Source organism: Danio rerio, chromosome 16 (genome assembly GCF_049306965.1).
Source record: "Danio rerio strain Tuebingen ecotype United States chromosome 16, GRCz12tu, whole genome shotgun sequence".
Lineage (NCBI taxonomy): Eukaryota > Metazoa > Chordata > Actinopteri > Cypriniformes > Danionidae > Danio > Danio rerio.
This window is the reverse complement of record NC_133191.1, coordinates 37,336,281-37,408,369: the sequence shown is the minus strand read 5'-3', so window position 1 is coordinate 37,408,369 and position 72,089 is coordinate 37,336,281. Positions and strand designations below refer to the sequence as shown.

The 72,089-nt window shown below is 36.4% G+C and overlaps 2 protein-coding genes across 52 annotated transcripts; both read right to left on the bottom strand.

Moving 5' to 3' along the window:
- Positions 1-3,997: 3,997 nt before the first annotated feature.
- oprd1b (opioid receptor, delta 1b) lies at positions 3,998-17,420 on the bottom strand. The gene is made up of 3 exons (NM_212755.2): positions 17,052-17,420; positions 7,917-8,272; positions 3,998-5,634 (listed from the first exon to the last, which is right to left on the bottom strand). Exons 1-3 carry the CDS (start codon positions 17,291-17,293, stop codon positions 5,105-5,107), a joined length of 1,128 nt encoding a protein of 375 aa, NP_997920.2. The 5' UTR covers positions 17,294-17,420; the 3' UTR covers positions 3,998-5,104.
- Positions 17,421-42,984: 25,564 nt separating this feature from the next.
- Positions 42,985-66,344, bottom strand: tcea3 (transcription elongation factor A (SII), 3). Of its 51 annotated transcripts, XM_005158337.6 has the most exons (26): positions 66,130-66,344; positions 63,476-63,538; positions 63,071-63,176; positions 60,748-60,856; positions 60,426-60,590; positions 60,240-60,335; positions 57,913-57,996; positions 57,709-57,792; positions 57,520-57,615; positions 56,985-57,185; positions 54,149-54,238; positions 53,912-54,025; positions 53,755-53,808; positions 51,749-51,802; positions 51,169-51,222; positions 50,556-50,609; positions 48,666-48,725; positions 48,444-48,509; positions 48,266-48,337; positions 48,109-48,168; positions 46,675-46,835; positions 46,520-46,576; positions 46,281-46,435; positions 43,922-44,068; positions 43,588-43,659; positions 42,985-43,501 (listed from the first exon to the last, which is right to left on the bottom strand). In XM_005158337.6, exons 1-26 carry the CDS (start codon positions 66,196-66,198, stop codon positions 43,493-43,495), a joined length of 2,352 nt encoding a protein of 783 aa, XP_005158394.1. In that variant the 5' UTR covers positions 66,199-66,344; the 3' UTR covers positions 42,985-43,492. The 51 variants fall into 51 exon arrangements, with proteins under 51 accessions (XP_005158394.1, XP_017206818.1, XP_073780865.1 ...); XM_017351329.4 differs by lacking the exon at positions 48,666-48,725; XM_073924764.1 differs by lacking the exon at positions 50,556-50,609.
- Between the last annotated feature and the right edge of the window lie 5,745 nt (positions 66,345-72,089).

The following is a 72,089-nucleotide window of genomic DNA, read 5'->3' as shown; positions in this document are numbered from 1 at the left end:
ACAAAGTGTCGTTACAAATTCACGCACACACACACAGCGGATGCGTTTAGCTTTGCACTGTTTTTGCATGTCAAATGTGGAAGGATTAATATCCACTGCTGTATGGATATCCGTTATGTTAACGAACAAGATATACAAGATTTAACATCCACAAACCAGGATTGAAGCGTCGTCTTTTATAATTGTACTGACATGCTACTGTGGTGAAAAAGATGGTAAAATTGCTGTAATTCATTAACATGCTCTGTTTTAAAAACGTTTTAAATTTGTAAAACTTATTCTTGATCCCAGTTGATGATGATTACAGAAAGATCACAGATATTTTAATCTCAATTGCTTTGTGCACGTCCTGTCTTGTTGATATGATTATACGTGTTACTACGGAGACATGTTAATACCCAGCTGTCAATCAATTCGCTGGCGGGAAAACCGCACTCCTACGTCACATTGCGGTGGGCCTCAAAATGGATTTGGATCCTATTTTAACATCAGGAAATTTTTAAAAAGGAGACCTATTGCCATTATATCACTCCGATTTGACAGTGAACACTCTATACATACAAACAGTTCTGTCCAAAAAGCTTACAAAAGATGATTTTCATCATAGGTGCCCTTCAAGGCCTTTTATTTTCTTTTGCATGCGCTTAATCTGTCATTATTACTAAAAAAAAAAAAAACAATAATAGTGTTGACTATTGAAATCAAAAGCACTTGTGATATCATTACTGAAAACTGATGCTACTGTAATTGTTCCGGTTAAAGATGTTGGTTTTTTCAGGCATAAAATGTGCATCATATTTTTTATAATATCAGCAGCATGTCATAAACCATTAGGCCGGTCGTTATTGCATAGAGTCCCATCTTAATGGGTAAACATCCACGTGTCACCATGGAAACTGTACAGAGAAACCCTTAATGGAAATCTGGTTTTCCTGGATACTTTGTCCAAACAAAAATGATAGGGAATTGCCAAGATTAGAGATCAACTGAGTGTGAAGCCTATGTAAATATTTGACATTTATACATAAATGCTGTTTCATATCTGTGACAGCTGACAGTCAAATAAAAATGAGGTCCATTTAGCAAGGTTTTGTTTTAAGAGCTGTGGACACTTGCGATAATATCCAAAAATGAATGCAAACATCCACAATAAATCTCTGGTTTATCCCACAGATTATCGATAATGCGCCTCACAAGGACTCGGAAGGAATTGAGGCTTGCAAGATCGTGTAGCAAGTGATCCTCCTGATCAATCTAGCTGACATGCTGTCTGTCATTTCTGCGCCTCGTGATGTTTCCCTCCACCCACTAGTGTAAACAGCGTTGCTCTCTGATCCACTGTTTATGTCATTATGTAACAAATACTCTGGACCGCAATCACGAGGAACCGGAGAAGCACATAAGTGACATTTTGCTCACCATAATGATGTTGTTTAGATTCTATATGTGTGTCTGCTGGCCACCTGAGACTCTGTGATGCTTCATAACCATTTCTGGAGGCTATTATCCACTACTATGGCAAAAGGTATAATCTGTATTTTGCTTTAACTATGAAGGCGCTACTTTTCCAGAATAAAAGATGGAGTGATTCTGCTCCTGTATGTTGAAAGCTTTAGTAAACAGAATCCAAATGGTGAAATACATTTAAGGACACACTGATGTTAGGTAGAGAAAGGCAAGTAGGTAGGTAAATATTTTGAAGAGCTGATAGATCATGATAGATCAGATTTATCACACTGCAAGTTTTTAGCGAGTTTGTAGCATGTTTCTACTCACTTCTAACGTTTAGCATGTTGCTAACATTATTTAACACCCTACACGTTTTGCATATTGTTATCATTTTAACACGATATAACACATTTTGTCACTTTGACATAGCATGATTTATTACATGGCTGACATGTTTTAGCAAGTTTCTAGCATGTTTCTACTCACTGCTAACAATATTTAACACCCTATAAGTTTTGCATGTTCTGCTCACTACTCACTGTTTTGCATGTTAACACGATTCAACACATTTTGCCACTTGGTTAGCAGGATTTATAACAATTTATAATGTTTTAGCACATTGCTAGCAAGTTTTTAGCATGTTTTTACTCACTGCTGACATGTTTAGTTTGCTAACATTATCCAAAATCATAGGGTTTGCATACTGTTAGCATATTAACAATTTAACACATTTCTGACGCTTTGGAAGCATGATTTAACACAGTACAAGCATGTTTAGCACATTGCTAGCAAGTTTCTACTTAGCATAGACATGTTTAGCATGTTGCTAATATTGTTTACCACCCTATAAGTTTTGCATATTGCTAGCATTTTAACATGATTTAACATTTCCGCCACTTTGGTAGCATGATTTATCACATGGCTGACATGTTTTGGCAAGTTTCTAGCATGTTTCTACTCACAACTGACATGTTTAACATGTTGCTAACATTATTTAACACTATGAGTTTTGCATATTGTTGGCATGTTGACACGATTTTAATCATTTTATAGTGTTTTAGCATATTGCTAGAACGTTTATAGCATGTTTATACTCACTGCAGACATGTTTAGTTTGCTAACATTATTTATCTGACATCCTATAAGTTTTGCATATTGTTTTGCTACTTTCTACAGACATGTTTAGCAGGTTGCTAACATTATTCATCACCCTATACGTTTGCATATTGTTAACAAGTTTCCAGCATGTTTCTACGAAATGCTGACATGTTTATTATGTAGCTAACATTATTTAACAAACTATAGGCTTTGCATGTTGGTTGTTTCTACTCACTGCTGACATGTTTAGTCTGATAACACAATTTAATGTCCTTTAAGCAGCATATTGTTAGCATGTTACGCATTTTGCCACTTTGGTAGCATGATTTATAACACTGCTGACACGTTTTAGCACATTGCTAGCAAGTTTCTAGCATGTTTCTACTCCCTGTTGACATTTTTAGTATTCTAACATTATTTAACATCTTGTAAGTTGTGCATATTGTTAGCTAATTATCAATTTAACACATTTCCGGCAAGCCTTGGTAGCATTATTTAACACGGTACAAACTGTTTTATCACATTGCTAGCATGTTTTTGCATAATTCTTCTCATTACTGACATGTTTAATATGTTCTTTACAAAAAAATTAAACACATTTGCAACATTGTTTGCATGATTTAGTACAATACGAACATGTTTTTAATTTAGCACATTGTTGGCATTTTTCTAGCATGATTTAACACTGCTTTTAGCTGTTTGGCTGGCTTAAAGCATGTTTTGTGAGAAACTTGCAGGGCTATGGAAATGAATACAATGACATAAAAACTAGCTTGTGACAAACAGCATTTTCTTATGTACGTTTCGCATCTTTGACAAGTGGTTGTGTATGAAATGGGCAGATTTAGCATTACATTTCCATAAGTTTTAAATATTCATTCATTCTTAAAAAATAAGAACTTGATTTGACCTAACTGACCAGTTTGTGTGCTTTTTGGTATGCAGTGGAAGAAGATGGTGATTTGAAACATTAATAAAAAATGACACTGATTTTATCTGACTTCGGCTATCTAATGTTAGGGTGCAAGGTTAAAACTTAAAAGCATTTGATCTGCAAAACGTTAATTATTAAAGCTACACTTTGTTTCATATGATGCAAATGACTACAAAAATTCAGTAAAAGTGTATTACAATAAGCTTTTGTCTTTCTACAAGTCATTATACAACAGCCTCTTTTTATTATTATCCTGACTGATATGTGCATAGCCCAAGTGCTTTAGTAAAAAGCACTTATCCAATATATTTCATAATGGGGTCTATAGGTTGCCAACTGAAGAGATTACGTAAAAGTGCTCGAGTCTCCAACCTTAACAAGTACCTGCAGAAAATTAGCATAGCGGTTTTCCTTTTCAAACGTTTTTTTGGGCATTTGTGTTATATTTTTGGTCATCATCATTCAGTGTACGACAATATTCATTCTCATGGAGAGTAAAATTTGTTGAGATAAAAATTAATCTACAGAATGATTTTAATTATTTTTTCTGAACTTTCACAACAAATACTGACAGATCAGATAGTTTGTGATGTCTAATTTCCATGCGTCCATAAAAATAGATTCATGAGAACAGATCACTGAAGCAGAATACAGGAAAGCAAAACTAATACATAAACACACTTGGCTGGAAAAAAGTTTACCTATTACAGCTCAAGAAACTAAACCATCTCCTTTTACAGCAAAGCTGACATTTTAAATCCAACACTAACATCATGAGACGATTCGTTAAATGTCACTTCAACTTTAGAATTTGAAGAAGGTCATAAAAACAGCCATTCTGCGCCAATGGCAAAGAAATGCAAGATTTTCGTCCACTAAATACTAAAAGAGCTAAAAACGTTTCTTCATAGTCAAAGGTTTTAAAACACCTTCACTAGTAGCGCAAATTTACAAACTGACTTTATAAAGCACCATGAAATGAATAATGCTCAGAGTTTATGTTTTCAAAAGGAAGAACATCCGCTGACATCCATGAAAATCAAAGGGAATGTCCATTCTAAAGTCCAATGTTTCTCCATATGTCTTGGTTTTTAAGAAAAAAAAAAAACTTTTATTGTCTACAACAGGAGCTCAAAAACTGTACATTTTCATCTTTCTGTGTAACAAGCTCTTGTAAGAAAAATCTTACAGCTCACTTTGTTGTTTCAAAAGCAGAATTGATTATTCAATGTATCATAAAATCCCACAATTCCCATGGAAATGCATTAACTTGCAATATAAAAAAAATCTCATTAGGGGAATCTGCTGTATTGGCTCATATACCACTAATGAATGTAAATTTCCTGTTGGTCAGGTCTTTGATGTCTTTTCCAATGCATGATTACCATCTTGATGGTCCAGATCATCTCATTTCCTCACTTAGGAAAATATCTCGCAGATCATTTCAGGGCCATCCATACTTTTCAGTCAAGAACGATGAGAATAAAATATAAATAATGCCCCAACATGACATTCTGCCAGCAGTTTATGGGCCAGATAAGCTTAAAACTCAGTTGTAGAGATCTGGGTTACCTCGGACTGCGGGTCTTTCTGTGTACTAGGAGTCATCCGGTCCAGGTCTAGTCATGTGGGCTGCTTGATTGATTCTGATTTGGCGCAGACAGAGATGGGCTCTCTGATGACGCTGCGGGCTTTGGAAAAGCTGTTCTGCTCTATGCGAGTGCGAAAAGGCAAGCAGAACTCTCTGAAGCACCTCTTGAAGTTCTCATCTAGAAAAGCGTAGAGGACCGGGTTGAGGCTGCTGTTCATGTAGCCCAGAGCGATGCACAGATGCCAGCAGGCCACCACCAGCAGGTTCTTCTGGTCGATCTCTACCACTGTCTTGACGATGATGAAGATGTGGATGGGGGTCCAGCAGATGATGAATGCCGCCACCACCACTAAAACCATGCGGGTGATGCGCCGGAGGTTCCTGTCCTTCTCTTTGGAGCCGGAGAGCAGGCGCACGCTCTTCAGCCGCAGGATCATCAGGCCGTAGCAGACGGTGATCACCAGGACGGGAAACACAAAGGCAAAAATAAAAACGCAGATTTTGGTCACTGTATCCCAGTACCATTCTGGGTCGGGGAATTTCAGCATGCAGATTGTTTTGCCTGAGAAAGAAGGACATATTAATACAATTATTAATGTTAATGTATTGATAAAGTTATTAGTGATCAGTTGTGTTTTAATTGACAGAATTGTTATTTCCTGTCCTTGAATCTGATTCTAAGGGCACTGAGAAATGTCATACCATGATCAGTGAAATACATTAGTATAATTTGTAACCCTGGACCACAATACCAGTCATAATTGTTTTTGGAAATTGGGATTTATACATCAAACTTAAATCAACTTTCCATTGCTGTATGGTTTGGCAGGATAGGACAATTTAGGTGAGATCCAGAAATCTGGAATCTGAAGGTGGAAAAAATTTTTGAAAAAATCAACTTTAAAGTTTTTCTAATTAAGTTCCTAGCAATGCATATTACTATGCTATTACAAAAAAATAAAAATATATAAATTTACTAAATATTTTTCGAATTTTGATACATGCAGGGCTGGGTGATTTGGCCTAAAATCAGCATCCGCTGCGTAAAACATGCTGGATAAGTTGGCCGTTCATTTTGCTGTGGCGACCCCAGATTAATAAAGGGACTAAGACAAAAAGAAAACGAATAAAGGACTCTATCTACTATCTATCTATGATTATTTATTTAACATCAACATCGAACAGCTGAAAGTAAAGTACACATTGCCAAAAACAAAGTCACTTTCTTATAAAAAAAGCGAAAATAAATAACCTGCACTTTTAAAAACTAAATTAATTCATATTAAAAGTAGAACATAAGCAGTATCTCTTCTAAACAAAATAACTGTTGTATATCCTGTAAATAATATTTTAAACAGGGAATTTTTTGCATCTTCTGTAAACAAACCTTTGAATGTAAATAATAATTTTAGTGTAATGGAAAATATGCTGTCTCATGGCATCTCTGGTGCAGCTTCCAATCATCCTTAATAAAGTGCAATGACGTGTAGTTACATTTTTTGAGAGGTGCCGGGGTATGCAAGCATGCAAACTGTGCGCCAGATCATTCCCTTGCATATAAATCACACAGAAGTATAAATCAGCCTGACCAGAGCAGGGTCACATGACTCAATTTCGATTACTTTTCAATTAATTGCCAAGCCTTAATGTCGCCACAAATATATATTTGAATAGCAGACAGTTTTGTGGTTCAGGCCCACATGCTGTATATGTTATGTAAATATATAGTTGTACAATTTAAAAAAGTGGCAGTGAAAAGTTACATTTTTAAAGTTTACATTTTTTTTTCACATCACAAAATACAAGATAAAAATGATTAGGATTGTTTTAGGATTGTTTTGTTTTAGTATTTAAAAAGCCAGTATTTATAGATGCACTGATTATTTTTTTGTAAGGACATGAAAGCTTATGATCTGACAGCTGCAACTCTGTCCTAAAATAGTTGATTAAAACTTTTTAAAATAATTGTCTTGTTGATCAAAACAAATTAAGTTGTAAATGCTCAACCTTTTTCATACGCCTTGTTCTTAGCTTTTACCTATAAATGTTGATCAGTTTACTGGTAATTTTCTGTGAAGACACTAAGTGGTTGTTCTCACAGAATAAAATGAAACAGGCTTATCAGCAGTGCGGTGCAAAGTAGAAGGGCTTTATTTGGAGAAAATATCCGCCTGGATGTACTTTATCCTGCTTATTACATGGCTACTTACCACAAAATGTAAAATGTAGGCAAAACATTGTTTTGAGCCTAAAAAAATGTATTAATAAGTATTTAATTCTTTAATTAACTGCAATGCTGACATACATGAAAATGGCTGAATGGAGCATACACTAACCTACTTATTATTCAGCCACAAGATTGTGCCAAACAGTCCAAAACAGCCATGGAGACAGACAAGCATATAAATATAGATGTGAACCTATTCATTGACATTCAGTTAGTTTCACAGGGTATTTTCTGAGAATAACATACCTTGGAATGTTGAAAGTGACAAATCAGAATCAAGTATTCCAAACAATAGGGAATATCTGATGATGGCTATTTGAATTATTATAAAATAATACACACTACGATGTAAAGCAAAGTAAGGTGTGAATTATTTTCTAATAATACAGTGGCTCAGAGTCAATTATTCTGCCTTAACAGTCGGTTACCACACCTAAAAACATTTTTCAGATCATGTATTTAAAGCATTTGTCCAGTTTTTGTCCTTAAAACTCTTGTATGTAATACTAGTTTCTTACACATCTCATCCCAATGCTTTTGTTTTGATTTTTGATCCATTATGCAGTCAGATTCTAGCAATAGTATGATAATAAATAGTGCACTTCTTTTGTCCTCACCTGAGTCTAATTCTTTAGTAACAGCCATCACCATGACGGGGAAGCCGACAGCGGAGGACAGAATCCAGACGCAGATGTTGATGATCTTGGCTTTGACAGGCGTGCGGAAGTCCAGGGCCCTCACCGGATGACACACGGCAATATAGCGGTCCACACTCATCATCGTCAGCGTGAAAATACTGGTAAACATGTTGTAATAGTCAATAGCAATGACCACTTTACACAAGAGCTCGCCGAACGGCCAGGTGCCCATGAGGTATTTGGCGCTCTGGAAGGGCAATGTACTGGTGGCCAACGCATCTGCTAATGCCAGGTTGAAGATGTATATGTTGGTTGCGGTTTTCATCTTCGTGTACCTGTTTTTGGGGGACAAAAAAATAAATTAAAAAAGTTAGTGCTTGGGAGTCATATGGCAATATGGCCATATACAATTGAAGTCAGAAATATTATCCCTCCTGAATTATTTGCCTCGCTATTTAAAAAAAAAAAAATTATATTATATTTTTTTTCCCAATTTCTGTTTAATGGAAATTCATTCATTCATTCATTCATTCATTTTCTGGTCGGCTTAGTCCCTTTATTAATGCGGGGTCGCCACAGCGGAATGAACCGCCAACTTATGCAGCCGCAACCCATCTCTGGGAAAGGAAAGAAGTTCATAATTGCATAATTAGGCAGGTTAGTGTAATTAGGCAAATCACTGTATAATGATATTTTTACCTGTAGACAAAACAAAAACAATTCTTGAGGGTGCTAAAAATGTAGACCTTAAAATATATATATATATATATATATATTTTTTTTTTTTTATGAAAAACTGCTTTTTTTAATCTGAAAAATTCCTAAAAGTTCTTAACATGATTCCTAAATTTAAAAAAAAAAAAGTTGAAGTCAGAGTTATTAGCCTAAAAACTGGGCCGAATACAAGTGTCTTGAAAAAAATCTAGTGAAATATTCTGTACTGTCATCATGGCAAAGATAAAAGAAATCAGTTATTTGAAATCAGTTATTAAAACTATTATGTTTAGAAATGTGTTGAAAAAGTCTTCTTTCCATTAAACAGATAACAAATATACAGGGGGGCTAATAATTCAGAAGGGCTAATAATTCTGACCAACTGTATATCGTTCTCATGATATGAGTTGACATTGTCAGATTTTTGTCATATCAACAAGCCCTAGTTTGAGCTGTCTGATAATGATAAATTTGCACCTGGGTTTGATATGAGCACTCATGAACAGAGAAGCAGATGAATGCGCTCATGAAGCGTGATTTGAGGATTTGTTTGGCTCTGCCCTTATTATAAATATAAAATATGATTAAGATGATAATCAAATTCACAAACGGAATTATGTGCCTAACTGACAACCTTTCACTCTCTTTCAAATTTTAAATCCTGACACTTAAATGTTAACATGTTTAAAGAGGGGCAGATGTAGAACTCTGGCATTTTTTATTAGGTAAAAATGTTTAAGTATTCACTTATGAGTGTACACTGCCTATTTATTTATTCACTCAACAGACTGTACACAGTCTATTATTATTATTATTATTTCCAAAAGTTTTAGTTCTCTTTTATGAAGTTCATTTTGAAGATAGTAAAACAATTTTGCATTTATTATTTTAAAAATGTATTAATTAATTAAGATTTCATTATTGTAAATACTGATTATTTATTATTTATAAAAACAAATTAAGAAATATGTTAAATTATATATATTTTAGTCATGTCATAATTTTAATTATTTTATCATGTAGCGCTATTTTTTATTTATTATATACTTTAAATTGATATGATTAATTTAATAATTCATTATTAAACATTATAATTTATTATTTTAGTAAAATGAATAATTAATTATTATTTTCACAACTTACACTACTAATCATATGTAGTTAACATTATTAAAAAACTGTCATATGTTAAATTATATAATTATTAACTATATAACTTAAAAATAATAATAGTAATAGTAATAATATTTATTTAAATAGAATTAAACCATTAAGTATTACAATAATAATACTAATATTAGAACCAATAATAATTTCTAATTATTATTATTATTATTAGTAGCAGTAGTAAAATGTTTATCAACAATATTTGTAAAGTTGTTGTATGAATAATTTTATTATTATTATTATTGTCATTATTATTGTTGTTTTTGTTGTTGTTATTATTATTATTATTACGTTTTTCACAGTGGCTTTGGTGCTTTTCTCACAACACTAGTGCATTTCTGCACAACAGTTAATACATTTCTCAAAACAATTAGTACAAACTGCAAACCCTAATTGATAACCTGCAAATCTGAGTACAAGACACTGAATGTGTATGTTTCACATTTTTACTGCATGTACTGTATGTATTCACAGCATTGTGCAAAAAAAAGAATAAATACACCCTTATTTACAACAAACATAAACTTCCTTTGGGTAGAGCTGTGCACAACTGTAAACAATATTGCAGTACATATTGGAACTGAACCTACAACATACACATGTCTATAAATCATTCATCAAATTGTTCAATTTAGTAGGCATTTTCAGGAAAATAAAGATTTACATTTTTTATATAAAATAGTCTTTTTCTATATCTGTCTTTTTATAGACAGATTTTGACAGCTAGTTCAACATTTTTGTATCTAATAACTCAAGTAATAAAATTAAGACTATTAGTTTAATATGGAATGACTATTCAGCATTAACAAGTCCAGTTCATTTTGACTGATATGACATAAGCAGATGATAATGTTATAAATAGCAGAGAGTTGTATGAAAGCAATTGATGCATGGCCAAAAGCATCTGCAATGTGTTGGAAAGAAATAAGAATCTGCTACTAGGATGTGCACAAATGACTAATTGTTTTGAGAAATGCATTAACTGTTGTGTAAATGTAAATAGTGTTGTGAGAAATGCCCCAAAGCCACTGAGAAAAAACTGTAATGTTGTTAACACGTGTATTTATTGTACACCATTCCCTAGCAGTGGCAACAACATGCTCTCATTAAATGAGCCTCTTTCTGATATCATATTTTAATCAGCTTTTCAATTTAAATTTTTTCTTCAAATTGAATGATGGTATAAAAGGATGCAACTATCATTACTAAAGAAAAGACCACGGTGAAGGCATAAATTGAAATCCATTGATTATGCTCCCTTGAATTAGTCTGGTTGCCCACACACCGCCTTCTCTTTTGAGGACTTGACATTTGAAGTCTCACAGAGCTGAAGAGAGAAGACGACGCATCCATTAGTGACACTGCAGTTTATCCCTTTCTTTGCGCATGGGCTATACGTGTGGCGAGATGAATAAATCCATTATTATAAGCTCCATTAAGTCTTTTGTACTGAGTGCATAACATGTTTTTGTTGTATATCCGTGACTCATGTTTGCATCTTTCAATATTGGCTCGCTATGTTCAGTCCAGTTGTACTGTAATTGCCATCAATCATGGTTGTCATGCTAAATTAAGATATACTTTTCTTTCCAAACTCTCAGTGGTGCGTGGGGATCATTTTGTATGCAATTTGTTTTTCTGTCATTAGAAAACCACAGAAGAATATACAGAAAATTTCTAATATGGAAAACTATGGAAAGTTTCTTTAGATTTACTGGATTAATTCGATTAAAAGGTCTAATGACAGTTTCAATTAAACATATTGTGGTTTAAACATTTTCTTTGTCAGAAAATGACAGCTGGTCAGAAATAAATGTTTTCAGTTGTTGTGCTTAAACATCATGCTCATCTCACCAAATATCAATTTCTTAACTCTACTTAAAGTTGGTATTGTGCTGTCTAAAAATGAATATAAACAGTGTGTATTGAGATATACAATATGTACATATCATTCAGTAGAAAAGAAGGATGTTTGGAAGGAGGGATGTTCGGAAGAAAGAAAAGGAAGGAAGGAAGGAAAGAAAGAAGAAAGTTCGGAAGAAAGAATGTTTGAATGGAAGGCAGTAAGGAAGTTCGGAAGGAAGAAAGGAAGTATGTTCAGATGGATAGACTTTCGCATATTTGATAGATGGATTGATGAATGAAATATAAAAGAGTATGGATGGATGAATGGATGAAATACAAGAGATTGGGTATGGATGGATGGATTAAATACAAGAGAGTGTGCGTGTGGAAGAATGGATGAAATACAAGGGAGTATGCATGGATGAATGGATGAAATACAAGAGATTACGTATGTATGGATGGAATACAAAAGATTATGAATTGAAGGATGGATGAAATACAAGAGATTATGGATGGATGGATGGATGGATGGATGGATGGATGGATGGATGGATGGATGGATGGATGGATGGATGGTTGGATTGATGCATAGATGGATGGATGAAATACAAAAGATTATAGATGGATGCATGGATGGATGGATGGAATACAAGATTAATATGGATGGATGGATAAATGGATTGATGGTTGGATGGATGTGTGGATGGCTGGATGGATGGATGGATGGATGGATATAATAAAAAAAGATTATGGATGAATAAAATACAAGAGATTACGGATAGAAGAAATACAAGAGATTATAGACGGACGAACGGACTATTTTTAAAATGTTTCATTTTTTTTTTGTTCATCATGAAAACTAATGAATTAAAGTATGGGGGATCTTTGATGTGGATGCAATCTAAAGCGCATTCAGTTCAAGCTCTCTGTCTGCAATTGAAACTTTAGGGAGAATTATTAATGAGTTCTTTTCACATCAGACTTCCTATTGTACAGCTTGTGCCTTCCAGGCTTTAGTGGCTGATATGCTTTAATACGCTCTCTTCTGCTACATTTTTTTTTCTGTCTCCAAATGGGAAAAGGCATCTGTGAAAGGTAGGCAATCCAGACATCGTGAATATGATTAGCTCATTCAGACTTTTCCTCTTAGGCAGTGGCTTTGCGCTCCTGAAGATATGTGCTGTGAATAGATGAGAAAGATGTGATCTGAGCCACTCTGAAAGAACGTGCTGCTAAAAACTCTATATTTCAATGCAATCTTTTCTTGGGTTTTCTTCCCACTTGTGTCTTTTGACTAAAAAGGCTAAAAAAAATCTATAAAATTTCTATTTGTTCTCTCATATTTTAACATGAAACCTTCAAACAATATTTAGCATTGTGCAATATTCTCACTACTGATATGTTTTGAGTTGTCATTATTCTTCATTTTTAGAATTGATATTCTTCCATTTTAGATCATTCTTACAGAATTCTAATCATTTCATATTCGGAACTCATGCAAAGTTCAATATGGAATCCTAAATAAAGGTTTCTTTGAAATAGTTTTATAAAATACAAACAGAATTCAGTAGTTTCAAATTTCACACTGCTCATATTTGATTAATTTAATGTAGGTGTAATTTTGTCAAGTTTGATGCAATCATGGATTAACATCTATATTGATCCTTGAAAGTCATTTTTGTTTAAAAATGTTATCCATACCTAATCCCTAAACCTAACCCTAACTGTAACTGTAAATAATTCCCAAAACTAATAACTGCAAGGCTAAACTTAAAGTGCAGTAGGTGATTGTCTTCAGAAATCTTTTTTTTGTTTTGTTGTTGTTGTGCTGGTTGAAAGTCTCTTACATTCCAATAGTAATGATCAAAGTAAATGATCTAAATGTATTTATATGTATTTTTATATTCTGGGTATGGCATAAGACAAAAAAAATCTTCAGTCAATTAAATGTTGTCAGGTTCATAATTCTAATAAATTGCCAAACCGCCTGTCAACAAATGTAGATTTGTACATCTGCATAGCACATTCGTGCAGATCCACCATTTGCACATGCAAGTGTGCTGCATTCATGTGCACATGAGAGAAAGTGACAGCGATAAAAACAAATGCTGAAGCAAAACTTTTTAAAATCCTGAATCAATATTGGATTTACTTTTGCACGGTGTAGGAAGGATGACTAAAGTATTCCTTTTGGACAGGTAATGTTTTTAATCACGCAAAGCTGATGTAGATTTTGTTGTTAGGAATTGGGGATATGCACAGAAGTGTTGTTCAGTCACTGAAATCTTCCGGCAAAATACTGATGTATCTATTTTCAGTTTCATAAGGGACCTTTTACTGCATTAATAATGAAGATTTTTATTTAGTTTAACAACAAAACATCAGTAAATAGTGCTATTTCCCAGCCTGTTTAATTGAGCTGAAGTTGGTTTTATATTCACATTGTTTCATTTTTGAACAATGACAACCAGTGACGCTCTCCCTATAATGTTTACCATGCTGCTCTAAATAGTCGTCTGAAATAGCATGTAAGTATGGCTTAGTAATAAGTGTAAATCATGCACACCACCAGCCAAGCACTAAGCATACAGTAGTCGCTTTAGGACAAAGCATGTGAGCGAGTGAGACCAGCGATCCTTGCAGGTATGAAATATTGCACATTATGACAAGATTTGCTTGCTACACAGCTGAAAACATGCTAGATATAATACAGTTTTTCATTTGGTAGGGGTTTTATAAAGTACTATAAAGTTTTCTAACTGGTGAATGACATGATCAAATGGGTTGTTTGCTGTCATCTTTAATGTTGTTCCAGGAACATGTCCTGAAGAAATTAGATCACACAAACCTGATATTTAAGACTGAATTTTTTTAATTCCTGAGTTAATGTCCTTCATTTTTTTCAGTCACACAACTTCTAACCAGTGTTGAGTGTAATCAAATTACTTATCCACTGAAAAAATTTAAAGTAATGGATTACCATTCAATTTTAGATCATTTAATTACAGTTGCTTTAAATAAATTCATTCATTCATTTTCTTGTCAGCTTAGTCCCTTTATTAATCTGGGGACGCCAAAGCGGAATGAACCGCCAACTTATCCAGCACATTTTTAAGCAGCGGATGCCCTTTCAGCCGGAACCCATCTGTGGGAAATATCTACACACACACACACACACTCAAACACTACGGACAATTTAGCCTACCCAATTCACCTGTACCGCATCTCTTTGGGCTGTGGGGGAAACCGGAGCACCCAGAGGAAACACACGCAAATGCAGGGAGAACATGTAAACTCCACACAGAAACACCAACTGAGCCAAGGCTCGAACCAGTGACCCAGCGACCTTCTTGCTGTGAAGTGACAGCACTACCTACTGCGCCACTGCATCACCTTAAATAAATTCAACAGTTCTGAATTATTCAGTTTAGAGAAGCAGACTTGACTGAACAGAAATTGTCGAAAATAAATGGCAACATATTTTCCATAAGTCTTGGACAATTTCCCCTCAAATGACTGTTTATGTAGAGTGGGCTGTGTTTCTGTGATTGTCTTCAAAACATGTGAACAAGAAATGTGGGATTGGCTGTCGGTTGCTAAGCATCGAGCTGTAACATTGTAATACGGCATCATTCACACATACTGGAGTGGGATTTCATAACTCTGGGCAAAAAGCAGTTGTAATTTTAAAATCTTAAGTGTGTAATATTCCTTTACCAAGGGATATTTAGAATGACTATGATTTGAAAATACTTAAATGGTTCTTAATAGCTATGTGAAAATGTTAATACAGTGTTTGTTTAAAATGTGGGTTGCCCCAACACAAACCGACTAAGTTAACATTATTGTTTTTACAAATTTGAGTGGATTGAACGTGAAACACTTAAGTTAGCCCCCCCCAAATAAAAATCAAGAATTGTGTTAATTCAGCTCATTTTAAATAGTATGAACAAGTAGTTTGTGTGTGTGTGCAGCTGAATAAACAATTTTTAAAAATAAATAAATATATATATATATATATATATATATATATATATATATATATATATATATATATATATATATATATATATATATATAATTCATACTATAAACATTTAGAAAACTGCTTGCAGAAACCCTAATATTTATGCAAAACAAAATGTTGTAAATGACTCAAAGTTAACCTTTTGGTTTTTTTTTTTTTTTATAAATGTACAGCTTCTATTGTTTAAGAAACCTCTCCAAGAACTTTTAGAAAGATTATTTAGAGGCTCTACACTGACTTTGCCAAGAAGCTCCAATTTGTGTCTCTATATTTACATTTTTACAGTGATGAAAATGAAACCGTATACTAACCAATTACTCACCCTCAAGTTGTTACAAACATTTATGAAATTCCTTTTTGGCTGTTGAACACAAAAGAAGACATTTTGAAGAATGATGGAAACCAGTCACTGACATCCATAGTAGGAAAAAAGTCAGTGGCTACCACGTTCCAGCATTCTTCAAAGTATTTTATTTTGTGTTTAACAAAAAACAAAAACTCAAACAAGATTGTAACAAGTGGAGGATTAGTAAACAATGAGGTTAATCAAGGTTCATTTTTGGTGAACTATTGCTTTGAAGTAGTTCCAAATATGATTATATCAATGATTAGAAATGTCTTTTTTGTTGTTATTGCATAACATAAGTACTTTGCTTTTGTGAAGCTGAAGTCACAATCAGATAAAGGGAATGATAGATCTATCTATCTATCTATCTATCTATCTATCTATCTATCTATCTATCTATCTATCTATCTATCTATCTATCTATCTATCTATCTATCTATCTATCTATCTATCTATCTATCTATCTATCTTTCTATCTATCTATCTATCTAGCCTATCTATCTCCACCCATCCATCCATCTTATCATCTTTCTTCTTTCTTTCTGTTGAGGATCTAAACAATCGAATCTGGCTGTTAGCTCTTACGTTTGATCTTTATATTATACAATGCTCTTCCAAGCCCCTGAGCTAAAATGATATAAACTGTGTGTGCTATAATTTACACTGGCTCTGCATCTTTTCTGTTTCAAAGATGCTGAGTTTTACGCGGATGAAAATCAACACAATCTCTCTCAGTCCTTCATCTTCCACCATTTGATCAGATTACAATCGAAACTCGATAACCACTGCAATCTATGTACAAGACCACATTACTGAAGTTCAAACGAAACCTATATATAAACAGCAGACCTGTTTTCATGTCAATTATTTTTGATTAGGCACTTGTAAGGTACCAGCAAAGTTTGGGCAAAGTGGGTCATTTCAGAAGCTGTGTTGTAAAACAAATAATGAATGATTATCCTTATTCCAAAAAGGTTTAAAGTACATATCTTAATCAATGAAGTAGTCCTCTTACCTGACCACTCCGTACATAACCAGCACATTTCCAACGAGTCCCACAACGCAGATGACCGAGTATAGCGCAGTGATGGAGACAGCGATAGCGACCGCACTGCTGCCTCTCACCGCCTTCAGCTCACTGCTTCCTCCGCTCCAGTTGGACAGAAGTCCCGCAGGCTCCTCCAGAAAGCTCGAGTTGTGCAGAAATAAAGGATAACGCTCGGAAAAATCGCTGACAGTCACTGTTGGAGGCTCCATTATGCTCGTCCCCTATATGTCGAACGCCTTCTAATTAAGTGAAACTGTAAAATGTTGAAAGTGTTTGTTTAAAATGAAAGGTGTAAGATCATGAGCAGCAGATTTAAGGACATCAACTCCACTAGTCACTTTGCGCGGCTCTCCTCTTCTCTCCTCGGGAGCGCACTCGACTTTCAACTGCGCGCGCTGCTGTGCACGCGCTCGTACTTTCTCTCAAAGTGAAGTCCATTTGCGTGGAAAGACTAGTAGAACACATGCTATTTACATCACCCGCGCACAAAAATCTCTCTCAACATACTGTAAACAGTGGAAGTTTTTTTTTATTTTTTTAACCGTGAAGAGGGCGTTTTTGTAATATTTTCCATGTCATGTTTTACATGGTTTGCTTGTCTAAAAATCCTTAAGGATTCCAATAGGATTTCTTTATATGACTCCATTTAGATTTTAAATCATACTTTGGAACCCTTATGTGATTCCAATATGATTTTTCGTATAAGATTTTTACAGTATTTTAATGAGATGCAATTTTCTATCCTAATTCCTAAAGATATGATTATCTATTGTATCTATAAGCCTACTGTACTTAAAATAGTTTTGAATGTATTATGCAGTTTTCTAAAGCTTACCTTGATGTACTTGAGTGTACAGTATTAGTGTGCAAATTTCCAAACAAACTAGGCAAAAAAAAAAAAAAAAAAAAAATATATATATATATATATATATATATATATATATATATATATATATATATATATATATATATATATATATATATATATATATATATATATATATATATTTCCATGCTGGCAGACCAAACTGTGGGTTGGCCCACACAAAACAGAGCACAATTGAAGTCCACTGTAGGCCCATAGCAAGTGGAGTGTATATGGGCACACTGAGTAAAATATAGGCATACTGGGGCACAGTATCTGAGTCAGAAGTATACCATGCATTGTGGGTATTTATTAAATAACAAAATAAGTTAGGTCCCACTACTAAGTTGAGTCCAGGCACAAAATGCGCCTATAAGGTCCCAGTAAAGCACTCATACAAAGAAGTATGGTTATGAACATGCAGGGTCATTGTGGTTTAAACAGAACAAAGCTAGTTCACTTCTACTTTTAAGCAAAATAGCACAATATTCTGTTGCATAACTTCATATTTTGAAAGTATAAAATGTAAAGTCAGTAAATGAAGCCATAAAGACAATATGGACTATTTTATAAAGGTTGGGGACAAGACTGCTTTATTTTGTAAAAACGCAGATATAAAAACAACCTTCTAAATAATTATTTCTTTTTAAAATGTGAACTTTTACATTTATTTTGTTAAAATAAAATTTATGCCAATGATGTTAAAGCTGTATTTGAAGCATTTGCAGCCTACATGAAATCATTCTAAAATCATGATTTGGTGCTTAAAAAATAATTTTATTTTATATTAACCTAAAACTACTTGTGCATTTGACTGTTATTTTATGTTTTGTGTTAGAATGTAAAAGTTATCCATGTCACATATATGAACAATATTCTAAAAGCAGAAGTATTAAACCCCCTTTTGAATTTAATTTCTTTTTTTAAGCATTTGCCAAATGATGTTTAACAGAGCAAGGAAATTTTCACAGTGTTTGATAATATTTTTTTCTTGTGGAAAGTCTTATTTGTTTTATTTCGGCTAGAATAAAAGCAGTTTTAAACAAAATTATTAGCCCCTTTAAGCTATTTATTTTTTGATAATCTACAGAACAGACCAGCCCAGTTACCCTAATTAACCTAGTTAAGCCTTTATGTTTGCCATGACGACAGTAAATAATATTTTACTAGATATTTTTCAAGACATTTCTATACAGCTTAAAGTTAAAGTAAATCAGTTATTAGAAATGAGTTACTAAAACTATTATGTTTAGAAATGTGTTGAAAAAATATACAGTAAATACAACTTTTTTGTTTTAATTAGTTACACTTTATGTTATTTACTTTATTCCTTTCTATAACCACACATGGACAGTAAGTAGAACCTTAACAGTGTTATAAAAGAGCCTTTAGCCCTCTTGCTGCCTGTATGCCTTAGCTAGAGAGTTACATCAAAAGCATGCATGATGTGTTAATTGCGCACATTAGGTACACAATTAGGCACTGAACATGAATAAATACATGACGTAAGAAGCATTAAATGGGATTCAATTTTTGTGAAATACCCTTTTCCGCAATATCCTCTTGTGAAATAATTAACAACTTAACAAATTAACATCTAAAAAATGACCCTATTAGACAAAATGAATTGTTCAGTGCAATTTGTAAACTCATTTAACAGGGTAAAATTAAGCGCGTTCATAAATTAAACAATACTATCTTGTCTCTGAGCAGGTGACAATTTCTTTAATTCAAAATAACTGCTCAGCTTCAATCACAAAATGGAGGAAAAACATAGCCTACAATACAGTGTCTATCTATCTATCTATCTATCTATCTATCTATCTATCTATCTATCTATCTATCTATCTATCTATCTATCTATCTATCTATCTATCTATCTGTCTATCTGTCTATCTGTCTGTCTGTCTGTCTGTCTGTCTGTCTGTCTGTCTGTCTGTCTATCTCTCATCCATCCATCCATCCATCCATCCAATCCAGAAGCACAGCCTGAAAGAGAAAAATGAACCTAAACACACAAATTAGTGCTCAAACTGTTGACTTATGAATATTAATGATTATCACCCCTGCTTAATCTTTGCCATTTTTTAAATTCGAGGGGTTGTAGAATCTTGACCTTGCTGCGTTGAGGTGACGGATTTGTCAAGATTGCAATTTTGCCAGGCATTGCTTCTGGCTTTATTTCCTGAAAAACAGGACACCATCTGGAGGCTTGGTATTTAAGTCATAGCAGCAAGCTGTTAGTGCATGTTGTTTTGGTAGCTTTTAAGACATTATTGTCTTCATTCAGCTTGTGGTAAGCCAGTACATGTCAGATCTTTCTGTCAACATTAATGCATGATACCAAGTAAAATTTTTCATATATAAAGGGATAGTTTACCCAAAAAGGAAAATCGACTCATTATTTACTCACTATTAATACCTATACTTTATTCTGTTGATCACAAAAGAAGATATTTTGAATAAAACCGAAAGCCTTTAACCATCAATAGTAGGAAAAAAAAGAAGATATTATGGAAGTCAATGGATACAGGTTTTCAGCACTCTTCGAAATATCTTCCTTTGTGTCCAACAGAGAAAAAAAAAATCTTAAACAGGTTTGAAACAACTAAAGGGTGAGTAATTAATGACGGAATGATCATTTTTGGGTGAACTACCCCTTTAAATGCAAACTTTAACTGGTTTACTGTTAGTACGCTACTGTCTATCAGGTGCTTAGGGGCATAATATATCTAGAAGTTATTTTCCCACTGAGATTCCACTTACAAAAAGAACATCAAACCTCAGGAGTAAATTTGCAATCAGCTCACATTTTGATAATGAAATCCTGTTCGGCTGATTACATGATCAGTTCAATCAAAAAGATTCTTCATTGGTCTGTGGCTTCAAGTGGCTGGGGTTGTGCGGAAATGAAATTACGTAACAGAGGAGAATCAAATACAAGCACTTGACAATATCCTCCCTGATGCCTCTAATAGGTCCCTACTGCAGTAACACTGTACATTTTATCCAAAATTCGCAATGAGGGATGAAAAAAAGTCAAGGCTAAGCTCTGCATCTCTTAGGGGACATGCCGATTACACTGGAGCATGTTAAAACCGATAAAATAAACACAAATTAGTGTTTTTGTGATGAAATACATCTGCAACCCTTTTACTGTTTTGAAGATTACTTTTGGGTTCATTTTTGACTTACATAAAACAACATTAAATGAAGCTTATTTATAAACTAATTTCGAAAGGAACACCGGCTTATGATTGATCACGGCTGGTCCCGTATTAGCCAATTCATGATTTACCAATCAGACGATTCCTAAATCACCATGAATAACCTAAGTGCCATACCACAGTCATCATCATTTTGAAGAATCCCCTCTTCCACCCCTACTTCTCCTAGATAGGCGGCACGACGGCCCAGTGGTTGGCAATGTTGCCTCACAGCAAGAACGTCACTGGTTCAAGTCCTTAACCAGGCCACACGTTCTGTGTGGAGTTTACATGTTCTTCCTGTGCTCGTGTGGGTTTCCCCTGGGTCCCTCGGTTTCCTCCCACTATTCAAAAACATGCGACAAGTTAATAGACTAATTCCAATCAGCTCCAATTGTGGTACTAGTAAGTAGTTGTCTCTCCATAGCAATTCCTAATTGTTCATTAACTACAAACAGCAGGGGAGTTCTTGAGATCTACCTGAGCACAAACTCCCCTCTCACCCTGCAAACAGTAAGAGATCAGGGCTCTCCCCCAGGACAGCATGCAAAACATTCTTTATAACCAATTATTAGCTAACTGTGAACTCTTAGAAAATAAAATTGCATGTGCACTGTTAAAAAAAAAATCTATAAAATTAATGATGAAAAACCAGCAGCTGTGACTGTTTACAGTTAAAAATACTTTCTTAAAATATTTCTTTCATTTATACACTCTAAAAAGTCTAAAAATCTTTAGTATTTTGTTATTCATGTGTTATTGTTTTTAATGTTAAATTAAACATTTCAAATCATTGCATTGTGGGAAATTGATCTTTCCTCCTAAGCGTTTTGATGCTGAAAAAAAAGTGACTTTTATTGACATTTTAAATAGTTTAAAATTATATTTTGTCTGTATTGTTGTTGTAAATTACAATACAAAAACCTTTTAACCTTTTCTGTTATTTTACTGACTTAATTCTCTATTTTATTTATTATACATGTTGTTTCAAACTACAAACATTTTTTGTTCAGTCACTTTTATAAAATGCACAGTTGAACTTTAATCACAAAAAAAGTTGACAGAGCAGAGGTCAACATCCCATAATACAATTTATACAGTAAACAAAAATAAAACATTTGTAAATCACAAAATGCGGAGCATGTTAATAACAGATATTCTTACAAGGTAGTATATTGAAGTTCAAACATCTACACATCATACCTGTGTTTGTTACACAGACAAAAACACACAAATAATATAATGAACCAAAGCTCATCACAAACATTTTTCCCAGGAGCAGAGAAACATACTAATATGTATGGAAGGAGCTCCATGTTATTCACACAACTATTACACACCATCACATCAATACACATATAAATATAAAATAAACATTATTATTCATAATTAGATCTAATACAAAACTCGAATGTACATTACTCCTTAGAAAAATTACCACGCTAATGTCAACAAAAAGGCATAAAAATTGAAGTGTCGTGCTGGGAATTCTGGAAAAGTCCATTTATGGTTATTAACCATGAGGAAACATGATGTAACAGGTTACGGATTTTACTGTAGTCTTTTTTTTTTCATTGAAATTATGATACTTTTTTTTAACAATATAACTAATGATACTGTATTAAGAAAGGTGTACAGTGATTTTCAGAGCGACCACACACTTTAATCTGGAGTCAGGCAGGTTTGCTTAACGCCCCATAGGGTCAGCGTTTTAGCTGGCCTGTAAAAGTTAAACTGAGTGAGCATCTGTTGTTACAGATGGCTCTATAAATATGTCTTAATGAGAAAGAGCTCGGATCATTAACTTGCATAGCCCATTCCAAATCTTCTCAGATAAAATAAAGTACTCAAAGTACTGTTCAAAACAGCATGCTCTTCAAGGGAAAGTACAGAGCCTCCTTTTGTTTTATTTATAAGTGCAACTGTACCTGTATGTAGGATTATGTCGGGTTTTTCAGAGACCAGATGCTGAGGTTGGCCACTTCAGTCAACAGATTGAAGTCTGATCTAGTCTGACAGGTCCAAGAGCCAGATGCACCCATTAAACCATCTGATCACAAGCCAAACCATCATCCTAGTCATAAATGAACTGACCATATGTCATTCAGACAGAAAGATGACATAAAAGATAAATAAAATCCTCTGCTTTTTTTGTGTAATATTTTATTAGAGGATTAGTTGACTTTAAAGTGAGTGAACTTGTTGCCTGAAAATGATCTGTGTTCACTATTATAAAAGAATTAAGTCAACTTAATAGTTTCAAGTTACAAATGTTTACTCACTTTTTTAAGTACATCTTGTCAATTTTGAGGCAATGTGCTCACTGATTTAAAATAACTAATAGCTATTTTAAAGTTTCTCTTTGCCATTATGTTAAGCTGCTTTCACGCAATATACACTCACCGGACACTTTAGTAGGTACACCTGTTCAACTGTTTATTAACGCAAATTTCTGATCAGCCAACAGAAAGATAACAGTAAATCAAATAACCACTCATTACATCCGAGGTATGCAGAAGAGCATCTCTGAATGCACAACATGTTGAACCTTGAGTTGGATGTGCTACAGCATCAAAAGACCACAGTGGATGCCACTTCTGTCAGCTAAAAACAGGAAACTGTGAGGCTACAATTCACACAGGCTCACCAAAATTGGACAATAGATATTTGGAAAAACAGTGCCTGCTCTGATGAGTCTCGACTTCTGCTGCGACATTCGAATGGTAGGATCAGAATTTGCATCAACAACATAAAAGCATGGATCCATCCTGCCTTGTATCAAAGGTTCAGACTGGTGGTGTAATGGTGTGGGGGATATTTTCTTGGCACACTTTGGGCCCATTTGTATCAATTGAGCATCGTGTCAATGCCACAGCCTACCTGAGTATTGTTGCTGATCATGTCCATCCCTTTATGACCACAGTGTACCCATCTACTGCGTGATGCTATCATGTCAATATGGACCCAAATCTCTGAGGAACATTTCCAGTAACTTGTTGAGTCTATGCCACAAAGGATTAAGGCAGTTCTAAAGCCAAAAGGGGGTCCAACCCGGTAATAATAAGTTGTACCTTAATAAAGTGGTCGCGAGTGTACATTGTAAAAGTGCTATAGAAATAAAGACAGATGAACAAATGAAAAACAGTACATCATATTTTACTAGTTATTTTACAATATATTCAGCTTCATTATATACTTGACTAAAGGTTAAAATGACCCTTAAATGTCTCCCATATTTGTAATTAACAATTATGAGTTAAAATTATAGGTGATGTTAGTTTGCCAAGATAAGTTCAGGTTTAGAAGATTTTTGAGCTATTAAATGTACTAAAAAACCTGGATATAGTTAGGTTAACTAGGCAAGTTCGATTAATTAGGCAAGTCAATGGACAAGAGTGGTTTGTTCTATAGTCAATCAAAAACATAATTCCTTAAGGGAGCTAATAATATATTGACCTTAGCAGTTTTTTTTTTATTGAAGTCAAACTAAAAGATACAAATTTTCCAGAAGAACTATAAATATGGAAAACCGCTCTGTTAAATATAAATATTCATTCATTCATTATCTTTTTGGCTTAGTCTTTTTATTAATCTGGGGTCGCCACAGCATAATGAACCGCCAACTTATCAAGCATATGTTTTATGCAGCGAATGCCCTTCCAGCTGAAACCCATCACTAAGAAACATCCACACACACTCATACTCAATTTAGCCTACCCAATTCACCTGTACCGCATGTCTTCGGACTGGTGGGGGAAACCAGATTTCATGCAAACTCTACACAGAAACACCCACTGACCCAGCCGAGGCTCAAACCAGCGACCTTCTTGCTGTGAGGCAAACGTGCTACCCACTGCATCACTGTGCAGCCTGAACATAAACATATTAAACATAATAAAATTAGCATAAAAATATGATAAAATGATGTTAAATAGAACAGAAGACAGCAATTAAACAGACCAGTTGTTGACAGAATTATAATAAATGCAAATCCAAGATTAATGTTTAATGCAGTTTTTTAACCTGGGAGCAAACTCATAATCGCAGCTGTATTTATCACCGATTCAAATGTCAAGTGAGTTGAAGTGGTTTTATCTGGATCAGCAGCACTCTGATTGATTATGCTTTCTTTAAAATCCAGGCCTCATTAAAGCTGTGACATAATTCTGGAGTGCAGACTGAACATCAAGCTTTGAATAATAATTAAGTGTACATTCTGGGTTTCATTCACTCTTCCAGTAATATTTTTAGTCGAATGTAGTTTTTTCAGGTGTGGTTAGATTACGTGATGCTCAAATATTCCATATTGGATTGTTACGAAACCACCGGTTCAACCAGTGCATGATAAGACAACGAGCTTGATTAATTATCATTAATATGAAGGACAGAACAAGGCACGAATTCCATTAGCATCTAATCAGTGTTTCTGCCTCTTGTCATCAGCAGAACAGATAAACTCATGCCAGTGGGAGTCCAGAGCGAAATAATGTTCTACTTAAACTGGGAATGTTAATTTAAATATAAATCCAATCCAAAAATAATATGCCTGCCTGTTTGACTATTAGTTAATGAAATTATATGATCAGCCTATCTCAGAGAAGCAACCCAATGCAGATTAAAAATCAGAATTAGACTAGGAAAGAAGATTTTGAATGTGCCATAGTTTTTGATACAGATGGAATAATAGAAGTATTTTATTCTGAAAATGTTGTTCTACTGAGATGTTCATGCACAACCATTTCTAGTGTCTCAAGGGAAGGATCTTAAGAAGAGAAAGGCTGACAATAATTGGATATTAGAAGACTGGGCAAAGGTCTGATTTGATGAGTGTCAACATTTGGATGGTATAGAGGTAAAATGTCATATGGTTTGGACTGATGGTATAGGCCCATAGCCAATCTGTTGAACAGGGTGGTTCTTTTTTTCTCAAAAATTGACCTTTTTGCAGTTATTCGCATAGTTTTCTATTTAATTAGGAGATTTAAATACTGTATTTTTGTGACATTTTAAGCACCATTTTTAGCTGGACTAGCTTATCGGGTGGTCATCATGTTCACACTTTTTGATGTACCAAAAATTTTTTCAAAAGATTTCATTCATTCATTTTCTTTTCGGCTTAGTCTCTTTTATTATTCCTGGGTCACGACAGCAGAATCACCCGCCAACTTATCCAGAACGTTTTACGCCTTCTAGCCTCAACCCATCCCTGGAAAACCTCCCCACACACATTTATTCACACTCATACACAACGAACAATTTAGCCTACTCAATTCACCTGTATCCCATGTCTTTGAACTGTGGGGGAAACCGGAGCACCCGGAGGAAACCCACGCGAATGCAGGGAGAACATGCAAACTCCACACAGAAACGCCAATTGACCCAGCCGAGGCTTGAACCAGCAACCTTCGTGCTGTGAGGCGACAGCACTACCTACTGCGCAACTGCGTCGCCCTTCCTAAAGATTTAGAATAAAATATGAATATATACTCATTTTTAAAATACAAATTTATTACATCAAATATCATTAGAAAAAAATAGCAATCTGTTAAAAATAAATCTGTTTAAATGAAGTTTTATAAACTAATTTCAAAAGGAGCACATGATATGATTGATTGCAACTGGCATCACATCAATAATCATTGCTAGGCCAATCAGATGAATTCTAGCCTCCTATAAATAAGCCCATTCATCCTACCTTCCTTATCTTCATTTTTAAAGGAACTGCCCATCCACTCCATCTCCCCCTTTCCTTCTTTACCAGGGGAAGCTCTCAAGACCGACCTGATCTCAAACTCTCTGTCAGATGGGAGCCCTGGGTTCAAGTATCTCCAAGCTCAGGGTTCTCTCCCAGGAAGTCAATGCTAAATCTGCTAATTATATCAAGCAATAGCTAAATGTGAACTCTTCAAATTAAAAACTGTAGCCTAATGTGATTTATTAGGCAAATACCTAACTAACTGGCCAGCACATTCAACTTTCCTCAGTCAGAATTTGGCAATTTGAATAATAAAAAAAGCATCATATTAATAATGCAAAGCTTTACGACTTTTGTAGCCTCTCTTGTGAAAAGTACATTCAAAAAATCATGAATAACAACAACAACGGCCAAATTTTTATTCTAATATGGGCCGCTTTTTGGAGCTTCACACCTTTTTAACTATCACTTTTTGTTTTAAGGTCCAAGATTTAAAATAAAAATCACTTGTACAATGTTTTCTCTATTTAAAAACAATACTGTAGCAAAAGGTAACTTCACTTATGTCATATTGTATGTTTTCTTGCACCGCTGGATGTTGGACTCATGAAAAATAATTGTTTGCATTGACCAAAACAGATTAGTTGAAGTCACATTAACCTTTTTCGATGGGTTATTTTCACAATTTATGATGGCATGGTAGTCAAAATGGGACAAATGAGCTCATGTATAGGACAAATTCTGGACCCTTGTCAGTGAGGGGTAGGTCTTTCCAACCACCCGAACTTCCCTGACTACAGAGCTGTGGTAATATAATGATTTGTTGATATTTACTTGTCACATTCATTTACATGACTGATGTGCAGTCACCAAATCAGCAGCAATTTTGTGATGACATGTCAATATACACAACTACCGATGGTGTAAAATAGGGGTTCCCCTTCGGGGGGAACTTCAGCACTATAAGTGGATTTGATTGTAAAATCCACGCATTGGGGAGGTTCGGTTCAGAAGCTACTCGTCTGAAAGAGTATTGAACGGGCCAATTAAGAATGAATTGGCAGCGCAAGCCTGCGCAGGTGAGCGGCATAAGCAATCAACTGAGTATATAAGCTCACCTGGCGCCAGCAGACGCTATCCTTTTCGCTTCAGAGCCTTTCTGATCGAGTCGATGAGGGTTCCTCCTGCTGTGACCAGCGATTCTGAGCGAACGAGAGCATTCTCCCGGTCCAGAGTGTGTACACGCAGTGGCAGACGGTCGAGCTGGGTTTCTCCCTTGCCTGGCGTTCTTTGGGTCCGGTCCTCCAGAGCGGTGCGTATAAAGTTGCAAACTTCACAGAAAGAGCAACACAGTCGTGCAGCACGTCCTTATCAGGACGGCGCTCCGACTGTGCGTTTCTGGATGCGGTGGTTTCCTGTCCTCGGATGATGGGCGCGGGCACTGCGTTGCATGTCTGGGGGTCCAGCATGTTAATGCGCTGCTCGCGGGCAGTTCATGTCGTCATTGCGATGCCATGACTGTTGCGCAAGATCGCGGTTAGCCTTTGCAAAAGGGTGAACCACCCCAGTTGTCCCCTGCTCTGCAGCGGGCACTCGGGCAGATCTGAGGGTTTCAGCGAGGGATAATCCGTCGCCCACGGGCCCGCGGACCTCCCGCTCCTCTAAGCGCTCTATCCAAGCTTCGGGCGGGGGAAGCGATCCGTCTAACAGATGGTAGCCCTTACGCCCGATGACACCGGAGACCAGATGTCCACCGCGGCATCGGAGGGTGGGCTTTCATTGTCCGATGATGATCCAGACCCGCTCGCCCCCTTCGGGCTGGTGAGCGCTGTCACTACGGATCCTGAAACAGACATGTTAGCCGTGCTTTCCCGGGCTGCTTCGGCCGTGGGTTGGAGATGGTTTATCCCCCAGCTCCGCGGCCGGACCGACTAGAGGGGCGTTCCCTTCTTCCCGGAGGTGCACAGTAGGCTCACGCGGTCTTGTAAAGCACTTTTTTCTGCTCGTGCTGCGTGTTCCTCCACCCTAACCACTCTTGACGGTGAAACAGCCAGGGGGTATGTGGCGATTCCTCAGGTTGAGTGCGCGATGGCGGTAAATCCGCGCGGCGCCTCTTCTTGGCGGGGTCCGCCTCGTCTCCCATCCAAAGCCTGTAAGTTATCTACCTCCCTCGGAGCTAGAGCTTACATAGCTGCGGGCCAGGCTGCTTCCGCCTTGCATGCGATAGCCACCTACCAGCGCTACCAAGCGCAGGCGCTGGCCGAGCTGCACGAGGGTGGGTCCAACCCAGGCTTACGAGCTTCGCACCGCCGCCGACTTAGCTCTTCGGACTACTGAGTCCGCTGCGTGTGCGTTGGGGAGGACGATGTCCACATTAGTGGTCCAGGAGCGCCACCCCTGGCTGATATGCGCAAAGTCGACAAAGTCCACTTTCTTGACTTCCCCATATCCCCAGCCAGGTTCGGCGACACTGTCTGTGAATTCACCCAGGAATTCAAGGCGGTGAGAGAGCAGTTAGTGGGTGATGTCTTATCGGCGGTCCGTAGCCCGCTCCGCCCGCCGTGCCATTCATACCTGCTCCTCGCCGAAGGCGCCCGCCTACGAGAGCTGCTCCGCCCCCGCACACGCCTCCGGCGAAGCGAGCGCGTCGGGCACCTCGGAAGCAGGCAGCCCCCCTGCCCAGAACGCCGCTAAGTCCGGCAACGGACCGCGAAGCGCCCCTGGGACAGGCCATCTGGAGAAGAGGGAACTTGCTCTTTCCCCGCTGGAGGGCGGGGCCCCATTTCCAACGGCACTTTTTACTGCCATGAAAACATTATGAAAGGGCACTTTTCACTTCCCCAGATGTGACAGCCCGAAATCTGCCAGTCTGGGACGCTATGCTTTCTAGCTTGCAGATTCGGTGCGTTTCGCCAGTGGCTCACGAGCGCTGGGAGGACGGTCTCCTTTCTCCCACCCCTCTAGCCTCCCCTCCGGAGCTCGGGTTTGGAGTGAGAGCAAATATCTCACCTCCAGCTTTTCCGTGGGACCCGCGAGCTTTCCGGATCAGCACACCCACTCCGCGCTGCCCCACTGCTGGTACGTCAGCGATTGTAGCGATGAGTCCATTAGCGAGAGCTCTGCCTGCCTGGTTAGCGCGGGCCAGCTCTTCGCGGTGGCTCATACGCACAATCAGACTCGGCTATGCGATTCAGTTCGCGAAACGGCCCCCCAAGTCACGGGTGTGTATTCACCAGGGTCAGCCCCCTGTCCGCCCCTGTCTTGCGAGAGGAGATTGCTGTCCTCCTGGCGAAGGATGCAATCGAGCCGCTCCCTCCAGCCGAGATGGAGAGCGGGTTTTACAGCCCACGCTTCATCGTGCCCAAAAAGAGCGGTGGGTCACGGCCAATCCTAGATCTGCGCGTTTTGAACCGCTGCCTGCACAAGCTGCCGTTCAGAATGCTCACGCAGAAGCGCATCCTCCGGTGCGTTCGTCCTCTGGGTTGGTCTGCAGCATTAGACCTGATGGACGCGTATTTCCATGTCTCCACTCTTCCTCGCCACCGACAGTTTCTGCGGTTTGCGTTTGAAGGTCGAGCTTGGCAATACAAAGCCCTCCCCTTCGGGCTCTCTCTGTCTCCGCGGGTCCTCACCAAGCCCGCGGAGGGTGCCTCAGCGCCCCTTCGGCTCGCGGGCATCTGCATACTCAATTTCTTTACGACTGGCTGATTTTGCCCTCTCTCGGAGCAGTTGATTATGCACAGAGACAAAGTGCTCTGGCACTTCCACCTGTGGGGGTTTCAGGTCAACCGAGAAAAGAGCAAACTCGCCCCCGTGCAGAGGATCTCTTCTCTCGGGCTGGAGCTGGACTCGGTCACCATGGCAGCGCGCCTCTCCGGAGAGCGCGCTCAGCTGATGCTGTACTGTCTGAGAGAGCTCGACAGTAAAATAGTGGTCCCACTGAAACTATTTCAGAGGCTCCTGGGGCATATGGCATCCGCAGCCGCTTCATGCCGCTCGGATTATTCTATATGAGACCACTTCAGCACTGGCTTCACGATCGAGTCCCCAGACGCGCATGGCACGCGCGCGCACACCAAGTCTCTGTTACTGCGCTGTGTCGCCGCGCCCTCAGCCCTTGGAGCGACCCCTCGTTCCTACAGGCCTGGGTGTCTCTAGAACAGGCGTCCAGTCTTGTTGTCGTTTCAGCAGACACTTCCAACACGGGCTGTGGGGCTGTGCGTTGCGGGCATGCGGCTGCGGACCTGTGTAAAGGTACCCAGTTGCATTGGCATATCGCCTGGAGCTGTTGGCAGTGTTCCTCGCTCTCCACCGTTTTTTTCCGGTGCTGGAGCGGCAACACGTGCTGGTCAGGACGGACAGTACGGCGGCGGTGGCGTATATCAGCCGTATAGGGGGTATGCGCTCTCGCCGCATGTCTCAGCTCGCCCGCCGTCTGCTCCTCTGGAGTCATCCGCGGCTGAAATCGCTGCACGCCATTCATATTCAGGCAAGCTCAACCGTGCAGCTGATGCGCTCTCACGGCAGCCTTGCGTCCTGGAGAATGGAGACTCCACCCCGAGTCTGTTCAGCTGATATGGGCGCGATTCGGGGAAGCCCAGATCGATCTGTTGCTTCCCCCGAGATCGCTCATTGCCAGTTGTTCTTTCCCTGACCGAGTGCTCTCGGCACGGATGCACTGGCTTACAGCTGGCCTCGGGGCACGCGCAAATACGCGTTTCCCCCAGTGAGCCTGCTCGCGCAGTTGCTGTGCAAGGTCAGGGAGGATGAGGAACAGGTTGCTGGTTGCGCCCCTCTGGCTCAACCGGACCTGGATGTCAGAGCTCTCCCTCGCGATAGCCCTCCCCTGGCAGTCCCTTCGAGAGCACCTACTCTCTCAGGGACAGGGCACCACCTGGCACCCTCGCCGATCTTTGAAGAGATTTTTAGACGCGAGGAAGACTTAGGTAACCTCCGATTGCGGTGGCTAATACCGTCACTCGGGCTAGAGCCCCCTCCCCGAGCGCGCCTATGCCCTGACGTGGAGTCTATTCACTGAATGGTGTGTCTCTCGCTGAGAAGACCCCCGTAATTTGCCAGATCAGCGTTGTGCTTTCTTTACGCCGAGAGAAGTTGGAGAGCAGGCTGTCGCCCTCCACACTCAAGGTTACGTGGCTGCCATCTCCGCTCTCATAACGCGGTGGCTGGCAGCACCGTGGGAACGCATAACCTCATCATCCGGTTCCTCAGGGGCGTTAAGCGAATTAATCCACCCCGCCCCCTCTCATGCCCTCTTAGGATCTCGCCCTCGCTACACAAGCCGCGTCAGATCCCTTCGATCCTCGACTCAGTATCCTTCTGTCCCTGAAGACAGCTCTGCTGGTCGCGTTGATATCGATTAGAGGGTCGGGGACCCGGAGGCATTTTTCGGTCAGTGACTCGTGCCTGTAATTGGGCTGGCTTCTCTCACGTCCTGAGACCCCGCCCGCGATATGTGCCCAAGGTTCCTACCACTCCGTTTTAATACGAGGTAGTGAGCCTGCAAGCGCTGCCCTCGGAGGAGGCAGACCCAGCCCTTCTTATTGTCCAGTTCGCGTTTTGCGTATTATCCGGACCGCACTCAGAGTTTAGATCATCTGAGCAGCTCTTCGTCTGTTATAGCAGTCGGCAGCAGGGAAGTGCCGTACCGAAATAAGTTCCCACTAGATTGTGGATACCTTTCTTTCACTATCAGAGCCGAGATGAGCCGCGTCCCCCGAGAGCGCGTGCGCACTCCACTCGGAGCTTCGCATCCTCTCGAGCGCGCGCACGCGGCGCCCCTCTAACAGACATCTGTAGAGCTGCGGGCTGGGTGACACCCAACACATTTGCAAGGTTTTACAATCTGCGAGTGGAGCCGGTTTCCTCAAGGGTATTAGGTAACCCTTGGTGATTGAGGAAACAATTCGGTAGGGTGTTGAAACACGCTTGCTGCGCCATTTTCCCTAACACGGAGATACGTGCGCCTTTTTATCTGTCAGTAAAGTTCCCCGTCAGGTGAGCCCTGCAGATTCCTCCGTGGCCCCCAGCACTGACTCAGCGGAGGAGTCACTTGCTGGCCCACTACGTTGTAGGTCTGCCCGCTGGTCAGCCCGCGTTTTGGGTAAAGGTGCCTGCTATGCGTGATCCCCACTAGGCGATCCCATATGCTTATTCCGCCACGGTTAAGTCCCCCCCCTGGGCGGACCCGTGTCTTCCCTCCCCGCTAACCACTCTTTTGCTATGCGTACTCCCCCTTTTTAGGGCTAGTCCATATGTAAATTCTGCCATCTATCCCCCCTTGGGTAACGGATGGCCTCCGCAGCGTCCTCCCTATCGGGATTGCACGCTTCCCAACGTACTGTCGTATTTTCCTAGAATTCTAGATGCTCACGACTTCCCAAAAAATATATATAAATCCGTAAAACTTCTGATTGAAGTAGGATAAATTAGGGCCAGGGACACGTTGGAGGACCGCGCCCCCCATGATGTGGGTGCGTCACGCTTGCTTGACTATCTCCTCATCGGGGGTGTTGGTAAGGTGCAGTCATTATGGCGCTTTCAATGGGCTCCCAATGCGTGGATTTTACAATCAAATCCACTTATAGTGCTGAAGTTCCCCCCGAAGGGGAACGTTCGAGGTTACTAAAGTAACCCTTCGTTCCCCGAGGAGGGGAACGGAAGCACTATACTCCGTCGCCATAATGACTGTCCCTTAGCTGTTGAAAGTCTCTTCAGCTTAAAAAGGATAGCGTCTGCTGGCGCCAGGTGAGCTTATATACTCAGTTGATTGCTTATGCCGCTCACCTGCGCAGGCTTGCGCTGCCAATTCATTCTTAATTGGCCCGTTCAATACTCTTTCAGACGAGTAGCTTCTGAACCGAACCTCCCCAATGCGTGGATTTTACAATCAAATCCACTTATAGTGCTTCCGTTCCCCTCCTCGGTGAACGAAGGGTTACTTTAGTAACCTCGAACGTTCCTTGGCTAGTAAACATAAGAGAACTACTTATAGTGCTACCTAAATGTTTAATGATGGCAATATGTAGCAATTTAACCACCCCAAAGAACCATATAGCGTTTAATTTGGTTCACAAAGTATTGCGGGCCAAAGAAGCACTCAGCAACTATCACAAAAACCACAGAAGAACCTTTTTTTTTTCTGTGTGTGTATAAATGCTTCCAGCACAATCTTGAATCTTTGCCATTAAAAATAAAGGCAGTTCTGAAGGCATAAGTGCCAATAGGGTACTAGTGAGATGTATAGTATGTAAAATAGCCAGTGAGTGTATTAAGCCCTCATCTTGCCATCTCTTTATTAAATGATTAAGGCTTTCAAACCATGAAGTGATTCATAAAGTTTTTTCCAAGAATTACATTCACTTTGTTTTGTTATATCTTAAAAATGACATTTTCTTGTAAAACATGCATCATATACACAACATTAAAGTTTGTTGCCTCTTTTTTTGTTTTGTCTAGAGGGACTGAAAGATTAAATTACGGGTGACTGGTGCATTAGATTGATGAGATAGCCAGCAGGGGCTAACTAGCCTTCTGCCCATATATTGGAACAGATCTTCTGGCAGCCATCAACACTTTGAGACTGAGAAATCTGTCTATCGCCTCACATTTTCATCTAGATCTGACCAATCAGTCCCTCACACCAGGGGTGAGCTTCTGCTGTAGAAATACACTGATTCTGCCTTGTTTTTCAAAGGATTTCTATACAAAGCACTAATAAACATGACCTTTTCCCACACAATTTCGAGTTTATAACTCAAATTGAAAACATTTAGCTTATAAATGCAAAAAATAAACTTGTTTTTTAATTAAATCATACAATTCTGACGTTTGCTCATAATTATATTTATAGTTTAGAAAATCTTATATTTGTAATTCTGATCATTCCATCATTCTTTCCCAATAGCAAGTTTATAGGCTTTCTCACTATTCCTTTTATTTCTCGCAATTCCTTTTTTTTTTTTTTTTTTCTTAGAATCAAGATTTACACTACCTGACAAAAGTCTTGTCGTCGATCCCAGTTGTAAGAGCGACTTTTAGTTGATCATCTGTTGAACTGCATTTCAATCATCACAAATACTACAGAAGACCGATTGGAACCAGCATGGAACCAAGATTCTAATAGAAATTAGTCAAGTTTGGTGAAGGAAAACACATGGTTTGAGGTTACATTCAGTATGAGGGTGTGCGAGAGATCTGCAGAGTGTATGGCAACATCAAGAGTCTTAGATATCAGGACATTTGTCTTGCCCATTGCATTACAAACCACAGGAGAGGGCACATTCTTCAGTAGGATAGCGCCGCTCCTCAAAGATCAGCCTCCACATCAAAGTTTCTGAAAGCAAACAAGATCAACATGCTCCAGGATTGGCCAGGCCAGTTACCAAAAATGAACATTTTTAAGCATGTCTGGGGTAAAATGAAGGAGGCATTGAAGATGAATCCAATGAATCTTGATGAATTCTGTAGTCCTGCAAGAATGCTTTCTTTGCCATTTTGAGATGACTTTATCAATATGTCATTTGAGTCATTGCCGAGATGTATGGATGCACTCCAAGCTCATGGTAGTCATACACAATATTATATCTTTTTCCACTGCACCATAAATTTCTATTCTCTACATTATTTTTGTTAAGTGACGAGACTTTTGTCTAAGCAAAGTGAGACCTTACTGTCCTTATTAAATATTAACAATCAAGGCATGATCATATTTTATTTTGGTTAAATAAGTGTAATCTAGAGGCATTTGCCCTTCATATAAGCCACTTCTGATACCAAATGATCAACTAGAAGTCAAATTATTATTTTTTGTTCCTAAAACTTTAAAAGGCGACAAGACTTTTGTCAGGTGTACTCAAAATGTAAGAAGCAGATATTGATGCTTGTTATAATAACAGCCATAGTCAGGTAGCAAACCAAAGGGCTCCTCTGAGAAATGCACAGACATTGAGGGTCAATCACTTTATAGTTCCTAAAAACAAAGAGAAAAAAATTGCAGTGGCTGAAGAAATAAATGCATGAGATGATCACAGCATCAAAACATCAGAACATGTGCTATCTGTGAGTGTAACAGCAACAATATCTCATTCTGTTTTATATCTTCTAGCAAAATCCATTCTTGAAAGCAACCATAGCCCTGATATACTGCATATCTCCATTGAGTCAAAATGGAAACAACAATCAACACGTGATTCTCTTAGAGTTCACGCATTTGCAGTACAACTGTGACTCATCTTTTAGTCATGCTATTACAATTTCCTTATAGTCATACAATGGCACATCTCCTGTTATAGATTACCAAAGGGTTTCTATAAATGCACACTAATGTTGTTGTATTGCATTGAATTAATGAAAAGAAATGTTTTAGTCTGCCTGGCAACTTCTTCAACAGATATGTGGTGGCTATGTAGTATGGTTGGTTAAATCTTATGAGGGAATTTAATTATTCAGACAACTCAAATTAAATTTCCGAACATCTGCTTGTATTTAATTGCATTTCATCGTCACATTGGAGATACTGTCGCCTGCTAGACTCCCCTAGTTACTGTCGATGCTTTTTTCCCCCCAGTATAACTCTTGACAGTTTATTCCGATGATTTACACAGACTAAACCCTATAACTGATTTTTTTGAGTAACACAGATGTATTTATTTTCAATTTTAGATGCACCTCGGGACCCATCGATAAAGGGGGGATTGAGAAAATCGGCTTTTAATATTTGATGAGTGTGCACTAAGAGCAATCACACAGCCTCTGAAGTCCCGATGGCTGAAGTCTAATGGAACACATTATGATGTTTGATAGAACGAGGTTGATGTATATTTCGTTACCTCTGCTAAAATGATCCAAGAGGTCCTAATGGATTCTCCCAGTAAAATGTGTAGTTGTCATGGGAACGGCTGACTCAATTCATCCTCAGCACGGGGTTCCAGAGTTCGACAGATAGGATTGGTTGTATACAAGTTATGGAGGTTGTTTGGACAATTATGGTGCTTTTTTCTTGGCTGCAAAACGTGATAAAATTGAAAAAACTAATATTACACCCATAATGGACGATATCACACAAGAGGACAATTTTTTTTAGAACTGTTACAGTAAATAAATGAAAGTAAAGACACTGTAGACTGACTTTATAGAGTAAATCTGAGGTGGTCACCACAAATACGGGTATTTAAATGCAGCTTTTCCTATATGCAATTTGGCCATGCGTCTATAGTGCAGTATCAAGACACTGACTAAAACCAAACCTTCTTTAAAAAATCCTGCCAAGATGGAGATTTTCAAAAACTCTGGTTACAGATTTATCATCAAGGCGGTTTTCTCCTCTGTTTGACATCAGATATTTGTTTTACCCCATGAGATACGCTTAAAAATTCTCTTTGAATACTGAAATTGTATGTTGTTGTTTAATTTTGATCTCTGGTTTGTTGGTTTAATGTTGTTGCTGATCTTAAGACATTCCTTCTGCCTCAGGATCATCATTTATGTAGTGAAAAAGGCATGGGGGTTTTGATTAACCAATATGAAAACAGATAAATCTGTGGACGAATAAATTCTCTATAACAAAAACTGCATGATTTATTATGTCACAGTGACTCTAAAGAGCTAGTTCATCTGAAAAAAAAAATCCTGATTTACTTACAATTTACTCATCAAGTGGTTTCAAACAGGTTTTTTTTTTTTATTTGAAAAAATAAATACAGGGCAGCACGGTGGCTCAGTGGTTAACACTGTCGCCTCACAGCATGAAGGTCGCTGGTTCGAGTCCCAGCTTGGCAAGTTGGCATTTCTGTGTTCCCATGAGTTTCCTCCACAGTCCAGTCACATGGGGTACAGGTAAATTGAATGAAACAAAATCGTCTGTAGTGTGTGATTGGGTGTTTCCCAATTCTGGGTTGCAGCTGGAATGGCATCCGCTGTATAAAACATACGCTGGAATAGAAGGTTCATTCCGCTATGGTGACCTGTGAAATAGAGACTAAGCCAAAGAAAAATGAATGAAAATAAATACATTTGAAGAGTGTTGGACAATGGTAGCCATTGACTTTTTATTGATCAATTACTATGGAAGTCAATGGCTGCCTGTTTCCAACATTTGTCAAAATCTCTTATTTTGTGTTGTAAAATAATGTTGGGTTCCACATTATCTTATTTTATCAACATGAAGGAATTAAGTCTATGTAATTTATTATTTTTTTCACAAATTTAAGTGTATCGAACATAAAACAATCAAATTGTCCCACTAAACAGCAAGAATTTCAGCTTATTTTAAAAGGCACCTGCTTTACCCCTTTTTCAAGATGTAAGATAAGTCTTTTGTGTCTCCACAGTGTGTCTGTAAAGTTTCAGCTCAAAACCCCTATTAGTTTATTTAATATACCTTTCAGAATGATTGGATTTTCTGCTCTGATCACAATGTAGCTGTTTTTGTGGCCTGTGCTTTTAATGCTATATCTCCCCGCCCACTGTTGCCACATGCCTGTCAGTGTGTCTCCGTCAGATAAACAGCAGTGACAGACATGAAGGAAGCAGATCTCACGTAAAGTGTGTGAGAAATACTACAGTAAGAACTTTCCCTATGATTATTTGATGTATTTGTTGTAGAATTAATTCAAGTCTTTCTGCAATGATGAGTCACACACAATGTCGTTACAAAATTCACAGACTCAGACACAGCACGCGCATTTAAATTTACACTGTTTTTGCACGGCAAATGTGACAGGATACACAATAATATCCACTGCTGTATGGATATCAATTATGCTAATGTACAAAATAAACCTGATTTAACGTCCACAAACTGGGATTGAAGCTTCATCTTTTATAATTGTTCTGAGGTGATAAAGTAAAGACAGTAAAATCGCTGTAATTCATTACAAACATGCACTGTTTTGTAAACGTTTTAAACTTGTAAAACTCTTTCTTGATCACATTTGATGATGACTGATAATCACAGAGCTGAACAGATCTTTTAATGCCAGTTGCTTTGTGCATGTCCTGTCTTGTTGATATGATTATATGCGTTACTACGATGGCCTGTTAATACGCCGCTGTCAATCTATTCGGTGGGCAGGGAAACCGCACTCCTACGTTATGTTGCGGCGGGCCACAAAATGAGAGGGATTTGGATCCTATTTTAACACAGGAAATAAAAAAATAAAATAGATATATTGTCTTTAAATCACCCCTATAACTGTGGACACACTTTATCTACACACAGTTCTGTCCAAACAGCTTACAAAAGATGATGGTCATCATAGGTGCCCTTTAATTAAGTAGTATGAACTAACAGAAAATCTCAGTTTTTAAGTGAAAGAAAGAAACTCAAACAGGTTTGGAACAGGTGAAGGGGTGAGTAAATGATGACAAAAACTTTCCTTTCTGGGTAAATCAGTGACTGTTTGGAGAGGAGACACAAAAAAACATACAGTATTGGGGAAATTCTCTGCTGGTGTCTTCTGGCTGTCACTTTACATTTTGCACCTTAATCAGTTTCTGTATTAATTTGGATTTTTACCTCCAGAAACTTCCAGCAGCACCCATGGGCTCTCCACGTAAGCCAGCTCTTGTAATATGACTCTGAGCATCAAAATAACTGAGGAGCTTCTCTTACCTGCAGGCCATCCAATTATCTGCTCCTGCCTAAAAGAAATAACTTTGTGCTTTCGGAGAATGCTGCCACAGATCCAGCATGGTTATCCACTGCGTCATGCCATCCTCTCAATGCCGCTTTCTCTTTACCACAGGAAATGCTGTCAAAAGCAGAGCATCCATTAACAGCCTTTAATTCCAGTCGCTTCTAATAAGTGGGCACCATGGTAAACTGGGTAATGAAACTTGAGTGAAGATTCAGCGCTAAAAGGGATCATTTCACACAGAGTTACTCATCTGGTTTGGAACGTATCGCATTGAGGAGAGCTGTGGCCAGAGTGCTTATTAAACCCAAAATATAGTGACAGGGGCATCATTAGTTGGACTAGAAGTGCGTCAGTAGGAAATGCCCATGAATAAGGGCACACTGGGCGCACTTTGACACACTGACAAAACCCATTTCAGCTGAGGAAAAAATGGCTCTCATTCAAACCCTATTAGTCTTGGTTTATGTGAGTCATGGGACACAACAGTAATTTATTTTGATTACAAGATAGTAGCACGGGTCTATAATTAAGGGTTTAAAAATATAGCATGATTAAGGAATAACGTGAGCAATTGCGACAATGGATTGCATCATTAATTTGTGTTTAGTTTAGTTAAGCCTGAAATTATTCATACACCTGGGGTCTATGTTGACTGTACATGCTGCCAGTATAATTGTTTACAGTTTAAGTCCACTTTTTAACAGCACTCGTTCTGGGTTTTGTTAAAGTGCTATATAAGCCATGTAGAAATTCATCTGGCTAAAGCACAACTATAAATCTAAGATTAAAATAATTAGGGAATCATATACATTTATTTACTAATGTTAAAAATAAGATTAATTTAAATATATTGTTAAATACATACAGTACATACAATAATACAAATATTACAAAATATTAATAATAATATTAAATATATAAAGGTTTGAAAAATCATTAAAAAAGATTCAAATCAATAATATATATATATATTTATATATATATATATATATATATATATATATATATATATATATATATATATATATATATATATATATATATATATATATATTAAAATGAATACATATTAGACTAATACAAACAACAAAAACAAGTTAAAATGAATTTTAATCAAATAAAAATTATTTTTAAATAAATAAAGTGGTACAATGAGCAAACAATACCTTTTAAATAATTCAAACATTCATCAAACTAACATATTTATTATTTATATTTGTAATTCAGTTTTGTAAAATGGAATAGAATACAGCTATGCAAAAAATTAAGTGACAGCCTTCTCAGTTTCTTTGGTTTTACTGGATTTATTGGGTGGATTTAAGTAAAATGTGTAATCTATGGTAAATAGTACGTCTAAAAAAGGTCTGAAAACATTTCAAAAATGTTTTTTTTTCCAGAACATGACAAATTGGTCAAAATAATAATGTTTTCATTCATTGTCACTGAAAACCATCAGGATTATTCCACCAAATATTGATTTACCTCAAGTTAAAACATTAATATTGTGTTATCCAAAAATTAAAAAAAAAATTTTTTAGCTGTATACTTTTTATATATTTATGAGGGTCCGTCATAAGAGGATGATTATATTTGGGGGTCTGGAGTAGAGGTCTATGCGGGACAGATTTTTTAGTCCCACTCTCGCCAGGTTTTATTCCACATATCCTCTCCCGCTGTATATTCAGTCTTTGTTCACCCGCTATCCGCTTAGAATAATTTTGTACCCATCCTGAAGGTTTTGCAAGGATTGTAGGCTAAATGTCAGTTTTGTTTACCCCTTTGTGATGAGACATGAGTGCTGCCTTAAACCTGACATTCCAGTCTTGACTGCTAAAGGGTAAAACTTTGAGATACTATAACATCGCGCAAAGGTAAATTTGTTCCACTTGCGTCTATGACACAGTAAACAGACTCCCATACATCAGACTTGCCTGATGTAGGTTTTCTTAATCCCGAATTTAGACTGCATGATTTTAGCCCCGAATTTGAATCACCAACAGGCTTTGAAAAATCTGCAAAAAATGCCTGAAATCCCAGGCAAATCGTTGCTCGTTACAACACAGTGTGAACCATCAAAGACGCGATCTGAGATAATCACTGATGATAACATCAGCGATCGCCTACAGCCAATGAGAGCGCAGCATCCACTAGTATGTGTATCTGCAGGCTAGCGGGAGGTTGGAGAGAAATTAAAAGCGCTCGTTTTCAGTTTATTTGAACCCAAGAAATGGAGGAAAAACTAGTGTTAATTTGGCAGGAGCTCCTGTGTCTGTTTGTGGTGTCATCTGAGCAATATCACAACCAGGCCAAAAAAGAAAAAAGTTAAGGAGAAATTGCTAATTCCCTTTTAGCCCATGTAAGCAAATATGTACATTTTCTACCCCATTAAAGGCTTCTTTCTCATTATGTAGTTAATAACAAAAGATATACTACATGTTTTTTTATTGTGAGAGGTAGTTTGGACAAAGTTGTCTGCGATTCTTTTTATTGTAAAGTCATGCAGTGCGAAACCCCCTCTTGCCAATCCATCTTGCCGTGTTTAAGAAAAGCAGCAACAAAATGCTACCGCTAATAGTTATGCAGCGTGAAAACATCTGTGATACGACTACTTTGAAAATCAAACAGTCTGAACTCAGCATATGAGTAAACTGACTGTTTTCTAATGCAAGCTAAATGTCCTTCAAGGACAGTGCATCTTTGCTCTGCCACGGCTAAGCCCGCTCTGAGGACATTTATACAGATGATGCGCGCACAGACTGTACAAATAAAATGCACATGCAGAAAGCACTGGTCATGCATTCAGCATGTCTAACCGTAATGATCACTGGCTGTACTGGTGCTCAATAGGAATAAGGAAATCACAGATATGCTGTTTTGAAATAACATAGGGACTCAGGAGTGCTATATTGTTAGACCGCCCACTCCCCTTCAAATTACACTAGAGTTACACAAGAGTTATAGAGTTATTCAGAAATGTATTCCTGCACCGCAAGAAATCGAATCCATTGTTGCAGTAAAGCCAAGGGAATGCAGATCTCTAGTCCAAGGCATCTAAAAGATAAAACAAGAAGCAATGCACATTCCAATAACTAACAACTGAGGATTAGTTCTGCCTTAGAATGTTTATTAGAATTTTTGTTGTTAAAAAACAACAATTTGCCTGTAGAGAAATGAAGTTGTTACATCCAGAACCCAACTACTGAGCTCTATAAAATCTAATCCTGCAGTGGTGTATATTTTTGTAAATTTCAAAGCATGGTGTGGATCTGTCTGTGGTGCTGTGCTAAATGCTTTTGGCTGTATAGTTAATTAGCACTTTTGCATCTCATTATTTCTTCTCTGAGTGTTTGTTTGTGTGCGGGTGAGTATAAGAGTGAGAGAGAGAGAACACGTGTTGCTGTTTCCTGCTAGTTCCACAATCACAATCACACCTGACTAAACAGAGCAAAAAAAAACATGCAAAAATACTACAATAGAATTAGACAATCACTTACACAATTTATTCAAATCAGTATTACATTTATTGTTTGAATTAAACCATGTTTTTGCATTTTTTCTATAGTATTTTTTGCATAACCATAATTTAAAAAAATGTTTTAGATCCATTTAAAAAGCAGCTGCTACATCTGAAATATATTAGGATTCTCTTCATAAATTGAATTTAAACTGTCAAATGTAAATGTTATCCATTATTATTATTTTGTTCTGTATAATAAACTGATTAATCAAGTAAAAAATCAATTCTGGCATTCATAAAACAGTACAAAAGCGTAGAATTTTAAGAAATGTACATTTCCTTGGTAATTTAGTTTTTTACCATAATTAAGAATCTACAGAATACACACAAAATGTCTGTAACTCTGTATAAAAATCATTTACACATAATTCAGGGCCATGATAGAAGAATGCGTGATATTAATTTCTCTTCCAATTACAAAAAAAGAAGAATCCTACATGGTCTTTGTTGTTGGAGTTCTTGCTTCAGGTTAGCAGAACTAGAAAGAAAACATTAATGTTAGTTGCATGGAATGCAAGATCATTAGTTTATAAGTATAAAGCAAATAAAAGCAGATTTTCTGACCTTCCAGCGATTGCCACATTCATTGCACAACACAAAGGTGGTCATTGGTTCATCAGCACTTCTGGTTTGCACCTGTGCACAAAACATTCATCAGCAGCAGCAGTAAAATTAAAAATGACATTTAACTTCATTTCATTTTCTTTTGATAAGATACAGCCTTGATATTTTTTACAAATATTTGAAACTAAAGCAAAGGATATTATAAATATCTCAAGAGGTTTTTTTTTGAAAGCTCTCCCTTTCTCCAAGATGAAGGTCTTTTCAAAGAGTGCATTACTCCGACTGGTTTCCAATGCACTATAAATATCTCCTGTATTGGAGAATGCTGATTTACCTGGTTGTAGGTGCAGTTTTTCTTCTTGCACTTGCCGCACTGCAGCAGGTCAGTGGTGGTTCCTCCAGTCTTCGCCATCTGATGTTCTCTAATGGCCTCCTGGGTCAAAACATTCCTCAACTGCTTCAGCTCATCACTGGCCATCTCCTACAACACAGTGATCATTTACAGTACACATAGCAGATTATATTTACAAGCATCTTTCTGTTTGTCTCCACTTACTTACTATATATATATATATATATATATATATATATATATATATATATATATATACAGTTGAAGTCAGAATTATTAGCCCACCCGAATTATTTGCCCTCCTGTTTAGTTTTTCCTCGTTTTCTGTTTAAGAGAGCAGAATTTTTCAACACATTTTTAAACATTATAGTTTTAATAAATCATCTCTAATAACTGATTTATTTTATCTTTGCCATGATGACAGTAAATAATATTTTACTAGATATTTTTCAAGACACTTCTATACAGCTTAAAGTGACATTTAAAGGCTTAACTAGGTTAATTAGATTAACTAGACAAGTTAGGGTAATTAGGCAAGTTATTGTATACCGACGGTTTTGTAGACTATCGAATTAAAAATCAGCTCAAAGACGCTAATATTTTTGTCCTTAAAATGGTGTTTAAAAAATTCAAAACTGCTTTTATTCTAGCCGAAATAAAACAAATAAGACTTTTTCCAGAAGAAAAAATATTATCAGACATACTGTGAAAATGTCTTTGCTCTGCTAAACATCATTTGGGAAATATTGAAAAAAGAAAAAGAAAGTCAAAGGGGGGCTAATAATTCTGTCTTCAACTGTGTGTGTGTGTGACACACACACACACACACACACACACACACACACACACACACACACACACACACACACACACACACACACACACACACACACACACACACACACACACACAATATATTTACACACAAACAGTTGAAGTCAGAATTATTATGCAGAGTTTTTTTGATTTTATTCTTTTTTAAATATTTCCCAAATGATGTTTAACAGAGCAAAGAAATTTTCACAGCATGTCTGATAATATTTTATCTTCTGGAAAAAGTCTTATTTGTTTTATTTTGGCAAGAATAAAAGCAGTTTTTAATTTTTTTAACACAATTTTAAGGTCAACATTATTAGCCCCTTTAAGCATTTTTGATAGTCTACAGAACAAACCATCATTGTAAGATAAACTGTCTTTATGGCAAAGATAAAAAAAATTGTTATCCAGAAAATGGGGAAAAAATAAACAGGGGAGGGGGTGGGGGGTTAATAATTCAGATGAGCTAATAATTCTGAATTCAACTGTTTATATTATATATGTTCATATTATCAGGTTTTATGCATGTTTCACCAAGTTAAATTTAAGACATTAAGACATTTTTAAGACCATTATGAATGAAATTTTAGACTTTTACAGGGTTAAATGCAAAGATTTTATCATCATTATTATCATTTATTCATTAATTCATTTTCTTTTCAGCTTACGCCCTTAATTAATCTGAGGTCGTCACAGCGGAATGAACCGCCAACTTATCCAGCACGGGTTTATGCAGTGGATGGCCTTAGAACTTTCTATTCATCAACGTGTATTAGAGAAGAATTTGATGGCTTAAACGAAAATATTAATCAACACAAATGTAAACATACTGTAGGTAACAATAAGATATTTTTCTAGAGCAGCAAATCAGCATATCAGAATAATTTCTGAATGTTCATGTGTCACTTTTTGGAGTAATGAAAAATCTGCTTTGTCAACTAATGAACAAATAACATTACAAAACATTATAAAACAGGAAAGTTATTTTAAATTGTAAAACTATATTACAATATCACTGTTATTAAAAGTTTTTTTAAATATATAAAATAAAATAAGCCTTGGTGAGATTAAGAGATAATTATCAATATTATTTGCATTAATTATATTATAATTAAATATCATTTTTAAAAATGCATTATATAATATATATGCATTATATAAAATTATTTGAATGATAGTTTGTATTCAGCGAAAAAACTAAATATTAAAAACTTTATATATATATATATATATATATATATATATATATATATATATATATATATATATATATATATATATATATATATTAGAATTATTATATAAAACACATTTTTTAAAATCTTTTATATAACAAAAACTTGGTACCCTGAAAAGAACACAAATACTTATCCAATTTACTTATACAAATAGTAGGTATTAGAGTAGTGTCAAAAAAGTTTTTTTTAATTGAGATGACATTTTGCTGAAGAACAGACTTTTAACCTGTAATTTTTTAATTATAATGAATGATTATTATTTATAAGATCCAAAAGGTGCACTCAACCTCAGCAGTCATGGAGGCGATGCGGCTCAACTCGATTGCCCCTGCCAAGACATTTTTGCGCAGATTGGGATTTTTGGGATCCTTCAGGTTACTAATGCGGCTGCGGACTCTGTTTTTGTATTTCATGTCTGTGGCTTTTGTCTCCTGGTATATATGTGAGCCACGGGAACAGTTAAGGAGATCAACTTACAAACAATAAACAGCAATTACAAAAAATGTTACACGTTTCAAAAGGATATAATCCTCGATTTCTGCACCCATAGCTTCGCAGTTTGTCCCATAGTCTTTGTAGTCATCTAAGAGGAAAGAAAACCAAATAGTGAATATCACTTCCACAATAATGAGCGTCAGAATGACATATGTCTGTGTTATTGTCATTGTTTGCTTTATATACCATCTGTACGGAGCGCAGCAGTCAGCATTTCGATGCATTTGTCCCTGATGGAGTCTCCGGTTTGCAGGCGAGGAGATAAAGGCCCCGCACTGGAGCTGAAGGATGGGGACAGGGGGCTTGTGGGTGTTGTGGGCGTCTTTGGGGTCTCTGGTTTACTCTTGCTGTTTGGGAAAAACAGGAAGCAGGAGTGTTTAGTTCTTGAATAACCTTGTAACAGTTTCATTTTCTATTAGACCAAATTGGGAAATGAAAAGCCCATTTAATTTAAAGTGTAAGTTTTCCCGCAGATATTTATGACTTTAGTTGAGTCTGTAAGTCGAAGATAGCTGTAAAAAGACAGAGACAGTATGATTTTGGTGAGATGGTCAATTTTTTGGGGCAAATAATTGTGTGTGAAATCAAAATATACGTTAAATGTTAAAATGTTAAATGTTTATTTTGCAGCGCACATTATTATTCTTAAGGTGAACGATTAATCAGTACAAGTTAATGTTTTGTTAATCTTTAATCAAAATCTGACCATTTGCTTCCAAGTCTAAGACCACTCCTGGTGGTCTTTCTCTCTTGATGTCAGTTAGACGGCTTCAGCCACAATATTCCTAACCATGCCCCTTTTACCATTAGTTTGCTATGAGGAAATGATGTACAAAAAAAGCCCTGCCCCCACTAAAAATTCCATTTCAGTTAAAAGTACATCCACATACTGAAATAAAAGTCTACACAACTTTGGGTTTATGATGACTTTAAGGTACAATCCTCGCTATTAACATTAACTATGACATTGGCCTCAGTAAACTCCTAGTTTCCTGCATATTAAAATTTTTTAGGTAGTAGGTGGGTTTAGGTAGGATCAAGGATGTAAAATAAAATCATGCAGAATTTGCACTTCATAAGTACTTATAAACATCCAAATATTTTAATAATAGGCATGTTATAAACAAGTAATTAAAAGTGAGCATTGTTACTTAGATTAAAGTTTTAGCTTTCTTTTAGCTTCACACAATGGCCTTATATAACATTATTGAACTATTAGGACATTTTTTATGGATTTATAATGTATAGTGATGTGTTTAATTTTAAAAACTTGTCTTTTTAAAACACACACACACACACACACACACACACACACACACACACACACACACACACACACACACACACACACACACACACACACACACACACACACACACACACACACACACAGTATTTAAAATGGACATAAATTGAATATCCCAAGTGCAGCCATATACAGGAATAATTCTTCTAAATAACAATTAACTCATCTCAATAATAATAACACATCTGATCTTATCCAGAAGGATGAAAGTGAAAACATAATGCTTTTATTGGCAGAGAGTTTCTTGAGGAAGAATTAAGCCATAAGGCATGCTAGACACTGCTAAATGAGGCTACAGTAAATAAAGTTCTTGCCTTTCACAGGATTTCTTGGCCTGAGGTGAGCTGCCAGACCTTGAGTTAGTAGAATCTCGCCTGGAGAAGGAAGAAATGAGAGTTTATAGTGAACAGTAAGATCAGTATGTTTTGATTTATATTTCACTGAATGGCAAACTGCTTTATGATAATTTACCTCTCCAATTTTGGCTCACTTGATTGTCGTTTCAAAAGGTGATTGCTTGACTTGGAGTCAGTAGAGTCCTTACTGCAGCAAAGAGGAAAACACATGTTGGATTGGCAAGAATCAATTTATGTGCTCAAAATCCCTCATGATTTCATCAGATTTGTTGATGAGTAATGCTTGAGCTGACCTGTCTCTTCGTCCATCCAGGCTCGGCTTCCTAGGAAGAGGCTTTTTGGAATCTGTGGAGTCCTTTCTAAATAGAAAAGAAAAATAGGGAATTAAAGTGGCAAATTGTTTTGAAGAGCCATGCCAATCAACAACATTCTCAAACTCCTATGACCAAACTAGAACACTGCATGCACTTTTGCTGCCCTCTGCCTTCATTTTGTTGCAAAACACCCATTCAAACCTCTCAATCTTGATCTTCATTGATGGCCTTTTGAGAAGTTTATTGTCTCTTGTGTCTTTTCTGGAAAAGAAGCATCATCTCAGTGCTATGGTGATGATGACCAATCACTAAAAGCCATCTACAGACTTAATTGAAAGGATTCTAATAAATTTACTTTCATGAATTCATGAAGTTCCAAACCTGCATGACTTTACCAATATAGCGCACAAGTTATAGGACCTATGTTATTGATACTTTAAAGGTGTTTCTGAAGAATTAAAGCTAATAGTAAAGATTTTAAATTGAAAATGAAGTTATAAATATTTAGACATAGCTAATACAATAAAAGTTAAATACATGACAGTGGCAAAGCGTGATACACATTTGTTAGCTCGTGTTCATGTAAATACTGTAAAATTCTGGTTAAAAAAACAGACCAATTGAAACAAAATGCAGACTGTTATGTTGCATAGAGGATCATCTGATTGGCCACAACATTTCCTAGTGAGATTAACAATGATACAATGAACAATTAATCAACCCCCCCATTATTTTAAGGTTTATCGAAGCTTATATTAAATTTACTATGTTTGTGGGACTCTTATTTTGAAAATGGGAGAGGCAGAAAAGAGAAAAAAGCCTGCTGGTGCCACGCAATTGCTTTGATTTGTAAATGTGCGCTAAAATGGTGCTGTAAATAGCGATGCCAGTGTGTGAACACCAGGGCTTTTTAATTAGATTTTCATGGGGGCCAGTTCATGAAAAGCATCCCAAAAAAAGGGGCCGGAGAAATATGACTTGCAATATGAGTGATGACACAACAGCATATAGGGGCCCATATGTTGTATTTTTGCTCCTTAAGACATCCACGTTGTATTTTTCTATATTAAAATGTTAATATATTGTATTTTGAAACTACATAATATCAGTGCATTGTACAATAAGCTTTTGTTTTCAAACAAAGATTCAAATGTTGTATTTCGAAGTACAACAAAAGCAGTGCAATGCTTAAGTAGGCTTCTTCTACATTTAAACTCATGCATATGTTGTTTTGAACTGCGTAACAATAATGGATGCAATAATTTTAGATTTTGGTTGCACGATTATATAGTCTAAATTCTAAAGAATAATCATGGTTTCCCGGTTATCACGTCTAATGTACATTTAAGCTTTTTATTAGGTAAGAACTTAAATGAACTGTTTTTATTAGCTGCGCTCATACATACATAATCATTTTAATAATTTAATATAATTTGTCTAACATATCTTTTGTTTATGTTGCACTGAAAGCCACGTTTTCTACTTAGTGTGTCTGGAAGGCGCGAGTGCATCGCTCCGCTTGCACATGCATATTGGCATATATTCTAGTATTGGAAATAACACACTGTACACTCATAGAATTATTTTTTAAATATATATATATATATATAGTTTGGAAGTTTAAAAGACATGGAGCTGCACTTCACGTCCTGTGTTCGATGGGTTTTAGGAAGCATTTGTCAACCTGCAATTTTGTCAGAATCCAAAATGCGAGAAAGACGTATTCTAAATTTATTTAGCACCACCACAAAGAAGTATACAGTATGTTTAAATGCACCTTTTTTGTACTTTAATTTGTATATTGTGAAATTTGCAGAGCAGGTATGTAATGAGTCAACAAAAATATATCAGATTTCAAACTAACTTAACTTATTAAATCAATATATGGCACCTTTAAGATTCTACTTTGAGTTACGCAGAAGATCGCAAGTTATACAGGTTTGCAGCAACATAAGAATTAGTAAAAGTTATTACCATTGGGTGATCTATTCCTCGATATTTATAATACCAATGGTTTAGGATGCACACTGCAACTTCATGTTTAAGTTCACTCTGAGGTTTAGAATTCACCCAACAAATCATGCTTCACACCTGTCTTTATCATTGTGTACAGATGTCTGCCGCTTCGGGTCTGACGTGTCTTTTCTACAGTGAAACAGCTTTGGTCATTCTTCAGATGTTGAGGTTATTACATATAAAACAGAAGCATGCAGCTTTTAACATAGTCATGCTTTTCAGTTCCCCTTACAATTGATTTTCAATTAGACGAATGCAGGAAATACACAAGTTTTGTACAGTATGAAGTTGTAGCCACTATATACAGCCTGGATAAGTCAATGTTAGTCAGTTATGTCAACAAAGCAAAAATCAGAGCTAGATTGTGTGTGTTGGTCAGACAGAGTCGACAGATTTCACAGACAATTATGTAATGTATAATGGCCAGTGAATTAATCCACCCAGTCAAAAATATTAGACATGTTTGGCAATCTGAGCCAGTTTTACAACACATTTCTTTTAATATGCAGCTCTCAAAAATAAGACTTTGATTTTTGTGGGGAAAAGTAATTATAATTCAAAAGTGAACTATTAAATAATAGTTTTAAATTCATAAAGCTAGTGCTTAAGATAAAACACTGCTTAACTACAAGTTAATTTTACTCAACAATAGTTTTATTTAAGAGTAAGAAATAATCATGCTTCACACCTTTCTTTCTCATTGTGTTCAGATGTTCGTCGCTTCTGGTCTGCTGTGTCTTTTCTATTGCAAGACAGCTTTAGTTATTCTTCAGACAATGAGGTAATTATGTATAAACATGCAGCTTTTAATATCAACCAGCTTTGACAATTTGATTTTCAGGTCAAGAAAATGTCGAGCTGGAATACACTGCACAACATTTGTAAAGACTTTGTTCTCTATTTGAGGCCAGGTTAAGTCCATGCTAGATCCAAAACTCAGAGCCAGTTCAAATATTTTAGAATGTAGAATATTTAGAGTGTAAGTTGACAAATTATAATGTGCAGAGATTTCTGTTTTGCAGTTTCAGACTGGGTTTCCATCACCCTGTGTTAATGTGCATTTTGAAGTATCAAATGTAAAATGAGTGATGGAAATGACAAATTAAAAATGCTATGCTTGCTTGAGATGGTTTTAGACTTGTGCGAAAAGGGGGTTAATGTGAATAAACTCTGATGTAGCAAACATCACACCCACATAACTCTAATTTTCCCTCATTTTCACTCAACAAAGGTCATGTCCAAGGGTTAATAATAATCATGATCCACACCTTTCTCTTTCATTGTGTTCAGACGTTCGTCGCTTCGAGTCTGATGTGTCTTTTCTATAATAAAACAGCTTTAATTATTCTTCAAATAAGAGATAATTCTTTATAAAAAAATCATCACAAGGACAGCTTTTAGTACAAACATGCTTTTCAGTTCTCCTTTTTTTCTTTTTCAGATTTTGATATTGGCAAAACTTGGGGATGGAATACACAGCATTTTGTACAGATATTGCCATTTTTACAGCCTGGTTAAGTCTATGTTAGATGCAAAAATCAGAGCCAGTGTACATATTTATAATCACAATGGACAGATTTTGCACAAAATAATCTTATGTATGAAGCACACAGATTTCTATTTTTTTCATTGAAAATGCCTGCCTCAGTATGCCTGCTTTTTTAGTAAGACACAAAATACATTGCTATGGGTACATTTCATTGCACATTTTAGATGACAAATCCACTAGAGGGCGCCATCTACATTTTTACAAATCTGAAATACATTACTTGGAGTATATGTTGTTTTATCTTTTAGATACACGTCCTTCTTAAACACGTTCATGAGAAGGGGGCTTGTCTTAAAGGTCACCTTGAGAACCACTGACTTGAACCCTTACCTAAACCCAACCAATAGTGTTTTAAAAGCAAAAGTAAAAGAAAAGTTTACTAAGAGTATGTAGTTTAATTTGATATTCTTAACAACCACATAGTTTACCCTATAAACTGCCATCAAATGTATGTTTAAGTTAATAGTTGTGGTTTTGCAAAAATGTAGGCTGAGACATGCATTTACAATTAGCCTGTATTAATTTTTTAAAGGGATGGTCCACTATGACATCATATTTTTAACTTTTAATTCATATCTAATGTAGCTGTGGGAACATAAACAACATCTCTCAATGTAAAACGCTCAAAGTTCAATGCAAATTGAGACATTGGCTTTTGAGGACTTAGCTTAACAAAGCCTACAGCGAATAAAGTTTGAGGACTTCAAAACAATACATTTGGGTTAATGAAGTCATAAATTCTTCAGGTTATGTGCATACACCATTCACAGCAAAGGGGCGCTGTAATATTATAACAGAAAAACAGAGAAAGCTAAAAGCTAGAGCTTGTTCTGTTTATGTACTTGGGATTCTAAAAAGCACGACACAAAGAGAGAAGAGCTTACAGTTTAATTTTAATTATGTTCCAGAGAATCATAAAAATATATAGCTAGAATTTGACAAAGGACAACTTCCAGATTCTCTCCCAGTTCAGTGCTGGATTCTGCTAAAAACTCAAAGAAGAAGCAGCTTTAACCATAATAGACGAAGCTTTGGATTGTAAGTCACAATTTGTAAGTATTTTTATTTGTTTAAATTGATCTATTGCATGAGAGCTGGCATTAAGTTCAGCTCTGTGCTCTACATTTTCTGTCTGCTTCAGGCTCAAACTGATACAGTTAACAGCTACTCTGACTGGCAGTATTTACACAAAAGCAAAGCGCATGCTAGTAGAGAGTGACGCTTCCTGGTGACATGGAGCTAATTCGTGAATTACAGCACATAATGTAACTGACCAATCAGAGACTCTTGAGGACGGGCTAGTAAGAACTATGATAGTCGTTTTCATATAAGCTGAGTAGCTGTATATAATCAAAAGTAAGATAAAAATAGCGTGTTTTTTTTTTACAAAAGAAGCATGAGCACACATTGCTTTGCACCCCATAAACACACACAAGCCTTAAAATACACCCTGGACCATCCCTTTAACTTTCAACAATGATAATATTTAGTCAAAGGATATCAAATATGTCTTTTTTCTCTCTTTTTTTTTGTTTGTTTTGTTTATGCACTTGCCAACAACAAGGGCCATGTTTCTGTATGAAATGATTTATAGAACTATATACAACTATGCTTTTAAATTTTTTAAATACCCATGTTTAGTTCAAGCAAACTTTCTTCAGATACTAGTTCATGTTCCCTAAACACTGATTTCATCTAAGGATTAATAATAATCATGCTTCACACCTTTCTCTCTCATTGTGCTCAGATGTTCGTCGCTTCGGGTCTGACGTGTCTTTTCTATTGTAAAACAGCTTTAGTTATTCTTCAGATGACGAGCTAATTATTTTAAAAACACACAGCTTTAAACATCACCATGCTTTTTAATTCCTCCAAGTCTAACCTCTCTTTCTCTTTGTCTTTCTTTGTGTCTAACGAGGGACGTTTTGTAGGTGTAGGAGGCTGAAGATGAAGAGGAACAGGAGGGAAAGGAGCACTGGGATCCACAGTTTCTTTTCTAAGCAAAGAAAGTCTCTGATTATTTATGAGACAAAATACACTGCATCTAGTTAGAACAACATGTTACACTAAAGGTAGCCATGAATGAAAGACAGGCAGTACTTTGTATACAAGCCCTGACCTTTCTTTCTTCATCTCCCGTTTCTGAGGAGGATGCAGATGAAAAGGTAAAGGAGCAAGAGGAGCATTCGGATCAGCTGCTTTTTTGACCCTAGGCAGTGAATGTACAATTCAAATGTGGAATTACAAAGAGCACAAAAGCAAAATCTTAAAATGCATGTGGTGATACTAGAGGCCAGATTTAATAAACAGGGAAAATTAGCATAAGAGTGTAATTTGTATTAAAGCGCCAATGAAATAGCTAATGACTAACTCTGCAGCACTAATAATGGCTGCATGTCATTTACTAATAGGATGTTGAAAATGGAGGGTGAGAGGAAATTTTTGCTGCAAAAAAAACAGTAAACTGACAAATGCAAATGCCTGTTAAATTATCTTGAATGATTTATTTTAATACATTTCTCCCACAACATGTGTGTTTCAGAGGAAAAGTAAAGCCCAACTCACACTACATGATTTTTAAACATCTGATTTTTTTAAAATCTTTAAATTGCTTTGGTATTCACACCAGCAGCGCCTTTGTAGCTGCCTGCCACTCTGGGTGGCGACCTTCTGCAAACTCAGGTCTGTGTAGGTGTACAGCACGTAGAATACAACCGGTCTATGAGCGAGCTGAAAGAGGACCACTTTAGCTGATGCTCCTATTGGCTGTCTCTCAAGAAAGTCGCTCTTCATTTGCATAAAGTTAAAAGATTCTCAACTTTGTCGCGTCGCTCGACACGCCCACCTGGTCGCCAATCGTGCAGTCGCATGTGTAAACGGAGGTCGCCAGAAAGTGGCTCACTTTCTGTTGAAATGAACGGTTGCTTGTCGCTTTGAGGCTTGAAGGGGTCACACACTAAACAATATGATTATCACCAAATAAAGCTGTGGTGGCACTGCACTTTTCACCCTTTAAACCTCTTTTCATACGCACATGAATGTGGCAGACTGAAAATGCAAATTTCACTCGTTTCTGTGTTCCAAAGTTTGGTGAACTGATCTGCAAAATCACTTCACGTAATCGTGTGAGACTAATAGAAGTTATGAGACTAATAGAAGGGTCAAAATATGGACCCCTTTGTACAGAAATGTTAAATATGGACAAATCACTCGCTTTATCAATGTATAAAAATCTTGTTTTATCCCATCCATTTTCGCAACACTGACAAAATTTTGTATGCTCATACTCTAGTGTGACCGCAGCTTAACTCTGTCCAGCACCCAAATTACAGCCAATAAAATGTTCAGGGCGGAGTCTTAAGACAGAGCAAAACACCATTGTTTGCTTGTTGATAATATCACTGACACACAGCCTTCGAAATCTCTGAAAGTTTTAAAGGGAGCATTTAAAAGCATCATCAATCAGTTGATCCCTCATATATATGCACAGTTTAGCTGTGTGATGTGAATTTTATATGTTTAAATATCCATGTAAATACAGCATAAAGTGAGTGCATCAATAAAGATTCTGGTTTAAAATCCTTAGTTGATGTCCTGAATTTTTAATTTGAATCAAATTAAACTTCAAATTTGTATAGCTTAGGTCACTAAAGCAAGTTAAAGTAACATAAAATCCTATGTTGTTATGACTTTTTGATCACAGAATTTTTACATTGAATACAATGAGATCATACAAAAAATCTGGGGCTTCTGCAAGGAATATTCACCAAAGATATGCATGGTTTGCAAGATATGCTAGGTACAATATACATGTAAAACAAAATATCTATCTATCTATCTATCTATCTATCTATCTATCTATCTATCTATCTATCTATCTATCTATCTATCTATCTATCTATGTATCTATCTATCTATCTATATCTATATCTATATCTATATATATATATATATATATATATATATATATATATATATATATATATATATATATATATATATATATGAATGAATGAATGAATGAATTTTCTTGTCGGCTCAGTCCCTTTATTAATCCGGGGTTGACACAGCTGAATGAACCGCCAACTTATCCAGCAAGTTTTTACACAGCAGATGCCCTTCCAGCCGCAACCCATCTCTGGGAAACATCCACACACACATTCATATACTACGGACAATTTAGCCTACCCAATTCACCTGTACCGCATGTCTTTGCTCGGGGAAACCGTAGCACCTGGAGGAAACCCACGCGAAGGCAGGGAGAACATGCAAACTCCACACAGAAACGCCAACTGAGCCGAGGTTCGAACCAGCGATCTTCTTGCTGTGAGGCGACAGCACTACCTACTGCCAAACTACTCATATACAGTACAATAGGGGTACATTTTAGTGTTACAAATATTTAAATTACAAAAATAAATAGCAAAATAAGTCTTTAGAAAGGAGACATCAACATAATGCTTTAAAATTGTATTATTGTTATTTTAATTCAATGATTTATAAAATGAAATTTTGTCCAAATCTTTAGTAAATTATTACTTTTTTAATTGTGCACCTTTCTAAATATTTGCTTAGTGATTTTGTTTTGATACCTGCAGAAACATTTAACTGGATGATTTTTGGTCATAAAAGAATTAAGACAATGTAACATCTTTTTGGAAATGTGTTTTCATTTTGCCTGCACAGGACAAATATCTGTTACACTGTGTCCACTGTATATACATTCACATTTACATTTAGTCATTTAGCAGACGCTTTTATACAGTCTGTCAGTTGTTTTTTTTAACAGCAAAGGTTTGCACTGACAAAAAAATGTTTAATAAATCTGGCCCTTGACCATCTAGTGAACTAGAAATAATAATTCACAATTACCTAATTATTTACATACTTAATATTGTGCTTATAGTATCACTAAAAACCATCATAAAAGAGACTTGAACTAAAGGCACTCAGACCTTTCTTTGCTTTCCTTGTTTTCCTCTAGTGATGTACGTTTGGGAAGAGGTGGTGAAGGTGCAGAAAGGACATGTTTAGGTGGAGGTGGAGAAAGGACACGTTTGGGAGGAGGTGGAGGTGGGGAAAGGACACGTTTAGGAGGAGGTGGGGGTGTAGAAAGGACAGGAGTAGGAGGTGGTAACATTTCAGGAGGATCTTTCCTGTGAAAAGTAGATATTTAGTGTCCACTTATGATTAGATATTTATTACCACTAGGCTATAAAGACAGTTTTTAAAACCATATGAATTCAGTTATGTTAAAAGAGATGAAATCTAAATTTTGGAATTTGATGTAAAAAGAAAAATGTCATAGAATTTGGCAAATTTTAGGATGCTTATTTCAAAAGTGGTGCTTTACACCTAATTAGATCTTGACATGGACTACAATAATACACCACACACAAAGTTAAAACAAAAATGTAATTTAAGAAGAAAAAAAAAGTTTCATAGAGCCTTAATGACTGTGATAACATCCTCCCAAGTGCAACACCCGACCTTTCTTTCTTCACTTCTGATGAGCGCTTAGGGATAGGAATAGGAGGAGGAGGAAGAGGATGATGAAGAGGAAAAAGAAGATCATTTGTGTCTCTCCTGCATAAAAATAATCAAGTCTCATTAAAGATTAGGAGGAGATCACGCTTTCACATCACACACTGCATGCACTCCTATAGTTCATTGCCTAACCTTTCCTTCTTTCCATCTATGAAGGGGCGTTTAGGAGGATGAGACTGAAGAGCAGGAGAGTGTACAGAACTCTGAGTGTCTTTTCTGTACAAGAATCATCAGAATACGACATTTAATCTTTTGAATGGTTCATCCTTCAGTGCTGCATGCAGAATGTCCCGCATTAAAACATTCAACACATTCAAACATGCGACAAGCTCTGACCTCTTTACATCAACTGATGAGCGTCTTAGAGGAGGATGAGAATTGATGGAAGGAGGAGGAAAAAAATCAACCGGAGCATCTTTCCTAAACAAAAGTGAAAGTTCATCTTATGTTTCAACTGCTTGTAAAGACAATTATGTTATTATGCTTTAATTATTAGTTCATTAATCAGCCATTAACTTTATGAATAGTTTTTTTCATTAATTCCTGAATAATTCCAATGGTTAATCTAATGTTTACTTATGCACAATAGAAACAAATTCAGTGTAGTATAATCTAGTTAACCCTAACATGCTTGGGATTTTATCATGCTTAGAAAAAAAATACAGCAATAAATAATTTTACAGCAGTCACTTGAAATGTCACATGCTATGAAATGTCATATGAGAGCTTTAGTAATAGCTTTAGTAATAAATCTTGATACACTGGACTTTTGGTGATAATATATAATAACTGTATTTAATATATAATATTTATTAATTGTAATATGCCATAATATATAACTATATTTAATATATAATATATATCAACTATAATTTGACATAATATATAATAACTGTGTTTAATATATAATATATATTAACTATAAAATGCCACAATATAAATATAAAATATACATATAAAATATATAAAATATACATTCACTGAAATCTTCTATGTGAAGCTGCTTTTGACACAATCTACATTGTAAAAGCGCTATACAAATAAAGATGAATTGAATTGAATAATAACTGTATTTAATATATAATTTATATTAACTATAATATGACATATTTAATAACTGTAATTAAGTCACACCTGACTAGACAAAATTGTATTACATATTATATATAATGTATTTTTCTTTTCTTTTTTTAATTGTATGATTTTAATTTTGTATGTTTTGCTTGTATGATGTTAACTGAACTATATAGGGTGTTTTCTTTTTTCGCAGATAATGAAAAAAAGTGACTTGTATTCCAGAAAATACAGCAGTCAATTTTTTTATTTTTTTATAATTAACTTTTTTGTTTTGTAGCAATACTCGTGCAACTACTGATATTAAACCAGAGGGTTCCACTTCCTGTCCAATACAATCTAAATTTAAAGCCATATATTCTGTATTTAATCATCATCATTTACTCAGTCTCCACTTGTTCCAAACCTGTTTGAGTTTATTTATTCTGTTAAACACAATGGAAGATATGCTGATGCATCTTGTAAAAAAAAAAAACAGACATTAGCATCCATTTAATTGTTTTGTTATTGCTATGGACGTCTTTTTTCCCAACATACCACAGAATGTTTTGTTTTGTGTTCAACGGAAGAATGAAATTCATAAAAGTTTACAAACATTTAAATGCGGATAAACTGCAAGGAAATTTTTCCGTTTTGGATGAACTATCCCTTTAACAACATTGGGCCCTATCTTACATCCAGCGCAATAAGGTGCAAGGCGTGTTTGCCCCGATGTGTTGCTATTTTCAGATCAACGCAGCCTTAATTTTTCCGTTTTCTGCCACAATGTTTAAATAGCAAATCAATTTGAGGCACTTTGTGGACTCTTGGGTGTTTCGGTCAAGAAAAGAGGCATGTTAAGACACACGTTTTGAAAAAAATACTTGCTCTTAACAGACAAAATTAATTACTTGGGCTAATGGATGTCTTTGTGTACAACAGTTTCCTTATTCTAAAAGAGAAAAACAGAAATTGAAAGTAAAGGCCGATAGGAGGAGGCACATTCTTTATTCTTAAGCTGCAGATGCTCTGTTTAACTGTTTTCACGCCCTTTTGAGCCATGTGCTTTGAATGTTGCGCCAAGATCGCTAAAATAGAGCCCATTATTGATAGATGGGATACAGCTACAGCAAGTTAATAACCATTATTTATTAAAAGTAATTGTATTTTATCATTAACCATCCATCCATCGCAACCATCAAAGTAATAAAAACACAGTAATTATACTGCTGAATTATACTCATAAGTATTATTTTTAATATTTAACAAATTGCCCATTAAATTGTATTTTATTAATGCCTATGTCTAATTTAATGTAAAACATATTAATTATTTTTGTGGTGTGACAAAAAATATGCTATATTAATCTGAGTGTCCATCTAGACTTTATCCTTTGAAAACCTGTCTGACAAATTCTGAAAAGCCAATAATTTGCGCTCACCAGATTTTGAAAAAAGCCATTCATCTATACAGCCTCAAATATTTTAAATAGAAAATTAATTTAAAACGCTGATACTTTATAACAATACAGAAGCATGTTTTAATCCACAATAGAAGTGTTTCCAACCACAGTCACATGCTTTAAACCGCATACACACACAAGCCCTAACCTTTCCCATTTCACCTCCCCAGTCGGAGGACACTTAAGTGGAACAGACGAAAGCGTCAACGGGGAGGGAAGATGATCACTGTTCAGTGCATCTTTCCTAAACACAATGCACACAAAACTCTTCAATCTGATGGCATATTCTGGAGGAGGAGAGGGGCTTTACACAGAACTGGGCTTTTTTTCTCACCTCTCTTGATCCTTTTTATTGTTAATTGACTGTTTCTCTTTTTTCTGGTTACTTTCTCGTTTTTCCTTCCTGAACTCTGCGTCGATTTTCTCTCTCCTTTGTTTTTCATCAAGTTTCTTGTTAGAATCTAAGTCTGGTTTAATTTCCGCCGTCGATCTTCGCAGACTGACGAGATAAACAGGTTAAACCACAAGTATTTTTATATCTTACCATCTGCTTAAATCAGTATCTGTGCAGAGAAACAGCTTTTTGTTTTCAGAAGACTTTCCAAATGCTATTTCGGGACTTCTTCCGTGTTTCTCATTGTTATCAGCAAACGTACCTGGAGTCTTTCTCAGGAGAAGTCCTGCTGGGTGATCCCGATGGCTTGCTTGGATGACTGCCGTTCTTCACCTCATTTGGCCTCTCAGATTTTGGGTTCTGAGCTGATTCTGACAGACACAAAAGCATAGGTATAGGCAAAACAAGATAAATTTATGAAACTATTTTTTGTGCCAAACATTAAAAATTTAAAGGGCTTTGAATAAAAAACTGATATAAAAATAATCATTCAATAATCGTAACTGAAGATTAACCCTCATACCATTCTACATCAGTTTGGAACCTAATTAAAAAAAACTTATCTTTGCTGATAGGTGTCTTACCTTTTTTCTTTTTTCTTTTAACATTATAAAGATTATGCTTTTAAAAAGTTTGATATTTTGTTTGTCACATTTTTTTGTTACCACAGGATTACTGCCTTTGCTCTTCTATAATAATTAAAATATTGATAGACTGTTTGAAACTTCACATAAACCAATAAAATTGATAAAAAATACATTATTCACAATTGATGAGAAATGCAATTTGATTGTCCACCTTATTTTTCATATAACATATGTCATTCACTTTTCATCTACCGCTAGTTTGATATTGCAAATTTGTATTTCTTACAATATTATTTTAAAGCATTGCCTTAATATTTGTTATTAGTTTATATCTGAATTGTATTAATTAGGCAAGGCAAGATTATTTATATAGCACATTTCATACACAGTGGCAATTCAAAGTGCTTTTAATGAACAGGAATAAAAGAGACAAGTATAAGAAAAATAAAAAAAATAAAAGTGATTTAAAAACAGATGAAAACAAATTAAAATGTGTAAAACAGGTTATAAAAGAATAAAAAAAGAAAGACATATTAGTGCAGTCTGTCCGACAAAGCAAAGTGCTCATTCAGTAAAGGCACAGCTAAACAGATGTGTTTTCAGTCTTGATTTGAATGTGCCTAATGTTGGAGGCTTGGAGCACATCTGATTATTTCTGAAAGCTTTAATTAATTTGTTTACCATTTATTGCATGTTGAGATATATATATATTCACTGACCACTTTATAAGGTACACCTTGCTAGTACCAAGTTGGACCCTCTTTTGCCTTTAGATCTGCCTTAATCCTTTGTGGCATAGATTCGACAAGGTGGTGGAAATATTCCTCAGAGAATGACTGTAAAGGCCATTTAAGTACAGTGAACTCATTGTCACGTTCAAGAAACCAGTCTGTGATGATTCTCGGTTTATGACATAGGACGTTCCCCTGCTGGAAGTAGGCATTAGAAGATGGGTACACTGTGGTCATAAAAAGATGGACATGGTCAGCAGCAATACTCAGCTGTGGCATTGACAAGATGCTCAATTGGAACTAATGGGCCTAAAGTGTGCCAAGAAAATATCCTCTACACCATTACACCACCACTACCAGCCTGAACCGTTGATACAAGGCAGGATGGATCCATGATTTCATGTTGTAGACGCCAAATTTTGACCCTACCATCCGAATGTCGCAGCAGAAATTGAGACTTATCAGACCAGGCAACGTATTTCCAATCTTCTATTGTCCAATTTTGGTGAGACTATGTGACTGTAGCCTCAGTTTTCTGTTCTTAGCTGAAAGGAGAGGCAGTTGGTGTGGTCATCTGCTGCTGTAGCCCATCCGTCTCAAGGTGTTGTGTAGTGTAGTGCGTTCAGAGATGCTCTTCTGCAGTCATTGGTTGTAACGAGTTACCGTTGCCTTTCAAACAGCATCTATCAGGACAGTCTGGCCTTATCTTCTCATATCTCTAGCATCAACAAAGCATTTGTGCCCACATAACTGCCGCTCACTGGATATTTTCTATTTTCAGACCATTCTCACCCTAGAAACGGTTGTGCGTGAAAATTCCAGTAGATCAGCAGTTTCTAAAATACTCAGACCAGCCCGTCTGGCACCAACAACCATGCCACAGTCAAAGTCACTTAAATCCCCTTTCTTTTCTTAAATCCCCATTCTGATGCTCAGTATGAACTGCAACAGATCATCTTGACCATGTGTACATGCCTAGTTGTTGCCATGTGATTGGCTGATTAGAAATTTGCGTTAGTGAGCAGTTGGACCGATGTACCTAATAAAGTGGCCGGTGGGTGTATGAAACCTATAGTTTTATTTTTACCATAACAAGATCAAACTACATAAATATTTCTCTGAAAATTATATTTGAACACACCCTTGAATCCAACAAAATTAACATCAAAAACTGTGCCTCAAACCTAACAGTTTTAAAACTACCAAGAAGCCCAGAAGGTGAAGACACTTTTTTTATTATTGCTAAATAAAATAACATTTCTCCTACCTAAAAGCCTCTTCCAGTTTTTGATCAGAATCTTTGCCAAGTTGACAACATCCTCGTCTGTGCAATGTTTTCTTATTCCATTGACGGACATGCCGATTCTTGTATCCTGGATCCAAGTAAACATTGAACATTAAATCAACAAGAGCAGTAAGATGGCACTGAACAACCAGCTGGAACAATACATCTGGTGTATCTTATATATGTTGTATTATTTAGAGGTATCTTTTTCATCAATTTAAAAGCATTATTACCATCATTTTACTTTACACTTCTTTCTCTTACTCTAGATAGGCATTTTATTTTATTTTATAGCCCATATTTTTTTTCTATTTGCAACAACATTTCACTATAGAGATCAATACATTATATCAATACAACAAAACATCAATTAAACAGCAGACAAACCTGAAGAAGTTTCAGTGTCATGTTGAAATCTTTCAATTCTCTCAGAAGATCTAGAGCTCCATCCTACACAGACAGGGATAATGATGCTCTTTTAGTTTTTAAATAATTATTTAATAACCAATGAAGTGTTTTCTCCTGAAAAAAAGAATGTGCTGTGAATGCATTCAGAAGATTTGGGTGATTTTTTTCTTTAGTAAAATGTTTTTAGAACACTTTCAGCTTAAAATTAAAATACTTGACAATTCATAAAAAGCCAACAACTCCAACTTGAAGGGCTTTTTTGTCACTTTGAGATAGGGCTGGGCGATTAATCGAAAAGTAATCAAAATCGGCATTCAGATCCTATAATCGATTAAATTTTTCCAGATGAATTATGTACAGTATGTACTGATCTGTTTATACTTCTGCGTCGAGAGCACACATATAATCCAACATCTTTTAATGTCAGTTGTTCAACATTTATGATGTTCAATGAATAATCATAGATAGTAGATAATGTGTGTTTGCTTTAATTATTTTAAATCAAGTAATGCACCCTTCAATCAAAAAATCTCTCACTTGTAATTTGTGAGCATATTTACAGTACAAAACCTGTCAGTAAACTGTGGGGGCAGAAAAATTATAAAATAATCAATAATCAATCGTAATTAAGTTAAAATGTTCAATAAATCGAGATTTTAATTTTAGACCAAATCGCTGGTACATTTTAAAACATTTAATGTGAAAAAAGCTTAACATGGCTTAATATACCTAAACATCAACCAGAGAAACCCACATTTCTGTCAAACTTTACTTGTAAATAACCTCGACTACTGTAAGATTAGTGAGCCCCAATTCCATGGATAAAGTGAAAAGCGTCAAGTTAAACATATTCTTCCCCGTTAAAGTCTATGATAAGGAAAGATCTTTTCGTGGTTTAATGTATCCTAACAACAAGCAGGGAAAGTTAAATTTCTATCAAATTTCACTTGTGATTAACACTAACTTTGATTTTATAAACAGCCTTTTTAACATTTGGTTTCCCTTGGTTGTTGTAAAGTTACATTAAGCCTTTCCTTAATGGGGAGAAAACGCTTAACATGATGTTGTGCACTTTTTCTATAGAATTAGGGCCCATTCTTTTGCCAATAGTTAGTGTTAATAACAAGTAAAGTTTGACAGAAATTTGGGTTTCCTTGGTTGGTGTTAAGGTACGTTAAGCCATGTTAAATGCCTAAAAGTGATATTGTTCACTTGATAGACTAAAATAAAAGCTTATTCTTTTAACAGCAGAAAGTGTTTATGAGTATATTTTTATAGAAATTTGATTGTCTCTGAATGTTGTTAAGTTAAACCACATTAAGCTGTTATAATGGACTTCAATGGGGATACAACACTTAACGTCACATTGTTCACTTTATCCACCGAATGAGGGCTTGATCTTTTGATCGTAGTTAGCTTTAATCCCAAATAAAAATGTATAGATTTTTGGTGTGCCCCACTTGTTGAGGTATGTTAGGCCTTGTTCTTTTATAATGGACTTAAAACGCATAAGATGAAAATTTTCATTTACTAAAACTAGAGCTCATTCTTTTGACATCAGAAAGTGTTTGTCATGAGCAAAATTTGAAAGAAATGTTATTTTCCCTGCTTGTTTTAAGGTACATTAAGCCACATTAGGCTTTTTCTTTATAATAGACTTCAATGGTGGAGGTACGCTTAACGTGATGTTTTTCACTCTATCTATTTGACTCGTTCTTTTTTTAGTCATTAGGGTTAATTACAAGTAAAGTTTGACTGAAATTTGGGTTTTTCTGATTGATGTTTAAATACATTAAGCCACAATAAGCTTATTTTACATTAAGCATTTTAAAATGTCCTAAATCGCCCAGCTCTACTTTGAGATTTTAAAATAACAGTAATAACAACGACAAGCTGATGTTAAGTAACGTTAACAGCATTCTCATTTTTGGGTGGAAAACGCACAACCAAATTGAGACAAGTACAATACAAGCATTTTTTTTATTTTTGTATTATAATATCTCAAATTATTATATACTAATTCTATAAATACACTAAACAATAAAATGCACCAACAAAACAAAATGCATTTCATATTAAATGTTATGCTGATTTGAAACAAAAAGGGTGGGCGAATAATGAAATTTTCATGGTTTCATTTTTGACAAAACTTTCCCTTTAAATCCTGTGCTCGCGCGTGAGAAGAGTCGGCCAAACAAACACACACGCGTACACGCACAAACACTCCGCCTCGACCTTGTGCCATAATACACACATAACGTTATTGTTAAATGTTAACAAAACGTGAGCACGTCAATTCAATAAAAACAGTCAATAAGTATTCATTCTATCCATGTTCAGCTGGCATGTATAAATCTAAAGTAAATCTGAGCAATCCTTAACCAACACCTGTTGTCACATGTAGCCGTAATGAGCGCACACACAAACACACACACACACACACACACACTACTGTAATTCTTACACTTCAGCAGCAGTAAACACGGCGTGTGCAGGCATGTAAATGAATTAAGCACAATTAAAAAGCAATAAGCGCGCATGCAAAACAGTTTAAACGGGTTCTTAGTAAACACCACGCGCAAAGGTGGCACAAACAAACAGCGTGAAGCGTCGCGTCAAAATTAGGATCTCACCATGTTATTTCTAGACACCATCTTGTCTAGTTTTTTGGCAATCCGCAACAGGTCCTCCTCTCGCGTCATTGTGTGCGCATTAATATGCTGTAAGTGAAAATCAAGTGTGTATAGTACGTCAAGTCACATAAATCTTTATAATTCAGCGAAATGTTTGAAGTTTTGTTCCCAAACTTGAGTTGCTCCTGAACGGTCAGTTGAGAAAAGGGGGCGGGGTTTCGGGACAGTCGGAGCTGTCAATCAATCCATCTGGATTTATGACAACTCCTAAATATAGTTGCTACAAGGGCCGATAAAAGTTCAGTGATTTTTAGAGGGGACGTTTACAGCAGACGTGTTCTGTTGGAGTGTTTTTGAAATAGTTATGTACATAATTTTTTTTTATTAAAGGTCATGCATGTTTAAGCAAAAGGATGACATGTTTCACAACCAATTGAAGCATTCTTGTAATGTTAGCTAAATGTTTATTGGATGTTATTTAAACGTTTATCGAGTTGTTCGAGGCTTCGATGACAATATGGCACTATCGCGTCGGTCAGGATGTTTGCAAGAATTCAAAATGCACATTTCTCCAGTAAAAAAAGCCTATCAAGATAGTTTAGATACATTTAGCTCAATGGACTTTCCACTCAACAGGTGTTGGTATTGTCAGTTAAGCGGCAGATGGCAGCACTGCGACATGTAAATAAATGTTTTCTGGTTGCTGGAAAGGAGAACATGGACTCCAAATACATACATCGACCAGAAACAAAGGTATTAATTACTTCTCTGTAGTATAACTTCCTCTGTTGAAAACAAAAGAATATTTTAGAGGTTACTATGCTTCTTTTTTTTTTCTGAAACAATTAATGGGTCGTCACTATAAAGTAGCCTACCTTTGATGTCCCACAAGACTGAATCAGTGCTATATGAACATAATGCGAAATAATGAAACTCTGATGTTTTAATATTTTTGGTTACACACATGTAGGTAGAATTATAAGTGTTTTGAAATATGTTTTTTGTCAATTTTTGTCATATTTGTCATATAAAAGTACTTTTAAATATTCATATCGTCTTTAACAAGTCATTTGACCAAATAAGTCATTTTTTAAGTCACTTTTTTTTGTTCTCATTGTTTCATATTTTTAATAATTTTGCAGGCTTCTTTGAAATTACTGTCCACCCTGTCATGACGTAGTAAAGCCCCTTTAGGAAAACTCTCTGATGTAGTCACTGGCATCCTCATGCCCATTTTGCCTTTCTTCAGAGGAGGCTAAAACATCTAATTTGCATACATTAAGTATCTACACTTATGTTTTCTATTTCTCCTCATATTGTGTTTGAAATTTATTGTTATCAAGCTTAACATGTCCACTCCGTCATAGTAGAATATTAATTAATATGTATAAAAATTCAGAACTTATAAATATCCTTGCTTTTAAACTGTGTACAAAGAGCTTAAATAAGGAAACACTTTGCCAGCTGCAAATACAAACTGTGTTGAATACTATCTTGAGCTAAAAATGTCCTCCCTGTCATTTTCCACCCTGTCACAAATTCTTCTTTGACAGGTTGGATATATGCATAGGTATTGACATTTTATTTATTTACTTATTTATTATTTTGTCAATTAGTTAATGTTTTGATGTCACACACACACACACACACACACACACACACACACACACACACACACACACACACACACACACACACACACACACACACACACACTCACACTCACACACACACACACACCTGTAGATGCAATACATGATATTGCATATTTTATTGGAAAATAAATGTTTTGTCCGGGACGACGGGATGGTGCAGTAGGCAGTACTGTCGCCTCACAGCAAGAAGGTCGCTGGTTCGAGCCTCGGCTGGGTCAGTTGGCGTTTCTGTGTGAAGTTTGCATGTTCTCCCCACGTTCGCATGGGTTTCCTCCGGGTGGTCCGGTTTCCCCCACAGTCCAAAGACATGCGGTACAGGGGAATTGGGTAGGCTAAATTGTCCTTATGAGTGTGAATGAGAGAGTGTTCCACAGTGATGGGTTGCAGCTGGAAGGGCATCCGCTGCGTAAAACATATGCTGGATAAGTTGGAGGTTCATTCCACTGTGGCAACCCCAGATCAATAAAATGACTAAGTTGAAAAGAAAATGAATGAATCAATAAATCTTTTGTCCATTATTTCATTATTATGAATAGACTTGTTCCATAATCTAAAAAGCTGGGTTGGTGAAGGGACACATTACTTTTCTGAAAATATGCATTTTATAATCACACTGCAATGAAAATATACTTAAACTACTCTGAAATTGTCCATGACAGGGTTGACATATTTTGAGGTTTGTTTACTGTTTTTCTGCTTGCAGATTATTTGTAAAAAAGTGCAGGAGCTTGACCAACATTAATTTCTTACAGCCCAAGGCCTAATTAATACAACAGTATTTAAATCAGAAATCTCAAACTTTTTATTTTTAATTTTGATGTCTCCAAGGCACTAATGACCCTAATAGACTCTTGAGAATCAAGTAGGTTTGGAACCATGGTGCTGGTCAGGATCAGCATGATCAGCAAAGAACCATCTTAAACCAGCTCATGACCAGCAGGAACCAGCTGTAACCAGCAAGCACTCTTCAAACCCTGCCTAACCAGCCTCCAGGCAGGCACTTGCTGTTTTTTCAACAATGGACATCTGCAGTTACTTACCTTCCCAAGCCATCTAAAATTTAGATTACTTTATGTTATAGCTTTATTTTTAGCTTTATTTTATACAGATTAAAAAGTTAAAACCTTTGGTTGCAACTGTAGTCCATGTGGTAATTCATAAAATTGTGCGTCAATCACTTACCAGCATTTAAAAAAATAATAATAACATACAAGCCTACAGGCAAAACAAATTCAATACTTGTGAATGTATCTTCTGATTATATACACTGTTATACATAGTTTTTTTATGTGTTTTTTTTTTTTTTTTGACTTTGAAAGTGCCAGAATCCATTGATGTGGATTTTTTTAAATCACCAAGGACTATGGTTTCATCTAAACCAGAGATGCCCAAAGTAGGGCCCGCGGTAACCTTTGATTTGGCCCACCATCCCATCTGAGAAGAGATTTAGAATGAAGGTTGCGGAAAATGCCTTCAACAGAGATCGTCATTTTAAATTTAACGTAACCTGTTGTTTGTTTGTTTGTTTGTTTGTTTGTTTGTTGAGCTACAAAAAAAAGTCAACTAAAATTAAATGTTTCAATTAAATGTTGTGCAAGAATCAGATTTTTAAAAATCTAAATACTGTCACTTGAAGATAGAGGACAATACACAAGACATCGACAAGCAAATCAAAGTTTTAGTATTGCTCAGCATCGTGTTATAAGTGTGTTGTATGTGTTTTTCTTGTAAGAAGTTCATTCAAAAACGTAAAAAAAAAAAAAAGTAGAATTACTAACATGATTAAAGTTTTTTTTTTTTTTTTTCATTATTAATAAATTAGGAAATTGGCAGCATTAATGTAATAGTTTGGTGTTTTTACCTTCGGCCCACCCACTTAATGAAGTTTTTTTTTTTTTTTTTTTTTGGCCCTGCATGAGAAAAGGTTTGGGCACCCCTGATCTAAAGTATTCTGTAATGATCTACTGAAGAAGAAATTTAACTAAATGTTTTAATCTTTGGGTGAACGGTCCCTTTAAAGAGAAACGAGAAGGCGGTCAGCATTGTGACAGAGGAACTTTTTTCATAGAAGAAAACAGGAACAATCATAGCACTATTTGGCTTTATTTTGCAGCTTGTGGGAGGGTGATATTAGATTTTCACAAACCCTCCTACACTTTTCATCACACTCTTTTTGTAGGAACAACATCTCATTGTTATTCATTCAAACATTCAGAGCATTTTTGAGTTCAAAAAATATACTTCACTGTGTTTCTGTATGGCATGACCTCGGATGACATCTGTCCTAAAATAACAGCAAATATGTTGTGGTGTTTTTCCCACCAGAATACATCACAGCAGCAACAATTCATGGCCAGGATGGTACAGTATACACAAATATTCATCACTTCCTCTTAGCTAGCTTTACTGCAAGTATGTGCTTCCTCCGATGTCTTCACCCTAAATAACCTCCATGGCTTTTATGGTTGCATAAATTATATAAAATTATCAACATACATTTAAAATGTGCTGGATTACAGCAGGTTTCTGGGAAACAGATCTATCATTACCCTCTACAAGCACCCCACATCAGTCAGCAACTGCAACCGGTTCTCAACAGCAACAGACAGACAAACTGAACTTGCCTCGAAGGCCTGGTTTTCAAACCACAGTGAAAAAAGAACAAGGAAGAAAAAAAGAAGAGAAAAGTTTTTCCTTTTGATGACCTCCCGCTTCAATTTAACGACAAAATAATGAATCCACCAGTACCCACCTACAGTGTCTTCTCACAGAGTTTGCGGTGTCTCTACCAATTATAGACACAAGACGCCGGACTCCGGCAATTATGGAGAGTCTGAGATGACATCAGACCAGAAAATGAATGATTTCACCGTGCTTCAGTTTTTTTAGGCGCAGAGAGCCCCTGTAATAAAACGCAAAGATGCTAGACTGGATTGCCACGGCATGCACACCAGCCTCTGGTTAGAGGGTGTATTTATAAAATCTCAGCAAAAGACATTTATATATATATCTTTTTTTTTTTTTTTTGGGTCATGCTGGATAGTTCTAAGAATGTTTGTATGATGAGAATTTTAAAAGGGAAGTGATATTCAATGAGGATTTGACACGCTCACATGCCAGGAGGCAGAATTGTGCTTTGTGTACAGTAGGCCTGGTTGAAACCACAAAAGGTGTGTTTGTCATTACAGCTCTTACAACAACAGACGGATTTTAACAGTGTTTCATACAGCATAATTAGTCTGATGTAGTGCAGATCCAGCTACCCAAATGTCCAGACACTACTCAGTTGTTCTTTAAAGAGGCCATATGATGGTATTTCAGGGTGTGTTCACTCTTGGAAAGTTTAGTTGGGTTAAATTATTAATGTCAATGCTACCATCTGAATTTTGGTGCACACCAAAAATGTGGGAAAAGACTGCTGAAAAACTGTCTCAGATGAACTGTGGTGCTGTTTGACGGAGTTAGGAACTGTATGCAACACAGACCAAAGACATCTAAATGGGACAGAAAGACAGACTGCTTGAGAAGTTGTTGGGTTTTTCTTTTTCACAGTAGCAAATGTTGCTCATTACAATTCATTACAGATGCTGCTGGGATTACAAATATGTACACGTGTTCACATATATTAGCAATCCTTTTATATAGGTGTCCATATATCGTCACCTTGGATTTATAAGGTTCTATCTGCGTTCTGAATGATTTTGAGATATTGAGCTTCAAAGTTTTTGCATTCCATATAGCAAATGGTATGTGTGTAACATTTGTTCGTTTTAAAAGTCTTAAAATGTAAAAAACTTATATGAAGCATACCATAATGTAAATAACTTGTCATTTAATAAGAATATTTCAACAACCCAATTTTGACAAAAATGTCAGAAAGAACCTTATAATTGTAAGGTGACGATATGGCCATCAATAAATATACCCAGCAGGCACACAACATCATAAAGCATTAATATTAGGGTAGATGTAGTTTGTTACGTCAGGTGACAAAAATTCAATGCCTAGCTAGTGTCTAAGGACAACGTTATTTTGACATTCAATAACAATGTCAAATATAGTTGATATTTAGTTGATTTGTGTTGGAAAGTGATCTAAATCCAACGTCTAGCCAACATCTTAAATCAACGTCATATTGATGTCAATTACTGACATTTATTTATCAGGTATGGCATCCAAAATCCAACGTCTGATTGACGTCATAGTGGTAATGTCTACTCAACATCAAGCTGTAAACCATTAGACATTGATATTTGGTTGATTTTTAGGTTGGGCATTGGATATTGATTTCGGCCTGAAAATGGG

Bases quoted from the DNA above. Each gene is read 5' to 3' on its own strand.
- oprd1b (NM_212755.2), bottom strand. From the start codon at position 17,293: ATGGAGCCTCCAACAGTGACTGTCAGCGATTTTTCCGAGCGTTATCCT. The intron at 8,273-17,051 runs GTAAGAGGACTA...CCCCAAAAACAG, and splicing joins GTTATGTACGGAGTGGTCAG to GTACACGAAGATGAAAACCG. The intron at 5,635-7,916 runs GTGAGGACAAAA...CTTCTTTCTCAG, and splicing joins TACTAAAGAATTAGACTCAG to GCAAAACAATCTGCATGCTG.
- tcea3 (XM_005158337.6), bottom strand. From the start codon at position 66,198: ATGACGCGAGAGGAGGACCTGTTGCGGATTGCCAAAAAACTAGACAAG. The intron at 51,223-51,748 runs GTGTGGATCATG...GTCTTGCAATAG, and splicing joins GAACACAATGAAAGAGAAAG to AAAAGACACAGCAGACCAGA. The intron at 44,069-46,280 runs GTTGAGTGCACC...ACTGTGTTGTAG, and splicing joins TCGCCTCCATGACTGCTGAG to GAGATGGCCAGTGATGAGCT.